Source organism: Primulina huaijiensis, chromosome 9 (assembly GCF_012295235.1).
Source record: "Primulina huaijiensis isolate GDHJ02 chromosome 9, ASM1229523v2, whole genome shotgun sequence".
Lineage (NCBI taxonomy): Eukaryota > Viridiplantae > Streptophyta > Magnoliopsida > Lamiales > Gesneriaceae > Primulina > Primulina huaijiensis.
The window spans coordinates 17,415,165-17,487,253 of NC_133314.1; the positions used below are offsets into that span (position 1 = coordinate 17,415,165).

Below are 72,089 nucleotides of genomic sequence, written 5' to 3' on the forward strand. Positions count from 1 at the left end.
ATCCAACAACCAATAAAATCCATTACCTATAAATTAATCCAGTACTACTGGTCAATTGTGAGAAATGTGCGGTGCGACTGCATGAATGTTCTCTCGGTGAATTTGATCAACAGCGTAAAAGAATACTGAATGGCCTACCAACTATTAGAATTTTTTGTGTTTTAATTAAAAAAAATTTTAAAATAAGATAAAGATATAATATCTTCAAAATGAAATTAATAATTCAAAATTCCTTTCACGAAAAACCGTAAATATTGCAGAATATTTTGGTGAAAAAACCAATCTATTATTCCATTGGTATGTAAACAAATTTGAGTAATCTCAACTCCAAGATTTGTGTGAATTTCAACAAACGTATTCAAGAAAATCATTCATACTGCGGGTGGACTCATCATCATCTTTATGTACGTACTCATCCTCGTGATTTGACGAACTTCTTCGATTTGTCGAAGCATTTCTCCTCTTCCAAACGAACGTCGGTTGTTTGTTAAAGGAGATTTCTCGGCATCTTTCAAAAACAATGAAAAACTTTACATCCAAATAAAAGATATTATGAAATACCGTTTCTCGATTTTAGCTTGGTACTTACGGTACTTGTTAAAGAATGAAAGTATCCCACCAGAAGATTTAGGTTGGAAATAGTCAGCCGTTTGATTTTAACTGAATTCAAGAATTAAAATGCCGATTAAACTTCTGTTTATTTTTATTTTTAGTGAAACAACTAAACAATGAATTTATTTAGGAATCGAAATTAAAATTGTTCTTAAAACGTAGGAACATGAAGTTTCTTGAATTCAACATATAAAAATTTAATATGAATATATGAAAGATATCGTCTGACCAAACTAAACTTGCTTTTCCAAACAAAAATTAACTTGCAGATTCAATAATCAAGATAATGAACATCGATTCAAGAACACAAATTATGGGGAAAGAGCACATGATCAAGCAACAATTATAATGAAAACTTTACATTAAAAAAAAAAGGGTACCAATTAAGATTTACAATACCATCTTTCTTGTTCTTCGATTGATCCGAGACCACTCAGTCTTGCATATATAGAAGAAAACATGCAGTAGAGGCGGCTCAGGCAGCAGCGGTGGATTCACCGTTCCTTGATCAGATTGACCGGCCGATGCGCCCACCGCTGCCGCTCGAGCTTCCCCCACTACTGATTTCTTATTCTTCCACAAGAAACGTTGGTTCTCTCTTCGTTGAAATCTGTATACTTATATAAACACAAAATATGAAGGAGGACGTATTGGAATAGGAGTCCGTGGTTGGTTGTTTCGATTTTCACATGTTTTAGTTCGATTGGATTTGTGTAAATCCGATTTATTTTATATATATAAATAATAATTACGGTTTTATAGGAAAGCCGTAATTATTATTTTAAAGTAGGAATGAATCTCATGTAAGACCGTCTCACGGATCCTAATCTGTGAGACGGGTCAACCCTATCCATATTCACAACAAAAAGTAATACTCTTGGCATAAAAAATAATATTTTTTTATGGATGACCCAAAAAAAAGATCCGTCTCACAAATACGACCCGTGAGACCGTCTCACACAAGTTTTTGCCTTAAAGTAGAATATAGACTCAAACGATATACAAATAGATTGTTGGGAATTTAGATTTTTTAAAAAAAAAAATTAATAGGGTAATAACTTTGTTAATTTTCAAGCATAAGAATTAATCATATACATAAATTAATATTTTAGTAACATTATTAAATATCATCTTTTGCTAAAGTATGAAGATACTATTACTTGTTTTCCTTAAAATATATTTAAAAAATTTCTTTAATTTTTTTTCCTTCAATATAATTTTAATATATTTCGTTGACGGTATATTATTGAACTGAGTAAATATCTTTGTAAGTAAAAAAAAATCTTTTTAATTATTTTGATTTAATGGTGTATTCAATGTATTTTTTTTACTTTTGTGGAATATGTTAATAGTCTAGTGGTACTCTTATAAATTTTATAGAAATGTAGTGGTATCAAAATTAGATTTTTGTAAAATTTTGAAAAGTCAAATAGTATTCATATTTTTAAAACTATATATATAAAAGAGTAGGTCTCTTGTGATATGGTCTCACGAATCTTTATCTGTGAGACGGGTCAACCCTACCGATATTCACACTAAAAAGTAATACTTTTTCATGGATGAACCAAATAAGAGATCTGTCTCACAAAATACGACTCTTAGCATAAAAAGTAATATTTTTTCATGGATGAAGCAAATAAGAGATCTGTCTCACAAAATATGACCCGTGAGACCGTCTCACACAGGTTTTTGCCTATATAAAATCTACGGATGTTATGTATAGGCTCTCTCATAATATTGAGAAGGTAACTTCTAAGATAGAATCAATATGGGATGCAGATGAAAGTTGTTTGGATGCTATCAGCGAGGTCCCAAACTTGCATAATCATACTCGATACAAAATACTTGATTTGCTTAATACATGATCAAAGAACTTGAAAATGACAACTAAATGCTTATAAATTGAATGAATGAGTGCTTTTTGGGGTCATGGTTGGTATTTGGTAATGAATTCTATCATGTTAAAATTATATTTTAAATAGACAACCAATAATTTTCAATTTATATACTTAAAAGAGTATTCAAGTATCTAATACACGTTATAAAATTTTAAATATTCCATATGTAGCCTTTTGAATTTTTTTTTTTTAATAAACGACATAAATAAAATGAAAATGTAAAAAGAAGTTGCAAGTTAAAAGTAGAGACCCAACGACAAAAATTGCATTTGAGATCAATGTGGAGTTTTGTTTTTAATTGGGTAATTATTCAAATTAATTAGATGAAATAGTTTGTAGGATATTGACATAGAATTTTTATTTATTTATTTATTTATTTTATTTGATGGAGGGGATTGTAAGTTAAGTTTCGAACTGAGATAGATTTTGATCCAAATATGAGACTTTGATACCAGATCCACTACAAATTATTAGCATTAACCTAGAATGTTTTGATACAACATAAATATATTAATCAAATCATTAAAACTCTTAAGAGGCCGTCTCAGAGGATAATTTTGTGATACGGATCTCCGAATCGATCCATAAAAAAATATTATTTTTTATGTCAAAAATTTTACTTTTCATTGCAAATATGGATCGGATCGACTCCGTGAGACCGCGTCACATGAGAGTTACTCTAATTAAAAAACCAAATAATTTTGTTTTCCCGTCCAGAAAAAATTCAAGAGATTCAGTAATCTCTTTTCTTGAATGGCAAATTTATCTTATCAAAAGACAACTTAAAAATTTAAATAGAAGGATTTGAATTATGGGAATTCAAACAAACTAAATGCAAGAATTGAATCACAAACATTTCTGATGTATAGGAACTTTTTTTTAGGAAGATTAAACTTTTATTTATTTTTCTTTTTACTGAAACTACAAAACAATAAAATTATTTGGGAATCTTGATTCAAAATTTTCTTATCTATATTCGAAATTTTAAAGTGGTGGAACATGAAGTCTCTTGGATTGAACGCAGAAAAATATGATATTTGAAAGGTATCAAATTCAATCATGATGAATCAAGATCATAGATATATTCAAATCCAGACCAAGAATCAAGTTCACATCAATTAATCTCAAGAAAATGAAAGGACACAAAATCGAACATCCAACAAAAGACACAAGGACCTATCACTGCGGAATCTAAAACGAAGGTTCAAGAAAACAAATTGTGAAGAAAGAGCAACTGTACATATAAAAAAAAATGGGTACAAGATTTACAATACCGTTTTTTATTTGCCGATTGATCCAACCGAAATCACTCTTTCATATATAGAAAAAAAACAGGTAGCAAAGGCGGCTCAGGCAGCAGCGGTGGATTCACCGTTCCTTGATCTATATTGACCGGCCGTTGCGCCCACCGCTGCTGCTCGAGCTTCCCCCACTACTGTTTTCTTATTCTTCCACGAGAACATTGGTTCTTTCTTCGTCTTTGAATAGCAGTCTGGTTGTTTCGGCCACCCTTTTATAGTACTTTAAAATAATAAACATTAAAAAAATCGGATTTATTAAACCAATTTATTTTTTTATATTTATTATTATTTAAAAGTAGATTAATAATACTTAGATGATCGCAATACTATTTATTCTTAAAGATTAATAATATCATTTAACCATATTTCAAAAAATAAGTTAAAGAATCTACTTATATGAAAGCATGAAAAAGTTGTACCTGGCAAGTTTTGATATGGTTTCCGGTCAAACGAAAAACACTTGTCTTGTTTTACTTTCTCCAACAAATCAATATTTTATGCTGCCAAGAGGAGGGCTCGTGTGAAAGGGTTATAGCAATCGGTTCTCTCTTTCTCTTCTTCTTCGACTCCATCAGCCTGTCATCTCTCTCTATCAATCGTTTCGCACATCGTCCGATTTCTTCGCCTCGGAAAGCGTCGGCCAGGTGCGTCTTTCTCTTGGTTTTGTTCGAATCTGCAGTGCAACACGTGTTGCTGTTTTTTCCCAGCAATCGTTTCTCACGTCGTTCGGTCTCCTTCGCCTCGGAAAACGTCGGCCAGGTGCGTCTTTCCCTTGGTTTTGTTCGAATCTGATGTGCAACATGTAGCAGAATGAAAGAACCACCGAGCATCCCACCTTCCGCATCATCTATCGAATCCAAGTAATCAAACGCCTCACCGATTTCTGAATCCGATGAAAGCGAAAGCTCCCCTTATTCCGTGTACTTCTTCACTTCTCGCTAATTAGTTGTCATCTTCGCAACGTGGGTAAGCTTTAATTGAGGATTAACAGTATAACACTCTGTTTGTAGCTCTTGGGTAGAATCTGGAGCTTGCAACAGCTGTTGGTTGCAAACGGCGCGCGGAATATGAGCGACCTGAGGTTTCCTGATTGCACAAGTTTGCACCCTTTAATGATCGAAGCCGCTGTAACTAATGCCCATGCGAGTAGAGTACGATTGAGAGAAAAGGATTGCAATGATTGAGAGAAAAGGATTGCAAGCAGATGGAGTCGAAGAAGAACGAAGAGAAGGAGAAAACCGAAGCACCCTTGACAGCACAAACTCTTGCTTCGTTGGAGAAAGCAACATAAGAATATTATCTAAAGATTCAATCGTGTGATGAATCAGAGCAACCATATTTCTTATTAGCAAATCTCAAACTGCAGAAACAGTACATTCCAGGGACCGAGTTTCTTTCCCTAAAAATAATACCATTAGACTTCTAACACACTAAATTTTCTCAAACTCGATCCATCCATACCAATATTATATATGAGTCAAAAATAGTGAACAGCATAAATTCGAATGTCCCTACTGGCTATCTGTGAAATCCGCATCAATGACATCACCTTCGGGTCCCTTGTTAGTTGATTCTGATGTGCTAGAACCTCCGCCAGGTGCTGGGCCGGTACCAGGGGCAGCACCTGGTTGGTTGTATAGTGACTGGCCAAGCTGCATAACTTCCTGATTGAGTGCAGCCATAGCTTCCTTTATTGCCTGAGTCGATCCTCCAGATATGACGGTTTTGAGTTCTCCAAGTTTTGCTTCGACCTTCTCTTTTACAGGGGCAGGAACTTTGTCTCCAAGTTCTTTCAACTGCTTCTCCGTCTGGTAAACAACAGAATCGGCCTGATTCTTGGTATCTATGGCATCTCTCTTCTCCTTGTCTTCTTTAGAGAACTTTTCAGCTTCTTTAACCATTCTCTCCACCTGTAGATGTATTCATAATTTCATATACAAGGATTCATCCAAAAAGTAATATGCAAAAGTGTATTTCCTCTCTCCCAAACTTATTACCTCATCACTAGGCAACGTGCTAGCACCCGTAATGGTGATATCTTGCTTCTTCCCAGTTCCCTTGTCAATGGCGATGACAGAGAGGATGCCATTGGCGTCTATGTCAAATTTGACCTCAATTTGAGGAACCCCGCGTGGAGCAGGGGGAATTCCATCTAGACGGAAATTGCCTACAGATTTGTTGTCCCGAACAAACTCTCTTTCACCTTGAAGGACATTGATCTCAACACTCGTTTGACCATCAGCAGCTGTTGAAAATACTTCAGATTTTGAGGTAGGCAAGGTGGTATTTCTTGGAATAATCTTTGTCATTACTCCTCCGAGAGTTTCCAACCCCAAAGACAAAGGTGTTACATCCAAAAGGACGATATCACTGACATCTCCCGCCAAAACACCAGCCTATCCCAATAAAATAAGTGGGAAATCAAATCAGACTAACATTACTCTACCAATATAGAACAGCTAAAAAAAGGATTAGATGGAGTACTTGGACTGCAGCTCCAAGGGCAACAACTTCATCAGGATTCACTGTAACATTTGGGTCCTTTCCAGTCAATTTCTTGACAAGTTCCTGGACAGCTGGAATTCGTGTGGATCCACCTACAAGGATGACCTCGTCTAAATCGCTGAATGAGAGTTTCGCATCACTCAAGGAATTCTGAACAGGTTTTTTAAGCCTGAGAAAGAAACATAATAACTCAAAAGGTTTAAGTAAAATGACAGAAAAAGAGAAAAATAAACCCAACAAAAAGGATCCAGCAAAAGAGAATAAACAGAGAACGGTAACTGGCAGACATGAAAAAAAGATAGAAACAGTTTTTAAAAAAAGAAATTAAATAAAGAAAAAAAGGGAATCAAATTGTGGTCAAAACTCACCTGTCCAGCAGGTCTGAGCACAATTCTTCAAACTTTGCCCGCGTGATAGTGGTTTCAATATGTTTGGGGCCATCTGCAGTGGCAGTAATAAAAGGCAAACTGACCAAAGGGAAGGAAAAATGGTAAGAATTCACTCACACTAAGAATTGCAAAATAGAGTCATGAGAATTCATACACATCAATAGTTTGAAACAATGTCACAAAAACATAAACATGCCTAATATTAGTTTGTGTCAAAGATGACAGTTCCATTTTAGCTTTCTCTGCTGTTTCAGTCAAGCGCTGAAGGGCTTGTTTGTCCTTCAATAGATCTATTCCCTCATCCTTTTTGAAATTTGCAGCAAGCCAATCAACAATTCTCTAGAATTCCAATGGATTTAAAATTATCAGAGCAATAATAAATTAATACAATAAACCAAAGGGACATGTCAGGTAAATGTACTAGTAACAAAATGTGTTAGTAACAAGGGAGGACTGGAAAGTTGTCTTCGGTAAATCAAAGAAAAATAAACCTTGTCAAAGTCATCACCACCAAGATGCGTATCTCCAGAAGTAGAAAGCACCTCGAAAACACCATCACCAACCTCAAGAACTAGCATTGCAGTAGAAGCCAAAAAAACTCATTAAAACCTATGTTGCATATATACGGGTACGGGTATCGTATCAAATACGATACGGAAAATTTTGAAAATATAATACACGATACGACAATTATTAAAAACTATATAAATATCACATATATATATGTATACAAATATAAATTTAGTATTATTAAAAATTTTAGAGATATAAATATATTGTAGAAAGAAAAAAAAAATAATATATATATATATATAGAGTTTTGATATGTTGCACACCTACCGCGCACACTTATGTGAGCACCGANATTCAAAAGTTTTTGAATTTTTTTTGCCGAAACGTGTCTGCGGTGTGTCCTCGCCGTGTCCGACTGGTTAACCCTAAAACAGTCAATGGCACGGATTTTGCCGTATCCGACACGCGTGTCATATCCGTGTTCGATACTTCAGAATTATTTTTTAAGGTGTCCGTGCTACATAGATTAAAACACTGCCAAAAACAATAGTTTAAAACCAAAAATATGAATATACCTGCAACACAACCCTTAAATGCATATCATTCATAAGTAAAAGCTAAAATTCCACAATTATGTTACTCCTAGTATTTGCTACACAGCCTACAATTTCAAAAAAAAAAACCATTGCAGTCACGAATATATGTAATAGATAAACACAATTCAACAGGCCTGAAAGATATTCTCAAAATTGCCAATATAACAAATGCTCAGGTACTTGATCAAACCCAGCTGAAAGCTTGTGATGACACAAAACAAATAGGTCATGCCAGAACAAAAAGTACATCAATTCAACAGAGAATTAAAAAGCATGCACATTGTTTGAATCATATAGAAAAATTTGCTCAAAACAATCACCAACAAAGAACTTTGCTGGAGTTTGCGGCTTAAAGGGAATAAAAAAAACACATACATACCTGAAACATCAAAAGTACCACCTCCAAGGTCAAAAACCAGAATGGTTTCATTGCTTTTCTTCTCAAAACCATAGGCCAATGATGCTGCAGTTGGCTCATTTATAATTCGGAGAACCTCCAGCCCAGCAATACGACCAGCATCCTTGGTTGCAGTTCTCTGAGAATCATTAAAGTATGCAGGAACTGTGACCACTGCTTTTGTGACCTTGTCATTCAAAAACTTCGATGCATCATCCACAAGCTTCCTCAGTACCTACAAACGAAAATAACAAAAGTCACTAGATGAAATTAAATCATATAATCTAACTTTGGCAGTCAAGAATCTGATGCAAAAATATAGAAAATCATCATTTTAGTTTTCTATAACCAAAAAATGAAACAGATCAGTAAAATGCATAGTTTTCAGAATTAAATGGTAATGGTTCTGCTATTTTGTCTGTAAGCACCAATAGACGCAAACTGTTTAGAAGGGAAACAGAAAGCCTGGGAGGTGCTGGAAAATTGATCTTAGAGAAGAACTTCCAGGAAAGAATAAACCATATGCCTTTCCACTATGAATCCATTCTCTATAAAAAGACACCATAAATTAATATGCAGATATCAACACATAAAGCAAAAACATCAAATGCAGAATAATCCTGGTAAATTTCCTTGTTAGACAAAACTACAACAGAGCAGTGAACTTCTCAAGAATGGCCATCTGGCAAGACTACTGTCTCTTAAAGGTCAAGATTATGGGTAATAAAAAAATATAGGATGAAATTTGCACTTGGAGTTTCGTGAATTTAAAGCAATGTAAGTGACTTGAGATGTCTTAAGTCTCTATCAGGTACATGAAATCAAAACAGAAAAATTCTTGCTTTTATTGTGTAGTAATATAAAGGAAAGCCTAGAAGAGCTGATTGATGACCAGAGAGGTGTTACAAATTTAAACTTCACCAACATATTCAACGCATCCAGATTTTCTTCTCAAACATAAAATGAAATAGCAATTCAATCTCGAAATTTAAAACAATCAATTTAGAGCATAAACCAATAAATATTCCAATCCACAATAACTAAATCAGTAAAATAAAAATAAACAGACACATAATTTTTTAAGATAAAAACGGAACTTGTGCGAATATACCTGAGCTGAGATTTCCTCGGCAGCAAACTGTTTCCCAATGGCAGGGCAGTCGAGCTTAACATTCCCATTCTCATCTCTCACGACATGGTACGAAACCTGCTTAGACTCCTCGTCAACTTCTGACATCTTCCTCCCAATAAACCTCTTCACCGAGAAGAAAGTATTTACAGGATTCACCACCGCCTGGCGCTTAGCGATTTGTCCCACCAGCCTATCACCAGTTTTCGTGTAAGCAACGACAGATGGCGTCGTTCTCTGGCCCTCAACATTGGTCACAATTGTGGGCTTCCCACCTTCCATCGCAGCAACAGCAGAATTTGTAGTCCCCAGATCAATCCCAACAACTTTCTCCGCAACCACACGTAGCTGGGAGTTCCTCCGTGAGCTGCTGTTCCTGGGCTTGGTTCGCAACTTCAACCCAAAAGACACCGTATTATTGAGCTTCGTTCCGAAAAACTCGGTTTTAGGAGGATTATTCCCAGCTGTACTAGCAGATGTAAAGTGAGTCGTGGCGCCAAGAGCGTGAATTTGAGCTGCGGAGGATGCCATTTTATCAAAGTAAAGTGAAAAAAGAAAAACCTAGATGTTATTGCGAGCACAAGAGAGATTGGATTTCCTGTTGATCGCAAAAAATGAACCCTAGAAATTGGGAATGTTATGCAGACCGAGAGTTTTGAGGTAAGGGAAGAAGATAAGAGGAAGGGGGGTTTAGAGAGAGAGGGAGAGAGGGTTAGGTGATGACACGTGTACGATATGTAAACGTCTTGATTTTTCTTGGGGTGGGGACGGCGATTGTTAGCCGTCCATTGTTTGGGATCGAAAGGTTTCAGATATTTGGTGTGTAGGCCGAATTTGAGACTAGCAAACTTTGCAAAATTATACAAGTTTAGTATGAGTTTTAAGAGTTAAACTTTATATTTTAAATTTTTACTTTAATTATAATAATTAAATTCAAATACTAAATAAAAATAATAGAAATACCATAAATTTAAAATTAACTAGATAAATTTTTAAGTTCTTAAAAATATGAAGTTATAAAATTTAATAATAGTTGGTACAAATCTATACTATAAGACAAATGAGCTCGTTATTTATAACAAAAAATGAGCTCACTATCGATCAGCACATCATATTTTAAACTCATCATTTACATGTTTCATTTTGTCCAAACGATAGATCTTTCGGCGATATTGCAATTGACTCATATACATGAAAATCTGATACAACAGCTCTGCCTGGGCGCCCTAACATTTTGTCACACCACGATAAATATACATATGACGCCCCGGGTAGATAAGACACACGCAAGTAATAAAAGTCGTCAAGACCACAACATCGGCATGGTACAAGTTAAAACTTGTTTCCTTCGCGTAACAGACGTTAAACTAATCAAATCTGAGCAGTATCGATGAACAGGAGCTGTTGGATTGCATGTACTTTCTATGAGTGGAAGGCCATGAATAAGTTCTGCCTCCTTGCATGCTCAGGGATAAGACGGTTGATGGTCTCGGGAGGTACACGTGAAAGCTCTGCAAACAACAAATGGCATATGGAAACTCAAGATACTCGTAAAAGTATAGTAGATGCAATGGCTTCAATTGTTACATTCTAGCCCCATGGAGAGCTGGCTTGGGTAGGGGGTGGGGGGAAAATCCAAGTAGATCGTTTGACGATGTAAGGATTTTGACACGAAGTGACAGACTACCTCGGCTCGTGTAAGTTACAAATTTCATCAGAAGACCAAAAGTAGACATAATATAAGTTCAGGTCAAGAAAATGCAGTGTAAACGCTCAACTTCAAAAACCACACCAATAAACCTTAAAACGGGGAGGACAAATTGTTTTTCATCTTATGTTGTGCTGCCTGGCGAAATAGTCACCATAAATACCAACTATTCAATGATTCCATATGGCAGTATAAAGTGAAATATACCTTGAGGTTTGAAGTTAAAGAGTGGAGGAAGAGGGCGACCATTTGGAAGTCGGGTGTTTGGATCCCTTAATTCGTCAAAGAAAGGGTGAATACAAGCTTCCAACTGCGATGCGATGAGAAACATATAAGATGTAGATTGACTTCAGATTTTAAAAGGGCTATATCTGGTTGAGAATGAGGATTTAACTTACGGCTGTGCATCTGAGATTTGGCGAGTACTGGAAAAACCGGCATACCAAGTCCACTGCTTCTGGAGGTAGACGCTTCTGGAAGACCTGAAATTGTATGCAGCACATGATCACATAAATGTTTCACTCAAAGCTGGAAATGTTGGAGATGGTTTCTTTTTGGAGGAAGTTCCACATGCAGAAGGTAATGCTCGTTTAAGTTAAAGATAATTAAGCTCCAAATAGGTTTAAATCAGTCACCCTCTTACACACACACACACACACACACACACACACACACATCATCGTCATCATCATCATCATCATAATAGCATATTCTCGCTAGTTGCGTGGTTGGCCTCTTAAATATATATCCGAACATTTTTTTATTTTATGTACCGGCGCCTGCCTCCACAATGACTTACAATATTAATGGCAGCATAATGCATCGAACTGAAATAGAACACTTACTTTTGACCAAATTTTACGAAAGATAGACTGACATATGCATCTAACTGTCTTTAGAGCTTTTTGACTCAAAATATAACTGATGATGGATACAGACAAAAAGAAAGCTTACATAACATACCTTGTGCCAAGGATGTGGTTTAATCTGAGGAAACTTGAACTCGGTATAGTTTGGGTTCATGCATTTGATCTCCTCTCTTGTAGGTGTTCCCAATACCTGTATTGGGTAATGGGCATAAATAATTGGAATTTGAAAAGGTCGGCATGACAATAATTTTTTTATGAAACGGTTTTAAGACGGGTGTTGGAGCAGCATCTTCCGGCACAAATATTGAGTTTCACAGCCAGTACACCAAAATGGCAACATATCAACTCAATTTTAGATTTCCCACCTCATGACCAACGCAAAATTGTCAGTTGTTTTTTTATTTAACAAATATCAAAGTGAACTACATCTTTTGGATTTAAAAAGTTAGCGTCATACAAAAATTTATCCAAATATACCAAGTTTTTGGTCAAGTAAATTGAAAATATCTTGATTTGTAGGATACAAAAAGTTTAGACATTTTGGCACATATATTCCATTCATATAACTTGAAAAAAAAATATAAATCCAACTATCAGTGCAACTGGAATAACCTTAATAATTTCAACAAGTTGATCAACTCCACTCTCCCCTGGAAACAATGGCTGCAAAATCAGAGAGCTACATCTGATTAACTCAAAGAGGCAAAAGAGATTAGAAACATAAGTTTAGACATTCATCACAAAACCTGTCCAAGTAGTAACTCAGCCATTACACAACCAGTTGACCATATATCAATTGCAGTGGTGTATTCTGTGGCACCAAAAATAAGTTCAGGAGCACGGTAATATCTTGAACAGATATAGGATATATTGGGTTCTCCTTTCACCTGTATAATGATACACAGAAATGAGAAACGGCCGACTTTTTGAATGTAAATCAATTATTTTGGCAACGAAAAGCATTAATAATCATCCTGCACAAAGACGTACCAAAACTTTGGCACTGCCAAAATCACAAAGTTTCAGCTGATGCGTGTGCGGATTCACCTGAAAGTAAAATAATATAACTTCAACATCTAAAATTAATGAAAACAGCGTAACAAAAAGAAAACAACTGATTAGCTTATCTCTGACCCTCAACACTATTTAGCAGGACTTAAGGTCATCTTCTATTTTGCCAAGTTGCTGTAATATTTCTAGCTACAGTTTTTGATAAACTTGTATACAAATTATCAGAATTGATAAATTACACTTAGGCATCACTCATTTCCAACATCCAATCAGCCAGAGAACTTTTCATTTTAAAATATAATGCAGCTGGAAAAGAAAGTGACAGTATATATCAGATAGTTCCACACAATAGCATTCAACAAAATGACATAGGGTAAAAAGGTTCTGTGTAATAATGGATGAATTTCCAACCTCGTCGCCCTGATTAAAATAATAGTCACATAAACTTACAAGAAGATTCTGAGGCTTTATGTCACGGTGACAAATACCAACTGAATTATGTATATAAGCAAGGGCTCGGCATATCTGCAGCAAAAGAAATTATTTGTCACGGGTGTGTGATACGTAAAGGAAAAAACTACGCTAGTATATATGTCTATTGTTCACAGATTCGGTAGCTTTCTTAAAAATTCGAACAGATGGAAAATAACAAAAAAAATAAATATTACACCACAAGAATTCATAATGGCTGGCTAAATCCCTATGTTGTAAAAATAAAGATGAACATCAACCAAATCAATCCGATAATCTGGCAATACATTTGAAAGAGATAAAAAAAAATTATGCAAAATTGCAGGAAAAGAATATGTCAATACTCAACAACCATCTCCACGCGAAAGGACAAAGATTCAAGTGCTGCTTTATATAATAATTAAAAGATGATTACATACCTGGTAGGTATAGAGTTTGACATATATTAATGGCATCCTCTGGTTCATCCTGCTATATTGCCGCGTGATACGATTCACAGTTTCAGGAACATATTCAAGGACAAGATTCAAATATAGCTCTTCCTTCTCAGTTGTTGAGAAGAAATAATGTTTTAGGGCTACAATATTAGGATGGTCCAACATTTGCATAATCTGCAACTCCCTATTCTTGTAGCGCTTGTCTTGAAGTACCTTTTTAATGGCCACAATTTCACCAGTCTCCCTGCATTTTGCCTGTTACCAGTAGTTAGAATCATTAAAAAAGAGCACAATGTAGCAGCAAAATACAGGGTAAGTATCTTGACATGCAAAGCGCATGTATATACACAAACCACTGTCATTCAGCTTACTTGAAAAACCACTCCAAAAGACCCAGTTCCAACAACATGTTCTGTGATGTAACTGACAAACTGTAAACCAACACAAAACATCTGTGAATATCAAGAATCAAGTGAGCAAGCAAAGTAAACTTCTTGACAGCAATCTCAACCAACCTGCTTCGACTGACCATTTCGACCACCAATGGCAGTCCTTATGATGTGACCTGCTTCAGCACCCACACCATCAATGATATCTGGCTCACTATCCTGCAATATAAAGGACACTTCCCAGGTCAAGTTTATCAAAAGCCGTCAACATCACCCACTACAGGTCTAAAACTAAGGTTTATGAGAAAAGATACTGAACCATCGACATGATAAAGAATTCCAAAAAGCACAAACAAGTAAATGCATGAGTATTGGAAAATTATTTGAGCTCACATTATCGTTGTCTAGGTCAACTCTATCCCTCAATCTCATGTCATTCATCTCCCTTCCCAGCCAGTCAACTGAACTGTTCGATACCTTGAAGCCATTTGCAGATCTTGAACTGCCAGCTCCTCCAAGCCCCAGGCCAGCAGATGCCATGAGTAAGCCTAAGGAATATCAAGGTACTAATACGCTCTCCAATAGTTGAGGATGTGATGTTCCATCTCAACAACACCAGCCTTTACCTGGATACAGTGAGGAAGTCCAAGTCAGTTTAGCTAAACGGACTTAGAAGAACATGGACCAATCACTCAGGTTTAAATTACAGAATAGTGAAATCTAGGCGGGAAAATAAGCAAGTTCAATATTTCTTCAGTATAATCAAAAAATTACTACAAAACATGCAAATAGGAGGAAAAAAGGGTTCTCTCTTGTGATCATGTAATCAAAACTTTGAACACCTATAAAAACTATAACATAAAATAACTGAACCAGTAATAAAGAGAGAACGCAATTCCATGAACTATAGTTAACCGCGTAACAAATACAGGTGGGTTGCAGCAACATTAATAATACTTAAGATCATTAGCTGTATCTAACTGACTTTGGCTCAGTGCAGGATACTATTTTTGAAATTTATTATGGATTCATGCTTTAATTTTGCATAACACACAATTTTGAGAAACAGGGAATACATGTGTAAGATTAAATACCCCCCAGACAAGAAGCAGTATCTTGCCTGCTTTTGTTGGTCACAGTAAAAAAGTTTGATTACATACCACCTTTGATATGAAACAATTGCCAAATAATTGCCAGACAGCATGCGGTATTCACGGAATAACATAATTTTAGATGAATTTGTTTTGAATGCTGTACATAGATTCCCACATGACTGTTAGACTTTCTATTTTGACCACTTGATGTAAATAACATGATGTCCAGGTTGTGTAAAAGAATCTAAGTTATAAACTATGTTTCCCTTTTCTTCTTTCCACTTGATACTGGAATCAGCATTCTTAGAGCTTCATGATAGCCCAAGTAAGAACTATGCTAACAGCAAATCAACCAGATTGTTGAAAACTCTGCTTTATTCATTAACTCTTTCTATTATTTTTTCAGATTATCATCCAGGATGAATAAACAAACCAAAGAAATTGAAGTACTAGTTAACATTGAAATTATGATAAACGATGCTTGACTCATTTAAGGCTTACCAAATTAAGGAAGTTGGATAGAGACAAACTCCTTAGACTAATAGTAAGCGACTAGATAACAACAAATTTAAGCAACCTGAAGTTCAACCAGATAAAAGCTTCTTCGGGTATGGCGTTAACCAGAACTAATTAATTAATCAGGTCTACTTTAAAGTACCTATCAGTCTATCACCTTATATTAATCATCTCGGCTCAATTCGTAAAGGTGGTGGTTCCTCTGAACCAAAAGCTGTATACTTTCAAGTAAAAGCAGAGTCATACAAAGAGCATAATATACCTGTTCTTTTATCGCTCAAATACTCAAAAACTCAGCTCATTACCATGTTAACGCTCACATCATAAAAGAAATCTCGACAGATTCCATAAAACACCATAATATAACCACAGATCCTATAATCTCTACATCTTTTTGCCCAAATTTGTTTGGCTACCTAACACGCGCATACGCTCAATCAATGAAGAGACGGTTACATCTAATTTCAAGCTTATGGCGCACTAAACTAACCTAATTGTTAGATCTAACTCCAGCAGCACAGTTGTCTTCAATCTCAAGATCTTCATATTCAAAAAAGGCCAAAGAAAACTAATCACAAACACAACAACGGTCACGAAGCATAAAAACGAATACAAACAAAGAATAAGTCCCCTAACCTGGATTGAGACCCAGGAATAAATTCGAAGCAGATCACAAGCATTAATCTTCTTAACCTTCCCTTCCGCAACTCCAATCAATTCCGCTGGAGGATAACACACTCGATTATTTACACTAACAAGAAGTAATGCACAGGAATTTTGATCATACCTGCTTTTTTCAACAATTATCTCCCTTTCTCTCACTACTCCTCCGGTTCCTCTCTATATCTATCGATGGATGAGAGTGTATGTATATGCGTGTACTTAGCATTGAAGCTGGTGTTGACTGTTGAGTGAGAGTGAAATAAGACAAAAAAAGGGGTAAGTGTTACAGTGTTGCAGGTCTATATTAAGTTCGGTGCACCCAACCAATCAGACCACTGCTTGTTCATGTTCTTGTACTTTCATGATCTCTCAGCTTTCCTTCCATCTTTAAAGCAAAAAAAAAAAAGGGATAAAAACAAAGGATAATATTTTAATCAAATTGCAAAATGATTAACTAACAAGATCAGATTTTATTTAAGATGGTTTCAAAAATATTTATTCTTGAGACCGAATGATCTGGTCTATATTTATAGTGAAAAATAATATTTTCCATTGGTCAGATGGGATAGAAGATTTATCTCGCAAAATTTATTTTGTGAGAGAATTTCATAAGAGATTTTGTAAAAGATAATAGATAAATTTAAAATTTTTATATTTGACAAATCGAATGTTTTTAATGACTTGTGTGAGACGGTCTCACAGGTCATATTTTGTTATACGGATCTCTTATTTGAGTCATTCATGAAAAAATATTACTTTTTATGCTAAGAGTATTACTTTTTATTGTGAATATCGGTAGAGTTGATTCGTCTTACAGATAAAAATTAATGAGACCGTCTCACAAGAGACCTACTCGAACAAATATAAACTAAAAATGTGAAGGTGTTTGATTAATCGTATATCAATTTTCTATTTCTCAATCATTATGAGGCTTAAATATTTTATTATATCATAGATCGATGATTAAAGTTAGTTAAATCTTTTATTAATGATTTATATATAAATATATTTGTATTATAGTTTGTCTAGTTATGTGAAATTATTTAAATAAAAATAAAAGATTTATGCAAGAAAAGAAAAACAATTTGTGGATGTCCCAATGTGATGCAAGTCATGTTCCTTAGACAAAACATTGGTATCCTTTCAAATAAACGACACGTGGCAATGTTTTGGTGGTTAATGACCACCAAATTAGAGTGGGCCCAATCAGATCTTATCAATAGTCAAATTGAGGCTTCGTATTTTACTCCTAAATCAACAACTATATCTCCAAATTGGGGGGGAAAAAAAACCAATCTTATCCCTTTTTTAAACTTTCTTGTAAAATAATATTTTTTAAGACTCACTCCATTTTTCATATCAATATTTTCTCAAACGAACATCTCACACACTGAGTTCGTCAGCACGATTTATTTGGTTAAATTGATTTGCAAATTATTGCAATGAAAAACTTATCTAGTGTACATCTAACGACTACATATTTTTACTTAATTATTTTTTTTAGAAAGAAAAAACAATGGTTTCGAGTATTTTAATTATAAATTTATTCGTTCTCTCCTTGATCTTGTTGTCCCTCTTTTGACTGACTAGGGGATTAGGGTGATGTGATGATCGGTTACATTTAGTCAAAAGAGGATTAGGGTGTTGTGATAGGCTACATTTAGCATCGTTTTGTTTGATTAGTCTTTTTGATTGATTAGTGAAGTGTTTGCAATCATGATTAAAAAAAATGTTTTTTGTTTTTTAACTTAAAAAAATGAAAGAAAAGATAATTTTTATGCATATTATGTGTTATTTTCTCATTAATTTGAACCAAATCAAAAAGCTGATAAAATGCTGATTTTGTTTTTATAAAACGATTCTAATAAAAAAAATTAATATTATAATCAGTTATTTATCAAACATTAGTCACCTTTGATTTTGTGTTTTTCACTTTTGTTTTCGTTCATTATTTGCTTCTGATTTTTCTCCACTTCTTCATAATTTGTAAATTTAATCGATTCTACAAAAGACATAATCTTTTGCAAACACCCTCTAGATTTGCTCTTGATCTTGATATTAATCTTGTTTTGACAATTTATTTTCAACATGATCGGGAAACCAATAACATAATTTCATTTTTCGAATTCTAATTTTTATTCGAAACATATATTACATTAATGAAAGGATTCAAAATTAACTCCAATAATATATGATGGAAATTTTCTAGCACAATAATTTAGAACAATTAAGTTTATCCAATTTGTGGTATTAAAGCAATTGTACAAGACATGTTTTAATATAGTGTAACAAGTACAGTTATTGTTCCCACAAAAATTGATATATCAAAAATTTATTTCAAACACAATTCTTTTGTTAAATAAAATGATAAGTAAATGAATTAACCACTATGTCAAGTTGTATTAATCTAATTAAAAAAAATACAATAACCAAGTCTCCTTATGTTATTTAACAATTACAGTTGTATTAGCGAATAGTGAAATCATCTAGCTTTCGATTTTCAGTTTATGATTATCAACATGTACCCAACCTCATGTACATATGCAAGTTGTAGATTCATGGATTATGTTATCTATCATGTTATAAAATCTCTCATCGGTTTTAATTACAACACATGAAACCACTTCGAAGTTGTTCATGCTCCAAAGATGCAATGAAACACAATAACATAATCAATTATGCTGAAAAACAAAATTCAATTATCAAAAAGAAATTAAAACATAGCTTTTTGAGGTATGATCTCATAAATCCTAACTAAAAGGAAAGAAAAAAGAAGAAAACGTTGTGTTGAGTTCTTGTTCTTCGCCTCTCTCTTATGCGACTCGTGTTCTGTGTGTTCTAATCTCTTTTTCCGGCTCTCTTTGTAAGCACGATGTTGATATCTTTCCTGCTAGGTCTTTCTTTTACAGATGCACCTAGAATCCTCAAAAACTATCCTTTTTGTTTAATAATTCAAGCATATCTTTTTTCCTTATCGTGTCGCGCTGGGGATGTCATTTTTTCCCTCTCTAGCGCAGTCTATTCTGCCCACAGAAGAAATTTTCTTCAGGTTGTACTGGGGTCGTAATTTTTTACGGCCCTAGTACGAACTCTGCTTACCGGTTTTCGTTACTCCATCTTGAGTTTGTCTTTTTGTTATTTTTTCCTATAAAACAACCAATTCAAGTGAGCAGTGACCCACATATGCAAACCATGAAATAAATTAACAAAATACAGACACGATACGATAAAAACATGCAACAACAGATTCAAAACAACGTGAAATGATACGTAAAATCGACATTTTTCAACCTCCCCATACTAACCCTTTGTTCGCCATCGATATAAGCAAAATAGGATACAAGACATAAATAAAAACAAAATAAAATTCAATTCAGTGCCTCAACAAATTTTCTGACATAATTCCTAAATATCAAAGCACAATACAAGTCATCGCACATCTATTTAAATTTACACATTACATTTTTTACTTGAACATGAATATTTGTGTATGTTGTGTTGTTCCTAGTAGCATGAATTTCAAGTAGACTTCATTCACACGATTTCAATACAATTCAATTGATATGTTAGTGTAAGCATACCTATCACACAACCTCTTTTCCACTACATACTAACCAGCAAACAAAAATCACTAGGACTTTCCAAGTATATATCGTGGTTTAGGTGTGTGAAACCGAAGAAAAAATCGGATATTCATTATGAATGGAATAGAAAGATCAATATCGAATTATGCATAATCAAATTTTTCATATGATATCCTTTTATTCCATGCATTCTCCTTTTTTATCATTGAATTATTTGGAATCAAATTTTATTCCTTTTTCTTTCAGGCTCCCACTCACCTTACATTCTTCTTATTTAAATTTATTTTTACATGAAACTATTTCCACAAGTGCACTTTAGATTCACATGTGTACTCCCTTAGCAACAAGAAACAAGAACTCAATGCGAGAACTAATCAAAATAAAAATGATGTAAAATCTCAAGTAGCGTCTGATTTTTAGTCATCGACTTGACCCTCAGAAACACTCATCATAAATCGATTGATGCCCAAAGTAAGAGTCATATGACACCATGTATGGTTCTTGATTACATATGCCTCAAGTTTGGCTTGATGTATACATCGTAAGCTCATCTCCTCAACAAAATATGGCTTTGAATAATATGCATGAGATGAGAATATCAGTGTTAGCTCTCGAAGAACAAAATCTATTAAGGTCAGTGATGAAGAACAAAATCTATTAAGGTCAGTGATGGTGGAGCGGATGGATTCGATGTATATGTGATTGATATAAATCTCACTCCGCTTGACCTTGTTTTTTTAGCTGCTCCAACATAATTGGTGGTACATCTTCATCAGATAGTTCTTCCAAATTTCACGCGGATGACGTTCAACAACTGACGAAGGCTCAAACATCTATAGATTTTGGTTTGTTGCAGATCACTCTCACAACCTTGGTGGTTTGAGTTATTGTCATCAAACCAAACTAGGTCGATCACTATTTAAATACCTCGCTTCACTTCACCTTCTCGGCGACCCTCGAAAACTGATGATATGAACTCTTCTGTATGACACCTAGAAGTTGTCATATTTTCTATGTATGCCTCAGTTGATGCAATATATTTTTTTCACCATAATTTTGAGTCAATCCATGATCAATTCAAAACTATCTTCATCATCATCTTGATAATCGAACGGTTGGTTCATAAAATATGGGTAATTAATTTCTTGGGGTATTGGAGGCTCCAACTATGCAGTGAAAAGTCTCAATACTGAGGATAGTCAAATTCCGCCATATCATTGATCAAGTGTATTATATCATCATTATCTTGGCTAAATATGAGACTATCAATTGCCAGAGATTCATTGATTACCTATCTTCGTGTCACTACATCCAAATCATTGAGGAAAATTGTGTTAATAAAATATTTAAAACAATCATGATATCAAGAGATGTTTGCTAAATTATTAAATCTTTCTCATGCTAAGTAGAATGATTCTTCATGTTTTTGGGCAAAAAATTTGAATACTTGTTGATGGAATATCTCGAAGTATTACATAAGAAAAAATCTTGCAAAAAATAATAATAAAAAATGGTATATCACGTAGGAATGAAGTACAATAAAAAAAACTAACTAAAAAAGTAATGAAAAGTAAAATTTGCTAATTTCAATCCTCAACAACGGCGACAAAACTTGATTGAGTTTTTCTAACATAATAGTTAAGAACAATTAAATTTTTCCAATTTTCTCGATATTACCTCAAGTGTACGGGTCCAATTTATGGATGTCAATGAGCCATGTCTAAACCCGGCCCTAGATTAAACCTGATAAAATGGGCCCAAAGCCGATATGAGGCGAGTCCAGTTAGCCGGGTCCATTCCTCAAGTATGTATATGTATATACAATATTAATAATATAATTATATTTTTAATATTAAAAAATAAATATTGTTGTGTTGAGAAACACAAGAAATCTTGATTTTGATGATAATAAAAACTTGTTATTGTGTTTCTAATATTTACTCAAGTATGAAGTTGCTAGTTCAAGTTGGACGCTGAAACTCGAAATCAACAAAGTTGAAAATCTGGCAAGCTGTAATCTTATGATGATATCTCACAAATTGGTGATGAAAATGACAAGCCGCCAAAACGACTTAAGAGAAAACTCAATTTTACACAAGTCATATTCCACAACAGCTCAGTTGGTTTGAAATTTATCTAGGCGAAATATTAGTCGCAAAATCGACCTGATGGAAATGGAATCAACAATCAGCTCAGTATGACTAGTTCTAGTATATTAGTCATATCTCCCAGCTCGTTTATGCAAATAGAATGATTAAGTATGCGTTACAAATATAAGAGAATGATCTACAAATTATCTTTACAAGCGAAAGTTTGACTCGATTTGAAGAAGCTAGCTGATAAACCATGATACAGTTCCTTGTTCTGCACTGAATGAAGAACAAGTTCTAGATTGCCAATAGTTTGATATGTCGAGCATATCTCTATTATACGAACTTGGAATTGAGTAGTTATTGATTACATATAAAGCTAAGATAAAGGGATACAACTTCCATAGCACTTTGCCCAGAAATCAATGACTGAAGAATTGTATTCAAAAGAATAGGAAATCTCGACTTGGTTCAGCTCAAGTCAGACCAAACTGATCGGACCATATCAGACCAAGCTAATCTGATGGCAGATCAGATCAGATCATCAACAGCCCAGTTTCGCAAAATGGCCAGAAATGCGAATTTGACTGTTACAATATCAGAATCCATACATAATCTTTGCAAATTGTAATATTATTTTATCTAACGTCTATATCATTATTGGAGGTCATAATACAACATATTGAAAATAAAATACAAGTTTTGGAAGAGAATTCAAAGCATGGGCATCCTAAACGAAGAAATTAGCTCAAATGAGAGCAAGTGCAAGTGTGATGATACATTTGATATATACATATACTATAAAATTTCTCACACACATATACATGAGAGTTGAGATTCAAAGTTTATATGAGTGAGTCTTCACACAAAGCCATTAAATATTGTGTTTGTAGTGAGACGATAAACATTATGCGGATTGTAAGGTTGCGACCTACAATCGAGTGTGCTAAGAGTTTCAATTAGGTATTAGATAAGTCCTAAGTTGAAACAAGTTTGTACATGAAACTGTATAAATCAAAGTATTATAGTGAATCATTCCTAGGTGGAAGAAGGGGTGATATAAAAATTATTAATCTCCGAATATCCATAAATAAATTTGTGTCTATTTACTTTTTTTAAGATGTATTTTTGAAACATTTTATGTATTATTCAAATATCAAAATATTGCATATCAAGCATTTTGTAAAGTGTTTCAACCAAAAATGTTTTCAGATAATCAACTTGAATATCTTTTAAATGATTTCAAAATGTTTAATACGAGAAATTATTTTGAATTTCTTCATCTTGGTTTGAAAACCAAACTCGATTTAATTTCTTGTTATTCAATATTTCAAGAACCGAGTTATTGTAAATTAACGATTTTCCCCTTATCGATCCTATCAATTGGCATCAGAGCGGATTTCTCTTGAAAAAGCATTTTGAACTGATTTTGATGTTTGAAATTAAAATTTTCATATTTTTCTAACATATATATGCCAAGATGAATTTGCAAGTATCTTGCAACAACTGTGGGAAAAATGATTTAACTCGTTGCTCGAGTGTTGAAATGACAAACTGCTTTTTGCATAATAAACTAGACTTGTAGATGATTGTAGTGATATAAAATTTTCAGCCTAGTCACGCTCGAGGGAAATTCGTTTATCCATTAAATTCAAACCAAGTGTGCTAACACAAAAATTACGCTATGGAGAAATTTTGTTTGTTAGTACTCTACTTTTATCAATTTCAAACTTTCAAAAATATAAGAGGAGAGCTAATTATAATTTTAAGGGGGAGATTGATTTTAAATATTGAGGGGGACAAAAATTTTGTACTTAAATTGTTTTAAAAAATATGAATCTTTGATTCACACAAAAATGAGATAAATATGTTAGATGAAATTATTGTTTATCCAAGTTTTGTGATCATAAAAAAAAGGAGAGATTGTTGGGTTGAGAAACACAAGAAATCTTGATTTCGATGATAACAAAACTTGTTATTGTGTTTCTATCATATTTACTCAAGTGTGAAGTTGCTAGCTCTAGTTGGAAGCTGAAACTCAAAATCAGCCAAGTTGAAAATCTGGCTAGGTGCACTATTTTGATGATATCTCACATCTCGGCGATAAATGACAAGCCGCCAACATGACTAAATGGAAAACTCAATTTTTCACAAATCATATTTCACAACAGCTCAGTTGGTTCGAATTTTATCTAGGCAAAATACTATCACAAAATCGAGCTAATGGAAACAGAAACAACAATCAACTCAGTCCGACTAATTCTTGTATATTGGTTATATCTCTCAGCTAGGTTATGAAAATGGAATGATTCATTATGAGTTACAAAGATTAGAGAACGATTTATTTATTATATTCACATGTCAAAGTCTGAATCAGATTAGAGGAAGCTGATAAACTGTGATAAATTAGTTGGTTCTGCACTGAATGAGAACAAGTTCCAGATTTCCAACAGTTTGATATTTCGATAATATCTCTCTCGTACGAACTTAAAATTAAGTAATTCTTGATTTTATGAAAAGTTGAGCGAAAGAGATACAACTTTCATGGCTATCACTTTACTCACAAATCGATGAATCAAGAGTTATATTCAAAAGAACAGAACAACTCGACTTGATCATCTTGACTTGGTTCAGCTCAAGTCAGACCAAATAGATTGGACTAAATCAGACCAAGCTGATTTGATGGCAGATCAGATCAGAACATCAACAGCCCAGTTTCTCAAAATGGCCAGAAATACGAATTTGACTGTTGCAATATCTGAATCTATATACAACCTTTGCAAATGGTTATATTCTTGTATTTAACGTCTATATCATTATTGGAGGTAATAAATGCAACATATTAAAAATAGAATACAAGTTTGGACGAGAATTCAAAACATGGGCAGCCTAAACGAATAAATTAGCTAAAACGAGAGCAAACCCAAGTGTGAGAATACATTTGATATATACATACATGGTAAAATTTCTCACGCACAATCAATCACACATGTACATGAAAGTTGAACTTCAAAGTTTAGACGAGTGAATCTTCACAAAAAACATTAAAAATTATATTTGTAGTCTTAGAATAAGAGACATTAAATATTATGCGGATTGTGAGGTTGCGGCCTACAATCGAGTGTGCTAAGAGTTTCAATTAGGCAATAAATAAGTCCTAAGTTGAAATAGGCTTGTACAAGTATTTGTATAAGTCAAAGTTTTCTAGTTATTTCTTTCTAGGTTGGAGAAGGGGTGACATATGAATTATTAGTCTTCAAACATCTATAAAAAAATTTGTGTCTATTTATTTATTGCAATTAATTATTGTTACTGTTTTTAAGATACATTGTTGAAGTATTTTATGTGTTCTTCAAATACTAAAATATTGCATATAAGTGTTTGATAAAATGTTTCAACCAAAAGCGTTTTTAGACATTCAACTTGCATATATTTTAAATACTTTCAAAGTGTTTAATACGAGAGACTATTTTGATTGTCTTCCACTTGGTTTGAAAATCAAATTCGATTTAATTTCTAGGTGTTCAATATTTCAAAAATCAAACTATTATACCTTAACGATTTTTCCTCGTTCAATCATATCAAATATCTTATTAATAATTTTATTTTAGAATATTTTAATATTGAAATATTTTTTTCTATTATGATGTAAATATATAATTAGATTTTTTTATAATTAATTAGTAATGGAATAAAAATTGATATATTTTAATTTGTGATAATAATTTTTATTTTTAAATATTATGAATATAAAGTTGAAAAATAATTTTAGCGATTAATTAATTTTTAAACATTTTTATTTTGTATTTTTTTTAAAAATGGGGGGTATGTAGGACGGGACAGGTCTCGTGTTTGGCCAAATCCGTCCCGTTGTCATCCCTAGTCAAGTTTTAATATAGTGTAACATGTAACAGTATCGTTCTAACATAGATTAATATATCGCAGATTTACCTCAAGCAAAATTTCTTAGTTAAATAAAACGATTAAGTGAATGAATTAACAAACTAAATTAACACATGAAACAAACACAATAAAAATAATATAAATTAAAATAATAAACAAATAGTTGTTAGCATTTTAGTTCTTCTACCTCTTAATCTTTTCTAATGATTGAATTTCAATTATTAAATCATGTTTTTGACATAATTTCCTAATCTATCAATACATTATGTCAAATTATATTAATCTAATTAAAAAAAAACAATAACCAAGTGTCTTTATATTATTTAACAATTGCTATCGTATTAATGAACCGTTGAATCCTTTAACTTTCAATTTTCATTATATGACTATCAACATGTACCAAAACTTATATGAGTATGCAAGTTGTAGATCTATGGATTATGTTATATATCATGTTATAAAATCTCATGTCGGTCTCAATTACAACACATGAAATCACTTCAAAATTGATCATGTTCCAAAGATGAAATAAAAACACAATACTGTAATCAAATATTCTTAAAAAACAAAATTCAATCTCAAAAAAGAAATCAAAACATTGATGTTTAAGGGTAAGAGCTCATAAATCCTAATTAAAAGAAAAGATACAAGGAGAAAACACTGTGTTGAGTTCTTGTTCTTCGCCTCTCTCTTGTTCGACTCTTGTTCTTTGCGTGCGGTTCTTTTTTCTTGCTCTCTTTGTGCGTATGATGTTGATATCTCGTCTTCTAGATTTTTTTTTTTTATAGATGATCCTTAGAATCCTCAAAAACCATCCTTACTTGTTAAAAAATCCGAGAGTTTTTTTTTTCTTATCGCGTCGTGCTAGGGTGATCATTTTTTTTCCTAGCGCGACCCACTCTATCCGAAAACATTTTTTTCTTACATACTCTGTTGGAACAGTTTTTTTTACCTCTCTAGCACAATCTAATCTGCATACATAAAAAATTTTCTTCAGGTTGTGTTGGGGTCATATTGAAACATTTCATGTTCGCAATTTTGATTTTGATGTTAACAAAACTTATTATTTTGTTTCTAACAAATTTACCTAAGTGCGCAGAAAGCTATCAAGCCAAAACTGAAGCTATCGAGACACAAAATGAAAGCGCCAACTGATTGCCCAAACCGAACCCGTTCAACTGATATATCAAAGACCAGTTCAATTGAATGTCCAGTTGATAGGTAGTTCAGCAGAAGACCTTCAAAAGCCCGACTAGCTGATGAAGAGCTCAATTGATGAAGAGCCCATTTGACCAGTTCAACTGAAGCAGTGGAATCATTTAAGCTGACGAGCCAACTGATTTCACCAAACCAATTCAAGACCAGTTCAGAGCATCAGCTAGGAGCCGATCAGTTTGCAGATCACGAAAAGCTTATCTAAGTGGAATCCAACTATGCACATTTAAGAAAATCAATTGTCCAGTCAAAGGACAATAATGAACGTTGCAGCAGAGCTTAAAGTCAAGACGTTCCAAAATCGCTGTCAGAAAGGACAAGACACAAATATCAAAGAACGGATTCAAACTGCAACGAACATATTTGACGAGTCTTGATGAACGGCCTCGAAGCCTCTATAAATACAAGACCAAGACCATCAACAAAAGAAACACATAAGTGTGTGTGAAAAGAAAAAGGGCACGCTCAACTCATATCAGCTTACAAGAAGCAATCAGCTCAAATCTGAGGGAACACTTCAAATTGTTATCTGCTTAGATTAGAAGCACTTTTCTCTCAGTGTGTGAGAACACTTTCGTATCAGTACTCTCTCTCACACACACACACATCATCACTCACATATACAGAGAATAGAGCGTATTGAAAAGTTGACTGAGTCTTGCACAAAGACATTAAACTTGTGTATGTAGTCTTTAACACATAGACGTTAACAAGTGTTGGCTGGAAGGTGTTGCCTTCAGTCTAGGCTAAGAGTTCAGTGAGGCAGTAACGTAAGTCCTAAGCTGAGTGTGTTTGTACAAGGTATTGTATAAATCAAAGTCTTCTAGTAGATCTTATCCAATGTGGTAGAAAGGTTGACGTAGGAGCAGTTGAAGTCTCCGAACATCCATAAATATATCTTGTGTACTTAACTATTTAACTATTGTTTTCAAACTGATTTGATCAGTTCGAGCTGTTATCATTTGAGTTCTCACCATAATTGAACTGATACATGCATGAACCGATCCCTCTTATTTCAGTTATTCAGTTCACACAAGGTAAAATGCTTTCAAATTAATCAGCTTTCTTAACGAATGATTATTTCGAGTGTCTTCCGCTTGGTTTAAAACAAAACTCGATTTAATTCATCGGTGTTTACATTCTTAGAACACGAGCTATTGAAGCTAATTGAAAATATTGTGGTTGAAGCACCTTCGTAGGTGCCAGAACCGATCCCATCAGGTCGTCATTTTTGAAAGCCCTATCACAACCTTTGTTGCTCAACTTTTGTTACTTCATCTCGAGTTTGACTTTTTGTTACTTTTGTCTATTAAACAATCAGTTTAAGTGAAGAGCGACCCATATTCATAAATTATGAAATAAATAAACAAAATACGGACACGACACCAACAAACATACAACAATATATTCAAAATAAAGCGAAATAACACATAAAATCGACACTTATCAATATATCATCTGAGGGAGTGGAGACACCCCACTCTCAAACATGTATTCAGCATCTTTATTTGTATAGGTTTGGACAATAAATTATCCGAGTTTCATCCACGTCTAGAAAAAATTATATTCTGAAAAAAAAATTGATAATTGAATGAGTAATTTTATCGCATTATTTATACGAATCATATGTTAATAACTTAATCATGGCCCCACACAATTTTTAGTTAAGGTCCAAATGTGTTGCATGATAATAACTTCTTGTCCAACATATGAATCTAATAAAAAAATGTCACGTCCCGAGCCCAGGCCCGTTGCTGCGTGACTGCACAATGGGCCCCTATAGCAACTACTTCGTATTCGTCTTCGCTTTACGAAAATGATTAACACAAGTTGCTATAGAAGTCCATTGTAAGCCCAGTATAAACTCATTTTAAATCTTTAATTTGTAAGATGTGGGACAAAGTTATCACAATCACCCATTTTTCAGAACGTGATGTTTTCATCGCGGTCTGACCCCTCGATCCACCAGCGTTTAGAATCTAGAGGTGCCTCCTACAGGTTCAAGAGGTGGCTCCCGTCATGTAGCACTTTGCCCCACAGGTTCAAGAGGTGGCTCCCATGCACGTAGCACTTTGCCACGCATAGCACTTATTTCACGGTGTTCCATGATGGTGACCGGCTCTGATACCATTCTGTCACGCCCCGAGCCCGGGCCCACAGCTCCCACAGCTGCGTGACTGCACAATGGGCCCCTATAGAAACTACTTCGTATTCGTCCTCGTTTTACGAAAATGATTAACTCAAGTTGCTATAGAAGTCCATTGTAAGCCCATTATAAACTAAATTTAAATCTTTAATTTTTGAGATGTGGGACAAGGGTATCGCAATCACCCCTCTTTTAGAACGCGACGTTCTCTTCGCGGTCTTACCACTCCTCGATTCATCAGTGCTGAGAATTTAGAGGTGGATCCTACTGGTTCAAGAGGTGGCTCCCATCATGTAGCACTTTGTCCCGCAGGTTCAAGAGGTGGCTCCCATGCACGTAGCACTTTGCCCCGCATATCACTTATTTCTCGGTGTTCCATGCTGGTGATCGGCTCTGATACCATTCTGTCACGTCCCGGGCCCGGGCCCGGGCCCGCGGCTGCGTGACTGTACAATGGATCCCTATAACAACTACTTCGTATTCGTCCTCGTTTTACGAAAATGATTAACCCAAGTTGCTATAGAAGTCTATTGTAAGTCCATTATAAACTCATTTTAAATTTTAAATGTTTAAGATGTGGGACAAGGATATAAAAAAGAATGTTTTTCATGAATCAAACTCCCCATAATATATCAACATCAATATGTGTTGATTGCTATTCGTCTTCATCCCTATATTTTTCTTAAAAAAAATAAAATAAAAAGAAAAACATTTTTGTGAAGTGTTGCAGCTTGTGTAACCATGTCGTCACAAATGATTTTCTAAATTGCTAAATTTTATTTATTTATCACTTTTTAAGAGTTTCGAATGAAACTCATAAAATTTCAACCATATTTTATGATAAACATCTATTTTTTTTTAAAAAATATTTTGTATTTTTTTATAATTTGCATTTCCAGAATTTTTTTTACATATTTTTGTGCATTTATACAAATTTTTTCATGTGTTTTTTTTATTAATTTTATATAAATTATCAAGCCTTCATGTTATAAAAAGATAAATTAATTTTGATACAAAATATCCAAAATGTAATAATAATGATATAAATACATTGTCAATTGTATGAATACCAAAATTTAGATAATTAAAAAGATAAATGATGTATAGTTCAAGACTAATGGTATCTCGCTCCTGTGAAACTACTAAGTGGTATAAAAGTATCGTAAGTTTGTGTTTGGATTAATGAATTTGATATGATAATTTTCAAATTCAGTGACTTTTTAAAAAAAATTGACTTGCTTAGATGAACAAAATTGAAGTAAATTTCAAATGCATCATTTTCAATAATAGTTGTTGTAAGAGCCATTCGAGATTTATTTTTCAAATTAAATACATTTCTACAACATGAGCTTTATCACAACATTACATTGCAAAAATTATATTTTATAAATAATTTTATTTGTTATTTTGCCACAAATTATATTTCACAACATTGGGAAATTAGGATATTTTTACCATTCTAATAAAATAAAACAGGTAAGGATTTGCAGTGTTCTTGAATTGGGATTTTAGTATTTTAAACAACGCAATCTGGTTGTAAGTTTGTAAATTGCAATGTTCTCAAGGTTTGTGAAAATAACTAACGACTTGAATTGGTATGGGGAAGAAAAGATCCAATTAATCCCCAAAAAAATAAAATCTTGCTGGAAAGATTCTGTAACAGAGGACTCCCTTCGATAAATATGTTTTAAATGACCAATTTGGGTCAAAATTAAGAAGCAAAAAGTGCCAAAAACTAATATATAAGAGGTAAGCAAAGGCTGAAGACGGATAATGAATGGCAATTATCCATGAAAGCTCATACCGCATGATCTCTATGACAAATATCAACCATATCAGACCAAACAAGGCCCAAATGCCAACTCTGATTCCAAATCATCAAACCTCCAAATACACACAAGTTTAGTATAATAGTTTACAGCCAAAAGCACTCTAACACCTTCTTCAAACCTTTTCTTAGCCAAACCCAGTAACAGTTCAATCTGAAACTGACCTGGGCTATAATAGTATGTATACTCACCAAAGCTAGGCGAGAAACATCTCGACAAAAACCGTAGTATATAGTAACTAATGGTAGAGCAGCACACGCCATTCCAGATTTGTATTCACAGTACAGCGGAAGTAAGCTAATTACCTTGATTGCTGTTGCATCGATATCAAGAATTGAAGATCCATAGTCCTGGTAATGACTATAATCCCACTATTCAGATACCGACAAAAATGGTGATGCTGTTGATCGAATCTGCTTGTAAACTTGTTTGCTGCTCCTCTTCTTGACCATTTTCTACTTGGGATAATATTTTCTTCCTTGCACTGTGCCGTAAATACATGGAATCTTTAGGCACAAGGCTAAAAATGAAGGGCCTCTACTGTCTTCCATGCAAGCGTTTTTTCTCTCCGTTATGCCTGCTAATGCAGGAGATTCTGTCAACAAGATACTATTCCAGCCTCTCACATGTATGGTAGCTGACCAAAAGCATTCACTGCAGAGAGATCCCAATTAGATTATAAAAGATACATAGCAATTTTCGTTCTTGAGAGCTCAGACATAAATTTATAGCAGTGGAGACTCGAAGAAACAAGAATTCTCTAACCCTGTATGTCGCGTAAAAACAAACTAATAGACAATCATAATTCTTGAAAAATAACAACACGCAAGAAGTAAATAGCATAAATTACGGAATGAAATTTACCATAAACAAAACTATGAATCAGGAAACGGAATGAAATTTTACCATAAACAAAACTATGAACCAGGACTGGACTTTTGGACCCACACTTGTTTCTGAAAAAAAAATATTTAAAGCAAAATTCAAAACAGCAAGTTTAGTAAAAATTGATAATCGGGAGTGTAGCATCTGATTATGAATCATGCCTCATGAGAAACATGACCAGAAGAGCCTCCCCTCTTTGGGAATTTCCCTTCCACTAGGGAGCCATCAGCATCCTTGATATTATATGCCGAACCACGCCGACCCCCTTGCCTATAAGAACCTATATATTAATCCATACAACATCAGTCAGCCAAGTATTTTATAAAAGAAAAGATGACTGCCAACAGAGTTATGACCTCCACGACCACTTCCAATATGTCTGAACTCTCCACCACGCATAATCAGCAGATCATTTTTCATATCTACACAAATTCCAAAAAAATCACAATTATTACCAAATCCAAGACTTGATAACATAAATCCAAAGCACAAGGTTGAAAAAAATTATTGAATAATCAATATCAACACCTTCAGAAGAATCCACTACTTGGGACGTTTGGGAAGTAGAGGATGATAACGATTCATCACTTGCATGCGATCCGTCTGATCGACGAATAGGAGCCCAAACACCACGATCAGGTCTATCCCTGTTCCTTGTCCGTCTTTCTTCTTTCTCGGCATGAAAAGCTTGGGAATCATGGCTGGATACCTTACCTTCAGGAGAGCCATTAGCATTCTTCTGAAATGACTGCACATTTGTGGGACGAGGAGGTTTCTTGTCTCTGTCCTGATTTAAGATGCGAATTCGGTGTTCGGATTGCGATCCAGTTAATGTTTGATTTTGCCGAATATCCTTACCAAGGACACTCCTGATGATCCTGTCACTAGATTCGCGTCGGTGGTTCTGTTTAAGAGGAACTGGACTGTGCGAGTTGTTGGCAGGAGGAGCTGCACTCTGCTGCAGTGATGAAACACCAGAAGCCTTTAGGCGAAAAGAAATAAATAAATAAATAAATAGAACATAAATCATGATATATGTTCCTTTTACACTCTCCCGAAGCAGATATCCATAAAGTCAGCTAAAATAAACTCGAGTTTTGCATTGAATTTGATTTGAAATAAAACAATACTGTGCGCGGTTTAATACTCTCGTGAACTTGTAAGTGTACAGCATGACGCTGGAGCACATACTCAAGACACATAATGCATATGATAGATACCAAAAATTAAGCGGAATATTCACACTAGCCTGTTTTCCACACGAGAGGTTTCTCAAGTTTGCTGTCAAGCTTAATATGATATATGGCATAGCTGAGTTTTAAAAAAGTTTTTAAATCCAATTTGCGATATTTTCCGATCAAAGCTAACCGGATTGATTTATAGCATAATAAATGATTCACACGAGAGGTCTGCTCATAGATGTAAACCAAGGTTCCCAGCATAGCTAGGTTGATTTATTCATTCAGAAAACGAGCTCAATCTCATTCTACGTAACACAAATTTGAATTATAGTTACTACCATACAAGCAGCAATGAAGAAGTTGGAAACATAAAAAGAAGACAATGGTCAAGTACGATATGAAAAATAGCACAATGCTACATCCACAGAATAATTTGGAACGTGTGTGTATTTGAATGATTTTGTGCATCGTTTTTCTGTTTTACCAAACAAGGAAGTGGGTAAAAAGGTAGGCGATACACCAGCACCGGAGTCCATCAATAAGGCCGCTTTAGTGATTTATAAATGGTTCAACTTAATAGCTTCCCAAGGAAACTTTTGCAGGTTGACTTTGCAAATACAAATAGAATTTCTACTTCCTTTACAGTTCTGGCCACAACTTCCATCATTGCCAAAAAAACTGTAATTTTCAAACCAATTTGTTCGTGTAAATAATATGATATAAATGAGAAATATCTCTCCATTCAAAACTTCTGAAAAGATGGCACATATTAGCAGGCACAACCATAAATTCAATAAAACCCAAACAAATGGCAGAAATCATCTATATCTGATCTTTTGATACATAACTTCTTTGTTCTCACATGTTTTCATACACAATCTAAACAAAAAACAATAGAAAGGCTTACATTAGAGGTTTCCTTTTCTTTCCCTTTCAGAAGTAAGATTTTCTGCTTCCCAATTTCAGAGGAACCTGAGCCGCCTAAAACATGTACAAGACATTGGTAAAAAGTAAAACAGAAAATTTGCAAAAAGAGATCCGATCATTCTAACAGTAGGGCAAACTCCAATGATTTACTCAAAAAGTTGGTGTCCTCAAAGGTAAATCTACATTAGCATGTGATAAAAACCAACAAGCAGGACTGCAAAAATGGTAAAAAAAAAAATCAAAAACTGGCTCAAAATGTGAGAAAAAGGAAAATAATAAGAGTAACGCTTGTAGCTTATAAAAAATGGATACAGAAACAAAACCATTACCACATATCAACAGCAGATATGAATACACAAACAAAACCATGACATCATATCAAAATGAAGAGATGAGGTTTATACTTCTGCGTAAAGTGGAAATTCATACCAAATAGAGCATAAACGAATAAACAAACAAAATCACCACCACATATCAACAGCACACATGGGGAATCAAAGAAGAGATGAGGTGTATAATTCCTTCTTGAGTGAATTCCTGGCAGCCTAATGCATTATGTTAATGCATCATTGACGTTCTCTGTTTTCAGTTTATGGAAATTCCATCTGTTGTAGAACAGAAGCTAAGAACTCCAAGTTGTCTATCTCTGCTCCAGAATCTCAAAAAAGAGCAACAAGGAAAATTGTTCACAAATATATAGTCATCGATCTCAACGGTCATATTGAATGTATTTAATGACAAATATCCATTGAATCGTCGTGTAGTAGCTTTATCTGATAGTAGTACAAGGTATTCAAACTGTTCTGTTCTGATATAATGATAATTTAATGATAAATATCCGTTGAATCGTCGTGTAGTAGCTTTATCTGACAGTAGTACAAGGTATTCAGACTGTTTTGTTCTGATACAACAGTCTGAATACCTTGTACTACTGTCAGATAAAGCTACTGTAAGACGATTCAACGGATATTTGTCATTAAATGCATTCAATATGACCGTTGAGATCGAGAACTATATATAGCTGATCGAATCAGTTGAAAAAGGTTGGTGACTAAGAACAAGCGAACACACGAAGCAATCAAACCAATCAATTGTGATGCACTTCACGAGCATATTCTCAAGTTTAGATATCACATTTTTAAGCTCTACAAAATGCTACAAATTAGAGCATCTTTCACTTTTATAACTGTCTAAGAATTGTTAGACTAAGAGTTTCAGTTTGGCAGTGTGTAAGACCAACTGAGGTGGATTATTACAATTTGCTGTAATATATCAAAGTTTTTTAGTGAAATCCTATCCTAGTGATAGAAGGGGTGACATAGAACTAGTTGAAATCTCTGAACATCCAGAAAAATTCTCTGTGCCCATTTCAGTTATCATTTCAGTTTATATTTAGTATTCAATCTAAATTTCAGTCTTATTCCGCACTCCTTTCAGTTGACTGATATATATCGACAAACAAGATTCTAAGATCAGTTCTTTAAAGAACTGATTTACATTTCAGAAAAGAATCCAAAAAGCCAAAGTGTTTATTCAAACCCCCCTTTCTAAACACCTTAGTTACCCTAATCGATCCTAACACATGGCCAAAACAGGCCAGGGATTTAGTGTTTTGAAAGACTCAGGTAAACCACACAAAAAATTGGTGACAATATTTTCCAGTGAAAATCACAAATAGAAAACAATAGGGTATCATCCCGGCAAGGCTGGCATGAATGGACTAGAGTAGCTATATAAAATAAGTCGTGCATCTTAACAAAAACTACAGATACAAAGCCTAAGGAAAACAGAAAGATGTCTCCCAAGTTCCCATTATACAGATGAAAAAAATTAAAATCAAAAGGGCATTTATTGAAATAATATCATCCAGGATAATATAGTACAATATTCATATCAAGTATGCAGACTGTCACAGTCTATCGAAATAAAATATCATCATATATATATGAAACTGGGCATTGAATCTTACCACCTTCCCCTGCTAATGGATCAGTTCCGAAGACGGCAGCTGAATTGACAGATTTGTCCAAGAGTCTTTGCTCATCATGTTTAAAAACTGGTGTGGAAGATGATTTGTTCTTGCTGCTTGCGCCCTTTGAGCTGTCCCTTAATACGTACTGCAAAAATTCAGTTGAATGACCGATTATTAAATGATGAACATTGCAAGTCACAGCATCAAAACTGCCTTCTTACCAGTGGCTTATCACAATACACACCAATACATACAGCAAAACAAACTCACAAATAATAACAAAAGGATGTAAAGCTGATCCATAAGCAGCAAGTCATTTAGCAAGGTATTCAGTGACCCTCCCAAAAAATTGCAAACTGAGTTCCAGGACCATCTCCCAGTCCCATACATCAACAGTTTTAGGGGAAAAATATAATATCATGTCACAATTTAGTGCTCATATTAACCATTGATAGCTACAAGAAATAAACTTAAAAGCGACAGATCAATCAACATCGAACAGTTCCACTCAAGAAAATGACCACCAGCATATAAAATGGCACATTCAACACAACATCAGAAATAAAATCCAGATTTCAGCAACGGGAAACCAAATCTCCACGGAACAATCATAATTAACAGTCTCCATCAATAACAAAAATAATAATAACAATCACCATGGTGGACGTTCTTTTTTCTGAGCCACCTCTTAAAGATCCTGAGCCTGCATTCCTGGAGAGCATTCCACTGACTCTCCTTGTTGGCTTTCCATTTAAAATGGTTCTCTATGGCAATAAAATGAATGTGTTACAAATTATCTAAAAAGATCAAAGAAACAGTGGTGCAACAAAACCATACAATTGATTATCTCACTATCAATGAGTAGGATAAAAGTAACTAAAGCATTCCCTCATTCAGTTTTAGATAAAATAATTATTTTAACGTAGATGTAAAACAAGAGAAATCAAAGCTGCAAATCTCCACCACCCATATAAATAATTGTTCTACTGAGGGTATAATAACGTTTGTTCATAATGCAGAACACAATTCGCCCACAGAGATGGAGTAAGGTGAAACATCAAATCACAGCAACCTGCTGTTGCGATTCTATGCACGTCTGTTAACAAGACACAGAAATTTATAGTATGGACAGTGATTGAGGAAAAAGTAAAATATTCAAATTGAAAGATGTCAAAAATGCCAGGAAACAGTTCCTAAAAAACAAGCCAGGAAACACCTAGCTTCATGATGCTCTGGTGGAACACCAAGAAATATTTCCAGAAAAATAAATACTTTCTTTTCAACTAGCAATCAACTGCAGTTACGTGTCAAATTAGGAAAGAAAAGTCCACTTGCAATCAATGAAAAGATTTCCTACCCGAGCTCCACCCCGAGCAGCTCTTTTCTGACGAACATAGTCCATTAAAGGGGTAACTATAGGAATATCCTTTGAAGCACCTAAAAGAAAATGTGAATTTTCTTTAACTAAGAAACTGAAGATGTTACTCTGAGACACGTTTATCGTGACTAATATAATACATGTCAGTTTCAGCTTTAATTCTATGTGCATATAAGCTGCAAAAGTATCTAGACTGACCTACACGTTCTGCTTCCTTTCTCTCCAATTGCACCTCTGCACTGGGAAGATTCTCAGTAGGCTTCGCAAGAAAATCCAGGAACTCCAAATATTCAGTATCTATACGTTTTCCCGACAAAAAGGAAAGCAGGGTTGAAGGTGATTAGATGATGGCATCTCAATCATATACAATCAGCATCTGAAACTACTTTTGTACAGAGATAAAACTTATGACACGCGCAACAAGCGGAGAAAATATTACCTTTCAATATAGTCCCTTCGCGACCATCACTCTTTAACCAATTCTTTGGAACACGCTGTGAAGGGGCGTACTCAACAATTGTTTTATACTGGGTCCCTGAAAGAAATGTAAAAAGGGGTGAAACATCCAGTAAATTATAAATACATATTTTGATTACTTTTCACACACAAAACAAAAAAACTAAAAAATTATTAACAAAACCAAACACCACAAAAAGGCCGCCCAAGATGCAGCTATAAGGTGAGCAAATAAAAGTCCCAAAAATCCATACTTTTCTCGCTTATCAAACCATCTTATGAACCTCTTCAAATATTCTGGCAAACATTACCTTTCTCATTGACAAAAACATGACCATTAAAAAACTCAGCAAACTCTAGCACATCATCTGATTTGTTAAAGTCGATGCTCGCCCTTGAATATGTTATATGCTTCTGGCTGCAAAAGCAAATATATAAGTTCAGATTGGGAGATTGAGGGGGTGGGTAAAGTATGAAGCAAATTACATATCGTAATTGGGACCTCCATCATGAACGCAACAATTCGGCACAAACCTCTTTGTTTTTGAAATACTGGGACAAATTCTTTATTTCAGCGAACCTTTCTAATAAATGCAATCTCAAACCTCGGGGAAGAATTTAATAACATTATAGTTCGTGCCATTTTGGCATACTACTAAATTCTTTCTAAGAACACGAGAGAACCAATAAATAGATCTGCCAGACTACTTCAGCTATTGTTCAAAAAGGGAACATATATTCCACTTATGACGAAGAATTTGTCAGAAAAATAAATGATAAAATAGCATGCGTACACACAAGGGAAAAGACATCAATGAAATCTCAAGTTTACTCCTCAACCATTGTCATTTCCCACATCTAGGAAGTCACATTTTCAGTTGAAGTCAATTTTTTTGCTCATTCAACCCACATCTCCCACCAAAGGTGAAGGCACTGCAAATTGTTTAGAGCCATAGAGGCATATTCACACTCTAGTCAGATCTACAAACAAATATGTCTCCCCCATACAATAATCAGAAAATCCTCCCATTTCCCGAAAAGCCAGTCCAAGATGCAAATTCAAAGCTGGCATACATTCCTTAAAAGTCCACAAGGTGCTCGCCTAGACTCAAGGTGGTGAGGCCCAGAACTTGTGACTGTGAAGTAAAGCACACACCTAGATGCACCTTGGAGGATCGAGGCATCATCTAAGTGCATTTTAAATATAAGGATCCAGGTGTTATTCAATGTAATAATATATCACTTTGTGTTTAGGATCATGCATTATTTATTTACATCTATATTTTGTGTTGTACATATTTAGTATGATACACCTAATGCAGTAAACTATCATAAGGTGTGCACCTCATATAATACCGTGTGCCTAAACTCTAGCCATGTGGGCTCCTTGGTGCACTTTGCGCTTTTAATATATGGTCCCGCTAAATTTTTTATTTTAATGATAAAAGGAGATTCTTTACAGAAATGGATTTTTCATCATACGATCAATCGATCATTGATTTCCTGAAAGACAAAAAAACATAAATCACTCCCAAATGTAGTGAACGAGACTACCTTTCGTGTAGCTAACTGTCCCACTGAATGCCGCATGGCGCAATCAAAAGTCAAAATTCGGGATAAGAAATCCAAGTTATCCAACAAAAAACATCATCACAACCGCATCACAAGAAGTTTATGATTTCATAAACAGCTAAGCATAAAACTCCTAGAATCAAAAGAAGTAAACTTATAATTGAAATATAATTTTAATAACATTTGTCCCAGACTCCCAGCACTCAAATTTCCAAGAAAGAAACATAAAAATTGATGGTAAAATAATGTAATATCACAATGAGAAAGCACCAAACACAACAATCTTTTCAGTTAGCTCCATCTATATGAGCAAAAATAAAACAGGGAAACATAAATGGAAGATAACAACAAAACTAGAAAACGACAATCTGGATTCCAACCACCCATAACCATCAAACTAAATCTACTTGAGTCTATCATATCAGCAACAAATAAGAACTCTTTCTCACACCTAAAAGAAACCATCAAACTAAATCTAGTCTATTCGATCATAACAGAAACAAGAACTATTTCCCACATCTAAAAGAGGAAAATACTAGTTTAATCTTTGCTCAAATCCCTAGAATGTTGGCCTGTACTTGGACCTCACGGGGATCACTCTTTCAGCTATCTTCACGCTTATCTGAACCAGTATCATTTGAAAACATATGAGTAACTTGTTCCCAGCCTTTCAGCTAAACTCCAGGATAAAAGAAAAGGCGAGATAAAACCTAAGTACATGAACACCCCCCCTGCTTCCGTAGAAGTTCAAACTTAACAGGCAATTAATGAAATGATAACCTGCATCCTTCTTAGTTTATAAATTAATTAAAAACTTGGGTACGTTATGAATAACTAAATAAAACTTCTAAAACCAAACCCACGAATACACAAATATCATTCCAACGAGCACGATTGCCGTTAATACGAAAGAACTTAAAACACGAACTCATTAAATAAAAATCCTAAAAAACCAACCTTGACTTGCCCGGCCGAAATGAAAGCCAACGGTAGCGGCCAGAGAAGCGAGAATCGATCTGCTCGATGAAATTGGACTGAGAAATAGTCGGCGGCAAATGCCGCACCACCACCTTCGTTCGATCTAGCGTCCCCTTCATGCGTAACGAAAGAACCCTATGACCGATTCTACAGTTACGATGAAATTAAAACACAATCTTGAATTGACTTGAATCCCTATCAAATCACACCTCGAGCGCCACAGACATTACATTTTGACCACCCGGGTTCTCGTCATATGTGGAAAAATGCCCTAATTTTGAAATTTGGATTTGGGAGTACTGCCCATGCAGAAATTTTTTTATAGGAAATAAATAGAGAGAAAGTCGAAGAATTTGGGGAGAAATAGAGAGAGAAATTGTAGATTTGTCAGACACACACGGAATGGGATTGTGTGTGTATATATGTCATACATACTTATAGAGCTGATGTAATAAATAAAGGTCTTCGCTTTCGTAGTTGTAATTGTAAAAAGGTATGGTATCGAAAATTATAATATAAAAAAATTTTATATTATGTAAAAAAATTTTATATCGATATTGTTAGAAAATTTCGATATATATAACTAACGTATCGATTATATCGTAATTGTACAATAANGTCGGCATTCCAATATATAATAAAATTTTCAAATTTCACGTTATTATCGTATCGAAAAATTCGGTATCATTACTGTACAGTACCGAAATCTTCGGTATACTGAAAATTCGGTATTTTTTCACACCATAATTGTACACACTCACACTCTTCATATATGTAAAAAGACCGTCTTCGTTATTTTTATACGAGAATATCAATGGATGTTTTCAAATTGATCTTGTACTTAGTTATATACTTATATTGAATGGTTATATTTATTATTTTCTACTCAAATTCGAACAACTTGTGCTAAATTTATGTTGTTTGGAGCCTCACAATAATTTTATAGGCTGCATAAATATCTTGTAGTATATATAAAGATCAAGTCTCGTCTAATAATAAGTTAATAACTATTATTGGTTTTATGACATACCCATTTTCTCTCCCAAAATATCCTTCCTCACAATAATATTATTTATAAAATAAAACAAAATGCAATAAAATTAAACTTAATTCAAACTTTAATGTTAAATAAAAAATTTATTTTAACATCTTTATATTAATTTGACTCAAAAATTCATAATAAAATAATATTTTTATAATTTAATTTATAAACACGAAGGGTGCAACATATATTTTTTTTAATTATAAATCATAATTTTTTTCCGGAAAAAATTCATCCTAACAATTTTAATGTGTTCGAAGCAATGTATTGTTCAGGTGGTTCAGTTTTTTTTCTATTTTTTATACATTAAATTTTGTTCAACTTTCTGATAGCTCGGACGCTCCATTTTTCAATATTAGCTCAATCTTTGCTTAGAAAATTCTAGTCTGGATAGAAATGAAAACTTGACTCCGCCACTTCGGCGGTATCTATGGCTTAATGATAGTAAAATTGCAACCTTTGTATCGAATTTATAAAGAAATGCTAACAACGATAACCAAAACTAACCAATACATTCATATTAATATAAACAATTGAACATGAAAAAATTAAACAAAGGCGGAAGAAAAAATTTAGTTTAACCTCAAATCCCAAATTTATACACTAAACTTTACTCGTGTTACGTTCGGTGCAAATACACTTTAACCCAGCAATCCGGATGCTCCTGCTTCTCATCGCCAATAGAGTTATCGCCGCAGTGCGACCTTGCATTGCCTTGGATTTATAGATTCGATATCCCTAGTCAAGGATCTGATATAAAGCCCAACACCAAAGCATGATTGTATAATCTAAAGCCTAAGATTACTTCAGTCCAAAAAGTCTCAGCCCATATAATTAGAAAGATCTAGATGATAGATTTAACAGCTCATGAATTTTTTATGCCGTTATAACCTCTCAACAGCTTCTACCACTTGTAGACAGTTCATTGGTTGTAGGGATCTATAAATATGACTGATTGTAATTATCTTATTATGAATGAAATGAAGTTCTTCGTTATTTTCCTCAAACTTATCGTTCCTTTAGTTTCTTAACTTGGTATCAGAGGTACCATGGCGGCAGCCACATCTCCAAATATTTCTGTCGCTCAGTCCAACATCTTCACCAGCGACAACTTTCCAATTATCAACCCAGCAAACCAAAAAAGTTCTGTAAAGTTGAGTGATGATAATTTTCTTCTCTGGAATCTCCAGATTCTCGCTGGTATTCGTGGGTTAGGACTAGATATCTTCATACTCAATGATCCTCCCGTTCCTCAAAAGGTTGTAATCGATGAACATGGCACCGAGATGGTCAATCCAACCTTTATTTCTTGGTGTCGACAAGATCAATTGTTGTTCTCGTTTCTCCTAGCTTCCATGACATAAAGTGTTCAAAGCCAAATGATCGGCTGTTTATCCTCGGTGCAGCTGTGGACGAGAGTATCCTGTCTATTTGCCACAAGATCGAAGGCTAAAGTCATGCAGTACAAACTTCAGCTTCAAACTCTGAAAAAGGAGAATCTCAGCATGAAGGATTATCTGGGGAAAATGAAAAACTTCATGGATATCTTGGCAGCCTGTGGACATCCCGTCTCTGAGGAAGATCAAGTTCTATATGTCCTAGGTGGAATCGGACTTGAATATGACTCAGTTGTAGTTCATGTTACATCTCGAGCTAAATTTCTCACAATTTCTGATGTTGGAGCTCTTTTAATGGCTCATGAAAGCAGGATAGAATCATACTCCTCCAACACTGAGAGCACAGCTCTTTCAGTGAATGCAACTACCTTCCCTTCACAAAAGAAATCTGAGTTCCCTCCTCAAACTCCTACATTCTTTCATCGAGGTAGGGGTCGAGGGAGAAACTCTCGAGGTCGTGGTCGAGGGTGGAGTTACTCATCTAGCCGACCAGTATGTCAAATATGTGGCATCACTGGGCATGTTGCCGAAAAGTGTCATTATCGATTTGACAAAGAGTTTGTGCCTCTTTACCGGCAGAATGGAGGGTATAATTTTGGGCCTCCTCATAATCAATTCAGTGGTTATCACTCTACTGTGCAAAATCATCCTCGATCACAGATTAAATACCCGGTTGCAGCCTTAGCACCCACAACACCAGGATCCTCTGCCGAAGACTGGTGGTACCCTGATTCAGGAGCCTCACATCATGTTACAAATGATCTGGGCAATCTTTCAACTGGCTCTGAATATACTGGGACTGGTAAGATTCACATGGGAAATGGAGAAGGTTTGTTCATCTCTCATATTGGACATTCCAATTTATTATCCTCTTCATCACGTTCCTTTCTATTAAAAAATTTGTTACGAGTCCCACACATAACCAAGAATCTCTTGAGTGTTAGCAAGTTTGCACAAGACAATTGAGTCATTTTTGAGTTTCATCCTACTTTCTGTTTTGTGAAGGATCTAACAACCAATGTGGTTCTTCTCAAAGGGACTTTGCATGAAGGATTATACAAATTCAGCTTAGGAAAGCCTACACCCGTCTCTGGCCCTCCAGCAACTTGTCTTCACCTTAGTCCTACTTCAATAAATTTTTCAAAAGGTTCGAGTACTATCAGCCAGCCCTCAATTCCCATCACAGGGTCTTCTGGTCTTTTAAATAGCTGGCACCTTAGACTAGGACATCCTAGTATGCCTGTTGTTAAGAAAATATTGATGCATTGTAATATTTCTCTTCCAAAGAATGAAATGATCAATTTTTGTTCAGCTTGTCCGTTGGGGAAAAGTCATCAACTGCCCTTCTCCTCGTCGAAAACAACATTTTCTGAACCTCTTGAATTAATTTATTCAGATATATGGGGACCTTCTTATGAACTCTCTCGTAATGGGTTTCGGTATTATGTCAGCTTTGTTGACGCATATAGTAGATACACGTGGATTTATTTCCTCAAACTCAAATCAGAAGTCAGCCGAGTGTTTCCTTTATTCAAATCTCAAGTTGAAACTCTATTTAACAAGAAAATTAGAACTTTACAGACAGATTCTGGGGGAGAATTTAAAGCCTCGTCATCCTTTCTTCAAACTTATGGTATAAGTCATCGATTCTCATGCCCTTACACATCCAAACAAAATGGTGTGGTCGAACGTAAACATCGCCATATTGTAGAAATGGGGCTTACGCTTTTATCTCATGCATCTATGCCCTTGCACTTTTGGGCTGATGCATTTTCCACTACCGTTCATCTCATTAATATACTACCTACAGCTGCGCTTTCTGGGGAAATACCTCTTACTCGACTATTTAACAAAGCTCCAAATTATTCTCATCTAAAAATTTTTGGATGCTTGTGTTTCCCTTGTTTACGGCCTTATAACCATCACAAACTTGAGTTTAGGTCTACTCCTTGCACCTTCATAGGTTATAGCACTCAACACAATGGATATATACGCATGAGTTCAAATGGTCGGATATATGTCTCACGTCATGTCACCTTCGATGAGTCCTCATTTCCATTTGCTTCCTCCTTTAAAATCCATTAAAAGTCCTCTGTTGAGAAGTGCCCTTCTTCATCCCCTTTATTTTTGCCTAAAGTCTCTTCCTCACAGTCCTCTAATTCTTTTTTAAGTCCCTCTGTTCCTACCTCTGTGTCTAGTCCATTATCCAATTCTGGCACTTCTTCTAACTCCAATCCATCTTATGTTATTGCTCCTTTACATTCTCCTGTTCAGTTTGAAGAGAACAGATTTCTCTCCTCTCCTGTGAATACTCATCATACGGTCACAAGGGCTAAAGCAGGTGTTTTCAAGCCCAAGGTTTTTGGTGCTTCTTTGTCTTCTTCATGTGAACCTCAGACTGTAAAAGAAGCCCAGCAACATCCGGAATGGATCAAGGCTATGAGTTCCGAATACAATGCTCTCATTCAAAACAAAACTTGGTCCTTGGTTACAGCCCCAGCCAACACTCCAATCATTTAGTGTAAATGGGTGTTTAAACTCAAGACGAAACCTGATGGCTCTATTGCTCGCCACAAAGCCATACTTGTAGCGAAAAGCTACTCGCAAATACCAGGCTTAGACTACACTGAAACTTTTAGCCCAGTTGCTAAACCCACAACTATTCGCATTGTGTTAACTCTTGCTGTTTCTCGTGGTAATATCAAGCAACTAGATGTAAATAATGCTTTCTTAAATGGCTCTCTTACTGAGGTGATGTTCATGCAGCAACCACCTGGATTTGAAGTTCAAAATGATGGTACTCCGCTTGTGTGCAGGTTACACAAGGCTCTTTACGAGCTTAAACAAGATCCCCGCGCCTGGTTCGATAAATTGAGAACTGCTCTTTAGTTTATGGGGTTTATCACATCGCGCGCTGATTCATCTTTGTTCATTAAAATTACGTCTACATTTGTTATCTATATTCTTGTCTACGTTGATGACATTGTCATAACAGGAAGTGATCAAGCCCAAATACAACAGATTATTCATGATTTGGATGCTCAATTTTCTGTCAAAGATCTTGGTGATCTGTCATATTTTCTGGGCATTGAAGTACAAAGGGATTCTAGTTGTTCGTTGTTTCTGTCTCAGTCTAAATACGCGCAAGATCTCCTATTGAAAACTAAGATGCATCAAGCTAATCCTTTGCCAACACCTATGTCCACGGGTGTTAAGCTCTCTATCAAGGATGGGGATCCTTTTGAAGAAGTGACTCTATACAGAAGTACTGTTGGAGTATTACAATACTTAACCATCACTCGACCAGACATTGCTTACAGCGTGAATAAAGTCTGCCAAATTATGCATTCTCCTCTTCTCACTCATTGGAAAGCTGTAAAAAGAATTCTTCGATACATCAAAGGCACATTACATCTTGGTATTCGACTGAGTTCTTCTTCTTGTCTGTCACTCTCTGGATATTGCGATGCGGACTGGGGAAATGACCCCGATGATCGACGTTCAACCTCAGGTTTCTGTTGGTTTCTAGGTAATTCGCCAATAGCTTGGAGTTCAAAGAAACAACATGTTGTCTCTCGATCCAGTACTGAAGCCGAATATCGAAGTTTGGCTAATGCGGCTTCTGAATTATTGTGGATTCAATCTTTGTTAAAAGAACTTCAAGTGCAACAGCTTAGAGTTCCTGTTTTATGGTGTGATAACATGAGTACTATTGCTCTTAGTGCCAACCCAGTTCTTCACTCTAGAACTAAACATCTTGAGTTAGATCTTCATTTTGTTCGAGAGAAAGTGTTGTCGAAGCAGCTTAGTGTTCAATATGTTCCTTCGTTTGATCAAGTCGCAGATGCTCTTACCAAACCGTTGTCTACTCATGTGGTTACTCGATTTCGTGACAAGCTCAGTGTTGTTCTTCGACCTCCACTCAGCTTGAGGGGGCAAGTCAAGGATCTGATATAAAGCCCAACACCAAAGCATGATAGTATAATCTAAAGCCCAAGATTACTTTAGTCCACAAAGTCTCAGCCCATATAATTAGAAAGATCTAGAGGATAGATTTAACAGCTCATGAATTTGTTATGCCGTTATAACCTCTCAACAGCTTCTACCACTTGTAGACAGTTCATTGGTTGTAGGGATCTATAAATATGACTGATTGTAATTATCTGATTATGAATGAAATGAAGTTCTTCGTTATTTTCCTCAAACTTATCGTTCCTTTAGTTTCTTAACTTCCCTCACATATTCCAACGAATTGGTAACCTCCGCATACATTTGAATTTAAGGTTCTTGATGATTTGTACGAGGTGCAAAATAGGCTTGTATATTCCATATTTTCTTCACTATTTATTGTGGGATTCTTGTTAAGTGAATGGCTTAGCGCATTGAGTCGTGTGGTGCAATATTCCTTCACCATGGTTCCAACGATGAATGCTATCAATGTGTAGAACTTCATATTTGATCGACTTCATGCTTCTTTGCTCTACGCATTGTCAGTGTTTCTCTATTTTATACATGTTCTTAACTTTGGGATTTTCTCTTTGAACAACAAACCATTCGGCCATAGGTGCAGGATACATTCTTCTAATTATATTGCATCATTAATTTTCTAGCTTGTTTTCACCTTATTTTGTAAACCATTTACGATTTTCTTTCCTGCACATCCATCCTTCTGTCTCCAATTCACTATAATTCCGTATGCTTGCAATAACTGTTGTGCCACTCTTATCATGAAAAACCCTTTCCTTTTGCTGATTTCCAGCCCTACCATGCACTTTAGTTTGTGTGATCCGTCACCTTTGTAATGCTCCACAGGCAAATTCTTTCATTGTGTCAAAGACCGACCTACCTCTAGAAAGTTTTCTCAACCAAGGACGAGGTATATCTCAGACCATTGTGGTTTCTATGAGTTTGTACTTATAAATTGTTTTATATGCATTGAAGATGTGTATGAAAATGCTTCAGTAAGTTATTTACCAGTATATGAGTGTTCCCAAACTTCATCACCTTATCATATAAAATTTCAGCTTGCCTTTACACACTTATGCTCAGAATATTGGGATTCATCTAGGAATGACATTGAGTATCCGAATCTTGCAATTCTATATTGGATCCATGGTCTGCTTCAAATTACATTTCATGAATCCACGAAATCTAATTACTAATGAGTTATGAGTTTTCATTCCTTGTTTAGCTCTATTGTGGTCATTCTTTTTAACATACATTACCATGATTGCTGCCATTATCTGGAAATTTAAAATTTTTTTAATGTAAAAATTGCCAATTCTCGACATTATCCCAATACTGTCACGCCCCAGGGATGGGGTTAGTCGACACCGGCGTTGCCCTCAAATTTACATTCGAAAACAACAAGCTTCAGAAGTACAAAATTCAGAAACCAGTCTTCTTATTCATAATACTGAATATTTCATTGTCTGATACAAACTCAAATAACAAATGTTTTACAGCGGAAATGTAAAACCAGACATAACATTGTTTGTACAGATGCAGCGAAAAACATAATCTAGAACTGAAAAATAACAGTCTTCTTCACCAGCCCCAGAACTGGTTCTGCTCTTCTTCTTCTAACAGTTTTTCCTCGTTCTTATCTGAGATGGGTTTGGTGGGTGAGTGATATAGTCGTCACTCAATAAGCGGAGGCGGGAATAATTCCCAGTTTTCAAAACCATTTTTAACAGAAACAATAATACAAAATAATATACAGAATCTCTTAATTTCAGAACAAGAATCAGTATTCAGGAATCACAGGTTTCAGAACAGAAATCAGAATAAAAATCTTAGCAAGCAAGTACTAAGCACGTTCGTGAATTTCATGGCTAAACTGATATCAGTCCCCTATATGTTCTCTTCTCTAAGGCGTGAGGCCAGAAATCAGAAATCAGGAATCAAAAATGTTTCAAAATATATATTCCTACCATTAGTTCACTAGGTTTCAGTGCTTCAAAAATCAGAGATAAAAAATACAAATACTTTGCTTCAACACAGGAATCATCAAACTGATTTCAAGATATTTATACATAAGCCCACTTATAGTAATTTGTTAAAAAATTTCGGTTGAAATCTGGAATCTGCTTTCTCTCGCTACTGGATTTTACAGCTAAAAAAAACACTCTCTTAGCTCAAATTTCAAGTGATAACTCAAGACTTGTGTAACAACAGATTCAGAGACTTGATGGTTTTATTTATAGGCCAAATTCTGACTGTTAGCCTCCCAATTAATGATCATAATATGCCATTAACAACCTTTAACAACCTTTATTTAATGTTAAATATTTCAGTTACAAGTCATAAGCAGAATCAGTAGCTGTCTGCTGGAATCTCGCGCTACTGAACTCTTCTGCTGTTGCTGCTGGAATTATTAGCTCTGCTGAAATTTTGCATTGCTGCTGGATATTGCTAGCTGCTGAAAAATACTAGCTGCTGCTAGAAATTCGAGTTCTCACAAATACCAAGTCTTCAAGCCATGGATCTGATTCGATCTCCTCTACTGCTTAAGGCGAACCAATCAACAAGGTCAAGAATTTGATGTAGCACTTTCTACTTTCTCAACTGTGCAAGAACCACCACTACCAAGCTAGTGATTTTGAACTGGAAAAGGAAAACTACAAACCATACTTTTGCAAAAGATTGTCATGTCCCCTTCGAAAAATATTATATCAACACTTTTTTCCATGGTTAGCTAGTAATTGTCATTACACACTATATTTTTCGTTTTTTTATATCAAACTACACTGATGTATTTTGCTAATTGATGCATCAAGCAGCCTTTAGGCCAACATTTGTAATCTGGAATCGGTTTTATGTCACTGTGTTTGGCATGCATTTATTTGACTTTTAATGGATTTGAGTTGCCAAAATGGCTTGCTTTTAATATTTAGACCACAAGCAATTTGTCTCAACCCCCGAGACCCAGGCACGTCGACATCTACGTTGTTTAACAATTACACAATCGGAAAACAACAAGGATAAAAAATACAGAATCTCTAAACCAGTCTATTTATATCATAAAATGGAATATTGTCTTTACAAATAAAAAATAACAGAATGTTTTACACCAGCGGAATGTAAAACATAATTAAACGAAAATGAAACTAAACAATGACAGTTGTCTTATTCTTCTTCACATCCCCAAAATTGGATATGTTCATTGTCTTCTAACTAACCCTTGTTCTTATCTGATGGGGGTGAATGAGTATGTGACATGGTCGTCACTCAGTAAGCGAGAGATTCCTCCCAGCCTTTAAAAATCATTTTTAAATAGAAATTTCAAATACAACAAGAATAACAAATATATACATAACAAATATACATAAGTATTCTTATTTTAAAAATATTGGTAATAAATTTATGCATTGAATATATTATGAATTTCATAGCTAAGTGATATTAGTCTCCTATATTTCAATCCTTTAAGGGGTGAGACAAGAATCAGGAATAGCGTGAAAAACATGAATCAGGAATCATTTGTGTTTAGGATATATATTTCTATCATTTGTTCATAAACTCTCGTGTTTCAAATATACAAATTCAAGAATCATACATAAAATATATGAAGGTTGATTTTAAAACAAATATCACGAGATGAAACAGAAAGTCCACTTACCGAATTATGCTCCAAAAAAAAGGAATGAACAAGCTGGAATATATCTTCCGAAGATCAGTCATCTTGTAAAAACTTTTTGACTTATTTAACCGTTGGATAAATTTTATATCTATACAACGCGTTTAAAAGTAAGTAAAATAAATTGTGAATGGGAAATATTGGATTTGTATGTCGTTTGGACCAGTTTATGGACAAAAAAACTAAGTATGATATTCTTGCCTAGAATCTTAACAGTTTTCTTGTGGAGGCTTTACACAAAAATTGAACCATTTGATTTTGTTAAATTTGGGATATGATATTCAGAACATAAGTTATTTTATCATGAACAATAAAGATCAGATTTAGAACACAACTTCTCTCTCGTCCTTAGGATAAAATGTTGCCCAACATTTTGCTGAAGGATTTTTAGTGTGCTTTCATGTGTAGCCAATGTGTGTATTTATAGTTGAAGTGGAGCAAAACGTGCCATAAACCGATTGATCTCTTTCTATAATTTTTATATTGCAAGGCTATATAAGATAATTATTCAACCAACAATTAGGAAAATATATGCTGAAAATTGAGCACAAGATTAGGGTTTTGGATGCAACTTAATCACATCTTGAGCTAAGCCATACGAAGTTTCTTGTGTTTCACATTTTGTGTTGAAAATATTTGTTGTTGGAATCGGTGAAAGTATTTAGAAAGGGGTAAATAAATACCTTGTAATTTTTTATTCATAAATTTGAGTAGCAACAATCTCAACTAATGTTAGCAACTGAACTCGAATATCAACCTTCAAAGTTCAGTAGATGACTGAAAAGATAGTGTAGAAATAGTCTTTGAAAAGTTCAGCAAAGCTTTCAGTCTCTGAAAAAATAGATAGAAGATGGTAGATTTGATCGAGAGTCACGAGTATTTGCTGAAACTTGATATGACCTTTTTATATATGATTTTCAACGTTCAGATTCGAACAACAATAATCAGTCATACCAAGGCCATAAAAAAATAGTTTGGATATCACGTGTCATTCTTCTTATTTCAAATATAGTATGCAACAATAAATGTCCATGAAACTAACATTCAAATGCCATAATATTTTTGTTTGTATTCTCTGAACATTCTCTGATTTCAAGATTTGCTGATAAAATGTCTTCACCAGTTAAGGAAACAACTCTGATACTGTAAGTGGCCGATAACAAATTCACTAGAAGAGTCTCTTCATTAAATGAAGAATTCATTTTCGAGTTCTGTAGACCCTAAACAGTTCTTCTGAGATATGTGCCAGGGAAGCAGACTATTGAAATCGTCTATTTGCTTATTTTGTTCTAATCTGTAAAAATATTGTATGGATAATGTGTTGTTTTTTTTTTTTTTTTAAAAGAATGATGATATAATAGTAAAAATCTATGCAATCTTATAATACATAAGATATATAGAGTAAAGATAGTAATGGGCTGTGTCTAAACCCGACTTCGTATTCAATTCGTCCCGGCGAGACGGGTTTAGACTTGGTCAAAATTTTTCCCAGGAGGGTCTAGAAAAGGTCCTAGGTGTAACCGGATCGCCTTGAACTCTCCCCGCAATTTTATTTATACATTGAATAATTTTTTATTATGATATATATCATATGAAAATATATAATTACACATTTTTTCTTATTAGTTATTAAATCGAATAAAAATTAATTAATTTAAACTTGTGATAAATTTTTTTGTTCTTAAATATTATTAATATAAAGTTGAAAAATGACTTTACTGAATCATTAATTTTTAAAAAAAATTTATTTTGTAATAAAATATATTTTAAAAAATATAATTTTGACGTGCCCAATTCGAATTGGACCTGTTGGGTTCATGAGACGGGTCTCACATTTGGCCAAATCCACCATGTTGTCATCCGTAATTTAGAGTAAAGTTTTGGGGTCATGATGTAATATTGGATAAACGAAAAATGCTCATATAAAATTACCGTGAGGGAAGGGTGAAAAGAACCCCCATCGGGGAGTGAAATAGAACATGAAACCGTAAGCTCCCAAGCAGTGGGAGGAGCCAGGGCTCTGACCGCGTGCCTGTTAAAAATACTTCATATTTATCCAATAGAAAATATCAGAAAAAACTTGTTTTTGTATATTTATAATATATCTATAACTATATCACAATAAAATATTGATTTTATTTTTATCTACACTTTTAACTTTCTATGCCATCATGTCACCACTAAAAATATGGACGTCGGAGAAGGAAAATTTTCTTCGAATTGTCCATATATTCCAATTTTTTAACCTTCATATCGTTCGACAAAAAGACATGACATGCATCTGATTCTCCATATACACAATATTTGGATTGAATGGATGAAAAGACGAAGGTACCGAAAATATACTTTCGTCGCGATCATGTCGGATGTCATCGAGAATGTCTCTATGCCGCAGGCGAACGGAATCGGGATTATTACAAGGATCATAGGCCATTGTATGTCCGTTAACAATCAAGTTCATGGTTTTGTCAAAAACAACACGATTATTACACGTTCTTGGTTAAAATTCAAACTCAAACACACTCATTTTCAGATTTCAGAAAAGTAAACCTCAAACCTAGAGCCGCTTAGTTCTTTCTTCAAAGTGCGCATCCATGCGTAAAACTCTATAACTTGTGAGGACGTACGTAGAGGTGGTCGGTACGGTATATCATACCGAAATTTCGGATATCGTATACCGTATCGAAAATACCGGTAGGAGAAAAATGATACCAAAAACATATGAGAACGAACAATGTATATTATAAATATACAAAAACATGAATTAATTCCAATCATGAATAGATGAATCAATAATTTATTATATATTCGATTTACCAATTTAGGGTTTGATTACTCATAATAAATACCAGTCTCACATAATTGAATATGAGACCATCTCACAAAACTGTTTGAGATAATTTAAAACAATAATAGAGAGAGTTAACTACAAACGAATAACAAAACCATAAACATTCCAGTCAAGAAATAAAATTGAAAACATTCATATTATTGCCAAAATAAAAAAAAAGGTAATTAAGTTGAGAAAGATTTAGATATAAATCACAAGAGTTGGGATTTATAATCCAAAAGTACTGATAGAATTTAAGATAAATCAATCTCTAGCTAGTGACCTCGAAGGACGAAGAGTTGATTGAAGTTGGCCATGTTGGAATCACAAACGAGTACAAGTGACAAAATGGGAATCGACAACGATAGTTTTTGTTGGAATCACCCAGAATTTTCGATGTTTTAGTCTTGATATTGTACGACAAAATGACCTCTTCGTTTATCAAGTAGACAATCTCTTGATCAGATGGATGAAAAGATAAAGGCACCGTAGGTAAACTCAGGCCACCGTCGGACTGGATGTCGCTGATGCCGACTCTGTGTTGGAGACACCACTCTCCACGATCATAATCATTCAATACCCAAATAATTAAACTTCTGGAAAACTCATTCGATGCTACCACAAAAAATCTCAGATGCCCTTCATGTTCGTTTAATAAGCTTTCGGTAATGTTCATTTTCTTTCCTTCATCTTTGACACCTGGTAGTGAAAGAAGGCGGAAGGAGTCGAGCTTATTGTAAGGATCATATGCCATTATTTTACGTCCGCTGGTCATCCGGTGCAGGATTTTGTCGAGAACAACAGCCTTCTTCCACCAATAAAAGTGAATTGGTTGGTTAAAACCTATCTCAAAATCCACCCATTTACCTGTTTCAGAAAAGTACACAGCAAATCTGCAGGCCCTAAATCTAGTGCCCGAATCAGTGAGCACAACTCTATAACTCACGAGGATGTTATCTTCAACTTGAGTCACAAAACCCACGACAACATGCCGAAAGATATGTTCATATGGAGGGAGCGTAATCCACTTCCCTGTGATCAGATTGCATATGTAACAACGATAAATTCGACCATTAGAAGCGATATCCTCAAGAGGACCATAAAGCACTAACCCATTGCTGACCCCATAGATTCTATAGTGTGAATCATCGGATTCCTGAGCACGTGGCAAAATTAGCCGATGCTGCAAACAATCGGTACCGAGCGAGCATTCATGCAGCTGCACAGTTCTCACGAGAAATTGCTTCGTCGCTGCCTTATGATCCACACGGCTATGGATGAGAGTCCAATGTTGCGAATGCGGCAACAGTGATGTTCGGGCAACATACATGCGAGCAAAAGAAGGATCGGAAATCATACAAAACCATTTCTTTGAGACAATTTTGAATTTGAACAAAACCTTCACCGGCAGCCTAATGAGCACCTCGAATAACATCCACTCGGGGAAATTTCCACATGTGGACGTAATGACACCTCTTCTTTTAGAACCTATTTCAGTTTCCATTGGAATAATCCAAAATCCTCTGAATAAATACAAAAACTATTGGCAATTACCTGTATGCGATATAGAAGTAAGTGAAGTTGGAGAAAAAATCAAAAGCTGGAGAAAGGTAGAAAATTATTAGTACATATTATCACTATCAACATTAATATTATTCATGTATTGAGATATGAGTCTTTTCAATTAGGTGGGACCTTCAAATTCGATTTGAACAATTAAAAAATATAAAGAAACTTTTGGGTTTTTTTTTTGAATTTGGATAAGATCAGGAGTGAGCATTTAACTAGCTTGACGAAATCTTATATGAAACTTCAATAATTATTCAGTCAACTATTACTGCTATTTAACTCATGAAAAAAGAAAAAAATGATAATGTTTGGAGAAACCGAATAATTTATTCACAAATAATTAATCATATTTTACATAAGATTTTATTAATCATACCAGTAATAGTTTGATAAACAGAAAAAAAAACCTGCTCGGAGTTTAAGTTAATTAATAATTATTTTTGATCAACAATGTCACAAGATATATTAAATGGCTAGCTATGTTTCCGATTGACAAAAAAATATATATTTGACAACTGGATTATACAGATTCAATAAATTTTTCGTCTCTAAAACAATTAGACGAGTAATATTTATGTAATTGTCAAATATTTATTTAATTGGTATTAATTTAATATATTGTTGGTTGTTTGTATGTATTGTTTACTGAATTTTATTGTTATTTACCACAATGAGAGGACACATTTTTTTCTTTTCGTCTCAGGCCTCAACGAACACAGATACAACTCAGCCTTCGATACACAATTAGCGCACTATCATAAGGGTTGCATCTCTCCAATCATAATGGAAGCCCACAAAATGTATATAAAGCTCACATCATAAAGATTAAATGACGATCAGCAAAGTATTGCTTCTCAAGACCTGAATTCAGGATTGTGTTTTGATTTGTGTGAGTTGAAATGATTGTCGAGATCAATTTAAAGTCAGTCATGCTTATGATATATTTTGTATATCTTTGAGGGCAAAAAATTGTGTGAGACAGTCTCACAGTTCGTATTTTGTGAGACAGATCTCTTATTTGGGTTATCCATGAAAAAATATTACTTTTTATGCTAAGAATATTACTTTTTATTGTGAATATCGGTAGGGTTGACCCGTCTCACAAATAAAGATTCGTGAGACCGTATCACAAAAGACCTACTCATCTTTGAATGGGCATCAACTATTTGATTAAAGTTACAAAATGCTTACAAAAAATAATTCAAAAATCTAATTGGAAACATTAAGAAGGAAACACCCATCATTCGAAAAATTAATCTCGTTTGTGGGAAATTAAAATCTTAACTCATTTTTTTCTCATTTATTAATAATTAATTTCCTTTAAATATATGCTTGTAAATGATTATTTTGTTTAAAATTCTACCAAACTACAAAACATAATTGGAATTCAAAAAGTTAACATCTCATTGAATAACAGCCATGATCATAGAAATTGAAAATGGAAAAGAAAATAAAGAGAAAGAAAAAACCTTACATCTCATAGAAGAGCGCTAGCAAGATTTAGCGTTGACGCCGCTGAAACAATTAGGGTTTCCAAATGAAAATCGATTTTAAATGAAGGTAAAAAGAGAATCTTCCACGTCAAACATGTAAAATTTCATCACGTGACTATCACATGCTACATTTCCGTTCATTTTAACATTCAAATTAATGTTAGAACCAAATATGGACAATTAGAAAATGGGAGACTAAATCGGAAAAATGACATAAAACGAGGGACTAAATAGGGAATTATGATTCCTTTATATTTATTTGCAAATAAATCTTTATTTTTTAAAGATAGCTCTGAATAACTGATTTTATTTCTTACTTATATAAACCAAAATAAATTGACACATCGATGGCTGAATGTCTATATAACACCATAATCTCAAATTTGAGACAGTCTCGTGTAAAACTCTTCAATTCTTGCGGTTACAAGAATGCAAAAGGTCAAATTCTTCATAATGTGCACTAATTAGAAAAAATGATAGAAATAATAGTTTCAAGGATAACGGGTCATAAATCAAATTTAAAATAGAGGTTGTAAATCACACATATAAATAAATTCAAACAATCACTCAAAAACATGAAAAGTTCTACAAAATTTTTGCATATTCTCTAGCTTATTATGGTGCTTCCAACTTAAGTTAAGTAGGACTCGGTTAAAGCACTGAGAGAGCAAGAATAGTAGGTGTTGCAATATTTTCTACCTGCAAGTGTACGGTATTAAGTTTTAGTACTCGGTAGAGTACAAATATCGATCTGCAGGGAGTTTAATTTAACTATAAATTAATTATTACAATTAAAATAATCTGAATTTATTTAGAAATTTTAATAGAATGTTTTTTTGCTAATTATGAACTAAAATTAATGAAACCGCAAAAACGATTTAAAATAAGTGAGAATAAGAATTTAGATGTATGATTTCATCTGGTCTTCACTATATTAAATTATCATTGACATTTATATTTATAATTTCAACCTGTTTACTATCCAATAATTCTCAACTAATTCATATACCATTTCCCAAGTGATACGTATGAATCAATTACCTAAGTGCGCAGAAAGCTACCGAGCCAAAACTGAAGCTATCGAGACGCAAACTGAAAGTGCCAACTAATTGCCCAAAACTGAACCAGTTCAACTGATTGACCAGATGATAGGTAGTTCAGCAGAAGATCTTCAGAAGCCCGACCAGTTCAACTGAAGCAGTGTAATCAGTTCAGCTGACGAGCCAACTGATTTCACCAAACCAGTTCAAGACCAGTTCAAAACATCAGCTAGCTAGGAACCAACCAGTTTGCAGAGTTCGACAAGCTTATCTAAGTGGAATTCAGTTGTGCGCATTTAAGAAAAGCAATTGTCCAGTCAAAGGACAATAATGAACGTTGCAGCTGAGCTTAAAGTCAAGATATTCCAGAATGAATGTCAGAAAGGACAAGACACAAATATCAAGGAACAGATTCAAATTGCAATGGACATATGTGATGAGTCTTGATGAACGGTCTCGTAGCCTTTACAAATACAAGACCAAGATCATCAACAAAAGAGAGAATAGAAGTGTGTGAAGATCAGAAAAGAAAAGGGCATGCTCAACTCATATCAACTTTCAAGAAGCAATCAGCTCAGAATTGAAAGAACACTTCAAAGTGTTATCAGCTTAGATTAAAAGCAATTTTTCCTCATTGTGTGAGAACACTTTCGTATCAGTTCTTACACACGCACACACACCATCACTCACATACATACAGAAAGTAGAGCGTATTGAAAAGCTGAGTGGGTCTTGTGCAAAGACGTTAAACTTGTGCATGTAGTCTTTAACACATAGACGTTAAACACGTATTGGCTGGAAGGTATTGCCTTCAGTCTAGACTAGGAGGTCAGTTAGGCAGTAGGGTAAGTCCTAAGCTGAGTGGGTTCGTACAAAGCATTGTATAAATCAAAGTCTTCTAGTGGATTCTGCCCGAGGTGGTAGAAGGGGTGACGTAGGCAGGGACGTAGCCAGAATTTCAAAATATAGGGGGCTAAAAAATAAAAAAAAATTTAATCTAGAAATCAATACAATATTTTCCACATGACATAAAGATTAAGTGCAATCCACGATTTTCTCAATATAATCATCAAATCTGGATAAATATTTTCCAAAAGTTCAAACATTAATCATATGAAAGAGTACACATAATAAAAAAAATACAACTTACGTCAAAAGAGGGTGACTTAAATAAACACTACTTTAGTCGCAACCTTCGATTTTTCACCTATAAATAAAAAACCTATAAACATCATTTTATTTCATCTAAAAGAATACTCTTCATTTAAATTAAAAGATGATTAAAAAAGAAGGAAGCAATTTTTTCTATCTTTTGAGTATCCAAACATCAAAGACACTAAACAGTGATAGGATTCCATAAAAGCATACAATTAATATTGCAAGTTTTTAATCTTGAACCCAGAATAGACCAAACTCAGATTCAAAAACACTAGAAACTAAAAGAATCTTGGGGAAAACACAAACCAATGAACCCCAAGGAGAATATTGCTTAATTAAAGAGATACGCGGCAGCAGAAAATTGGCTTAATTACATAGTTTTTCTTGCAGCGTGGCATACAACTCTCGTGTTAAGATATCACAACATCAAACTGAATATGAAAGAAAAGACTTAAAGTATTTGGTCTGACTTTGATAATCTAGTTTTTGGAAATTTTAGAGGTGGCCTTCATGTCGTGAGTTTGCAGGCAGGGGTTGAAATATACTATTTCTTTTCAAATTCATGCCACTGGAATTCGAATTTCTAACTTTTTTCTTAGAAACTATAAGAATCTAAACTCTAAACCCAGCAAGAATCAAGAAAGATTATGTTTAAAAAATATTAATTAAATAATTAGAGATATACCTGACAAATAAATTGGGAAAAAGAGAGAACAATGGCACAAGGGGGTGTGGTGCAGGAAAGATGGTTGACAATTGAGATGGGAATTCCAATTTCCAGGCGCTCTTGAAGCTGTGAGAGATGAGCTTTTTTTTTCCTATCGTTTTTTTTTACTTTCTCTCTTTTTTTATTTTCATTTTATTTTTGCAATGGATGGGCTTAAGGAAAAAATTGGACTACACTATGACTATATAAAAAAAATTGATAATCTCAAGCCCAGCCCAGCCCATAATATGGCTACGCCCCTGGACGTAGGAGTAGTTGAAGTCTTCGAACATCCATAAACATATTTTGTGTACTTAACTGTTTGACTATCGTTTTTAAATTGATTTGATCAGTTCGAGCTGTAATCAGTTCAGTTCTCACCATAACCGAACTAATACATGCAAGAATAGATCCTCCTTATTTCAGTTATTCAGTTTACACAAGTTAAAAGGCTTTCAAATTAGTTAGCTTTCTTAACGAATGATTATTTCGAGTGTCTTACGCTTGATTTAAAATCAAACTCGATTTAATTCATCAGTGTTTACATTTTTAGAACACGACTTATTGAAGCTCATTGAGAATATTGTGTTTGAAACACCTTAGCAGGTGTGAGAACCAATCCATCAATTAGTATCAGAGCTAGTTGTTCTAAGAAGAACATTTGAAAACTGATATTTTAAATATGTTTCAAAATGTTATTTAAAATGGTTTTCAAAATCCTCTTAAAAATTTAGATGTACGATTTTATTTTGTCTTCACTATATTAAATTATCATTGACATTTATATTTATAATTTCAACCAGTTTACTATCCAAGAATTCTCAACTATTCATACACAATTTCCCAAATCCCAAGTGGTACGTATGAACCAATTATCTAAAGTCGATTCCAATATCCTTATAAAAAATAAACAATACTAAATATAGTAAGATTTTTTGATGTCACGTTGATATATAAATTTCGTTGGTACGAGGTAATGAAATACTAAATATAGTAAAGATTTAATATCTTTTACACACATTAAAATCTATTTAAATAAAAATAAAAAAATAACAAATTTTTTCCTCTCATTTTAAAGTATTGAGATTCATTTTTCTTTATTTCCTTTTTTTGATTAGATGGAATTTAATGAATGTAATATCGATTTTATTCTTGCCACATGTTCCACGTATGAGATTATCGGTACCAAATAAACAATATTCGATGAATTCAGTGATTTTTGGAAAAAAAGAATTACAAAAAAAAAAAATTCAAGTTACCAGATGAAAACCAAACTTAAACAAACTAAAAGACTGAAAATCAAAACAAATCAACTTATCAGTATTATATAGTTTACATGCTTATATATATTGTCGGATATGTTTAACAATTAAATCAAATTATTTGAATTTAATTCAAACTAATAAAATCAAGTTAATATATATTATCGGTAAATCAAGATAATTGAAAATTTGTTTTCGAAATATTCAATAATCATAAATGAATAAAAAAGAATAATAAAAAATAGAATATAAATATCAATTCCTTTTCAAAATTGAAATCAATAATCTCCGTTTATAAGGAATTATTTAATTACAAATTGGATGAAACCCGATTGATCAGTACTGGATTACGTAGAGCTGAACTAAATTTATAGGTAATTGGATTTATTGGTCGTTGGATATTTTATTATTTTGACTTGGACTGTTAGTTTTGGTCCTTTAAATAATTGAAAGGTTTTATTATTTATAGTTTTCTTTGTGACTAGTTTATAATTCTGATATAAAATTTAATTATATGACATACTATACTACCATTACCTTAAATCTAATGGTGTACGTTTCGTCATATTAGCACTATCAACATTAATATTACTCATGTGTTGAGATATGACTCTTTCAATCAGGGTCAGACCTTCAAGTTCGATTTGAACAATTAAAAACTATAAAAAGACTTTTGGGTTTTTTTTTTTTTGAATTTGGATAAGTTAAAGAATGAGTATTTAACTAGCATGACAAAATCTTGTATGGAGCTTCAATAATTATTTAGTCACAATGTACGTTCAGACATTAATGGTGATGAGTTGTGTTGGGTGTTGATGGTCATTAGATGCTATTTTACTACTGAAAAAAAATGATATTGTTTGGAGAAACTGAATGATTTATTCACAAATAATTAATTATATTGTCTATAAGATTTTGTTTATTGTACCATTAATAAATGCATCAACAGAAAGAACCTTCTTGGATTTTAAGTTAATTAATAATTATTTTCGATCAACAATGTCATAAGATGGACTAAATGACTAGCTGGGTTTCCGATTGAAAAAAAAATTATACGACAACTGGATTATACAGATTCAATAAATATTTTCTACTCTAAAACTGCTAGACGAATATTATTTATGTAATTGTCAGATATTTTGTTTACTTGTTATTAATTTAATATATTGTTATCTGTGTGTATGAATTGTTTATTATATTTGTTTTTTGTAAACTGAAATTTATTGATATTTACCACAATAACTTTTTTCGTCTCGGATTACATAGAACACAGATACGGCTCTACCTTCTATACACGATTAGCGTACTATCATAAGGGTTGCATCTCCCCAATCATGATCGACGCCCAAAAAATTTATATAAAGCTCACACCCTACAGATTAAATGAGAGATTTGATTGCCCATAATAATGGCAAAAACTTGTGTGAGACGGTCTCACGGGTCGTATTTTGTGAGACGGATCTCCTATTTGTGTCATCCATGAAAAATTATTACTTTTTATGCTAAGAGTATTACTTTTTATTGTGAATATCGGTAGGGTTGACCCGTCTCATAGATAAAGATTCGTGAGACCGTCTCACAGGAGACCTAATCCAGGAGAATATATCTCACCGTCCACAATTAGCAAAGGATTGCTTCTCAAGACCTGAATTCGGGATTGTGTTTTGATTTTTGTGAGTTGATATGCTTGTGGAGATCAATTTAAAGTCAGTCATGCTTATGATATATTTTGTATATGTTTGCGTGGGCATCAACTGTTTGATTAAGGTTACAAAATGCTTAAAAAAAATCATTCAAAAATCTAATTGGAAACATTAAGGAAACACCCATCATTCGAAAAGTTAGTCGCATTTGTGGGGAATTAAATCTTAACTCATTTATTAATAATTAATTTCCTTTGGACATATGCTTGTAAATGACTATTTTTTAAAAAATTCTACCAAACTACAAAACATAATTGGAATTGAAAACGTGTAAATCTCATAGAACAACATTCATGATCACAGAAATTGAAAATGGAAAAGAAAATACAGAGAAAGAAAGAAAACTTACATCTCAGAGAAGAGCGCTAGCAAGATTTAGTGTCGACGCCGCTGAGAGGATTGTGATGGTAAAGAACACGACCATTAGGGTTTCCAAATGAAAATCGATTTTAAATGAAGGTAAGAATAGAATCTTCCACGTCGAACATGTAAAATTTCATCACGTGACTATCACATGCTACATTTCCGTCTATTTTAACATTCAAATTAATGGTAGAATCAAATATGGACAATTAGAAAATGAGAATATTTATTTTTTTAAGCTAGCTCTGAATAACTGATTTTATTTCTTAGTGATATATAAAAAAAATTGACACACTGATGGCTGAATGTCTATATAACAGCATAATTTCAAATTTGAAACAGTCTCATGTAAAACTCTTCAATATTTGAGGTTACAAGAATGCAAAAGGTCAAATTCTTCATAATGTGCACTAAGAAAAAATAATGGAAATAATAGTTAATTTCAAGAATAAAGGGTCATAAATCAAATTTAAAATCGAGGTTGTAAATCACAAATATAAATACATCTAAACAATCACTAGAAAAAATGAAAATTTCTACAAACTTTTTGCATATTTTCTAGTTTATGGTGCTTTCAACTTAAGTAAAGTAGGTCCCGGTTAAGGCATGCACTTGGAGAGAGAATAGTAGATGTTGCAATATTTGCTACCCGTTAATGTACAATGTCAAGTTCTGGTACTCGGTAGAGCATGAATATCGATCCCACAGGAAGAACAATTTAATTATAAATTAATTACCATAATTAAAATAACCAGACTTTATTGATAAAATTTAATAGAATGTTTGTTGATAATTATGAACTAAAATTCATGAAAGCGCGCAAAAGATTTAAAATCAATGAGAATAAGAATATAGAGGTATGATTTCACTTAGTCTTCACTATATTAACTTATCATTGGCATTTATATTTATAATTCAACTCGTTTACTACCCAAGAATTCTGAACTATTCCTACTCCCTTTCCCAAGTGATGCATTGGAATCAGTTATCTAAAGTCGATTCCAATATCAATAAAAAATCAAAAAATAAATAATTTCAATAGCACAATAACTATTTTAATGGATTCTTGGAGTTATAGGCCTTCCGAACTCTATAAACATCAACAACATATTTGCCTACGATTCTATTCAAAATCCTCTCTCTCGAGTGATAGATCTCAAATAACTATGGCAGTCCAACTATTGATCAAGTAATGGAAAGCAATAAGATCCGAAAAATATAAATAAACAAAGAAAAAATTCGCATATATAAATCAACAATTCACAAACATAGATTCGATCAAGCTGTGTCATCCTCTAGGTTTAATAAATTAGTTCATGTATGAAAAATGACAAAATAAAATTGTGTTCTTCGACATCACTGATAGAATAAAATTAAGTAAGAAGAAGGGAAGAAGAATCAAACCAAAATCGCGACTCCGTCCCCGATAGATTTGCTCTTTATCTTCGTTCTTCGTTCTTGCTCTATTTGCCGTTTTCTAGATTTTTATGTGTGAAGTGGCTCTCCCCTTATGTGGCAAGGGTTTAAATTTTTATAAATGCGTGAATGGCTGTGAAAACCCAAGAAAAGCCCATAATATTGTGTGTTGTGCCTCTCCTGCGCGTATGCAGCCAGGATCTCGCGCAACCGTGCGCGAGCTACTGGTTATGCACGGCCCCTCTGCGAGTGGTACTGTTCATTTTTTTTTTCCCGCTCGGGCTTCTTCTGCTTTCTTGTTTAGTTCAATTCATTTCAGTTCAGTTAATTCTTCAATTTCAGCATTTAATTTATTCTTTATTGGTTGCAAGCTATGCACTCATGCTTGATTCCTGCAATGTCATAAACAACTGCCAAAACAAGTAAAGTCACTACACTTTCATGGCAATTTCTTGGGTAATTTAAGTGCAAAACTTGCACTTATCAATAGAACATTAGAATATCACCTCAATCAAATTTATTTGCACGTTTTGAAGACACTTCTTGAAACTTTGAGTTAAGTGGGCTTATCTATTACTTTGTTTCTAGGTATTTTTTTTTATTATTTTGTAAACTCTAAGATTTTTATAAATTTGTGTACGCTGAAACATGCAACATTTACATATATTTTAAGATTAAAAGGTTCATATCCAACTGATTGACATCTAACATAGAAAATATTACTACTAAAGATGTCATTCACGAGAGATTTAACTTTTTGATGCCCTAAAATATTTTGAAATTGAGACAAAGGTTGTTGACCCAATGATTGGCGTCTAATAACTGAAAGTCATGCCGAACTACTGAACAAATCATTCACGAGTGATTCAAATTTTTGGTGCTTTGAAGTGTTCCCTTGAGTTATCCATATCAAGGTTCTACAAGACGCCATCTTAGAATGGCCGACCACCCATGAAAAGTGCAATAATTGCACTTAATTTATATGAGAATTCATTTGAATTATGTTATTTTCAGACAGAATTATGCTTGATATTTGTTGTTTTTGTGGCGTGCAGAGGATTGATCGACAGAATTATGCTTGATATTTGTTGTTTTTGTGGCGTGCAGAGGATGATCAACTATTGGATGATCGCCGCAGCGCTAAGGATTCACAGGAGGAAAAAAAGAGCTACAGCGCTACAACTCAGCGCCGCAGTGCCAGGATTACCGAAGCTCAAGAGCCTAGGCTCTGCTTGAAAAGTGTCGCAGCGCTAATGCTTGCTCGAAAAGATGATTGGGCTTTATTTTACAGGCTCGGACGAAGGATAAAAGGGATATATAGGGTTTCGAGAGGAAGCAGCCGTTTTTGGAGAGAAAAAACCGTGAGAGACGAAGAGCACACATTGGAGAAGGATTTGGACGCAAGGATTGATCTCAAAGACGAAGAATGATGAATCTGGGGACAAATGCGCCACTTCTGATTTGTTATCTAATCTTCCGCCTTTTAAATTCTTATACTGAGATGTCTAATCTTCAAACATGCTATGTTTTAGTTTAGACTCCGTTATGAACGAACTTTTCCATTCTATAGGATGATGTAGCTTCATTGACACAATAATTTTGACTCAATTGTTTATATGATTGAATTCCTGTTGATTTTATTGTGTTCTTTAGTTTTCATCGATTTCAGTTTACTGGCCGTAAATTGATTGTTATCATATTAATTCTACAACTCGGGAGAGTGACTAGAATTATGGATCATTAGAAACACATTGTTAAATATTTATACTGTTCAGAAGGCGTATAAATTTAGCGAGACTTAGGTAAGATCATCATTTGCATATATCATTTGAACATAGATTTTTATTAAGAATGTTTGAATCGAAGTTTGAACGATACACTTTATTCGACACTTGAGAAAGGGGAAAAAAATAATTAAATATTCTTGGCTATTAAATGAATGAAATTCATTAATATAAATTCATCTGGTAATAGTTATCGTGGAAATTAAGTGAAATCATTCTTTTAGATGTTTTCTTTCATTGATATTTTTTCAATTTGACGATTCAATTAATATTTATTTTCAATTAATTCATATACAGTAAACTAAACTTTTTTTTATTCTTCTAGATAAAGTCGTGACTATTTTAATTAAAAGCACTGATATAGTTTTATTTATATATTCCTTGTGGGAAAAATACTTTACTCTCTTAAATCGTGCGCTTGCGAGCGGAAAATACACAAGAACCTACCGCCTCAATTTTTTAGAAAAGTGATGCATCCGGGTGCTGTTAAAAAATCATCCACCTAGGCGACTCAAAATCTACTTAGGCAGCCTCTTAATATATAGATTATTTTTTTTAAATTATCATTCAATATATTTTTCAATCAATTAAATTATGTGAGCTCACAAAATAGTTCCAACAATCTTCCACTTAGGCCATATAAGTTATCCGGATATTGTACTTGCAAATAATGGATTGAGCTCTTGCTATCTAAACCAAAATATTCCTTAACAATTTGGTCTATCAATTATACCAATATTAAACCAAAGAGGTCATCGCTACATTTAAAATCACTAGACCTATCAATGATCAAAATATTAGCATAATCAATAACGTATATCTAGTATGGATATGTAGAATGAAAATATATAAATGTGATCCAAGAATAAAACCTGCATTTTCAACTGGTCCTTATAATGACTCAAAGAGTCCAATAACAAACTTTCAACCAAATGCTAAACCGCAATGAAAATCATCACTTTATTTAAGAGTAATTTAAATAAACATCAGTCTTTTCAAAAACTTAAATTATGTCAAATGAGTCAATGTTCAAGCCGAATACAAACTCCCACTATACAAGCATATCATCTACATGGACAACACTAATGTGTGTCACATGCCCATGAACATCTTGGGTAGCCAACCCATTATCAACGCATCCACAATTATATAGTTTGCAATAACATATTCAATTGACACACAAACACTCTGAATTATTTCCTTCCAACTAAAAACTTCATGCCAATATATTTTGACCTTGAAAACTTTTAGTTGTTCTTTAAATATAATATAGCAGATTTATTATCACGATTGATCCTCAATAGTTTCTTAGACCAATTATCATTGTCGATGATAAACTCTGCAACTTTATTCGGAGTCTAAATATACAACTATTTCCAAATGTCAGATGTTCGATATGTAAGTATAAAATTCGTAGTTTACTTTATATACCACATAACTCGATTAATGATCCAATACCGGGTTTCTTAACTAACTGCCCAACATTCTAATGATATACACATTATCCAAATGGTGTTTCTATAAATCCGAATTAAATTACCACCCGGTCAAATTTAAACTACCATATATGTGGACATAAACATTAATATATTCTTCTCAATGTTGACTTTTCAATTTACTCACTTCCACTAAAGTCTAACATACGAAAATAATTTGCATTTAATTTCACAATTACTTGCATTCATATTATCTATGTCATTTAAAATATTGATGTTCAATTTATAAAGTTTATCAATCAAGGAACCAATACCAATCATATTTGAATTTCAAAAAAAACTGAAATGTTTCATTACCACATGGATATAGGAAAAACTTGATTTGTCCAAACATGAGATTAAAATCAAATTTCTTCAAAAAATGGTGCAACAAAATTGTTTCCAAATTCAAATACAAGGAAATAAAAAACAGTTTTTAAATAAAGTTTTCAAAACACCAACAATCTTATTGTAATTTTCCATATGATGTATCTTTCATTATCAGTTGCCAATCGGCTCCTTAGGCAACCATTTCTTTACACGCCATTTGGCGTATTTGGGACAATCTTTGTTCACATGCCCATCAATCTTCTTGCAAAAGAAATTAGTGATCACTTTATGTTTTTTTTGGTGCTCCATATGTTTTGAAGTCCCAAAGTTTCCTTGTTTATTGATCCATTTCTTTTTCTTATTGATGCAATTACCTTGAAAATTAGATTAACAGTTTCAACGACATATTGTTTTAATATCTCCTTCCACTGAACGCACTGCGCAATAAGCTCATTCAAGGTTTAGTTTTACTTCTAGGTATTATAACTTATTTTGAATTGATTAAATTACGTAGGCAGAGAGATCAAGACTAAATATACGAGTATGTCTTCCAACAATTCTAACTAAAAGGCTTTTAACCGAGTCACAAGATTTGACACTTCCATTATGTATTCCCTTACGTCTCCTCTCTTTGTAGCGCATTGAGACAAGTTTAGTCAGAATAGTAATTGTCTCGACCTTTTCGTTTGCAGGAAAAAATATCTGCTATTTGGGTAAAGAACTTTTTGGCATCTTTTTTTTTTTTTTTAAGGAATTACACCCCTTGTAGTATCTGGAATGAAGTGTTTCATAATCATCAGACTCATGCGATTTGATCGCTCCCACTTTTCCAAAGAACCCTTTTGATCAGGAGTTCTTGCACTGGTCAAAGGTGCAAGACGACCTTTCCTTATTGCATAGTCCTAATCCATGTAGCCGATCACTATCATAACACGCTCTTTTCATTTCTTGACGTTTGAACTAATAAGTACTGGAATGTTGTTAAAATTGAAATATATAGAAGATGCTTTAACAAAATAGAACAAAAACCCACATAAATTATAGCTCATGCATTTATTTAAATTAAATAGATCACGAAAAATGTACGCATGAAAGTGATGAGCCCATAAAAAAAAGTGCCTAACACAACATTGATATTTATTCTTTGAACATAAATAACAATTTGCAAGTGATATACTTAAATATCATGATTATTAAATAAATATAATAAAACCGGCTAACATTATGTTTTTCTTTGGATCGACAATTGCATACATGGATACATTCAAAATTATGGCATATTTAATACCACATGTAGTGCTAAAATTTGACCAGAAAATGGCATTCCTTTGAGCCGATCATTTTTCGGATAAATCTAACACAATTTAATATCATCTAAACGTGTCTACAATCTGGCAAGAAAATAATTTTCTTTTGGACCGATTATTTTCTTCATAGTTTTAACACGCTTTAAGACCACATAATTATGTGCTTATAATCTGGCCAAAAATAACATTCCTTCATACTGATTATCTTATGCATAGACATAAACACACCTTAAATCACTTATTGTGCTTGCAACCAGGCAAAAACTTAGCCTTCTTTTTTGTCGACTTTTTTCACTTAGATATAAATGCACCTGAAAAAGATATATTGTACCTAAAATATAGTCAAAAAATTATCTTCTTTTGAGCCAATTATTTTCTGCATAGATCTAGATGCATGTTAACTCATCTATTGTGTTTTAAATTGGCCAAAAAATAGTTTTTCTTGGGCTGACTATTTTTTCCATAAATTGAAATACAACTTATTTTAAACTTTAACAACATCCACATATCTAAAAAAATCTTTAATAACATATAATTTAAATTTAACCAAATTTGAGATACAAAATATTAATTTAACTCAAAAATTTTCACAAGTAAATTTAATTTACTTTAATTAGACCAAATAAAATATAGAGATCAAATATATAATAAATAAAATATTTTTACCTTATAATTATTCATCCATTAATATTTAACATAATATGCCCCCTTCTTTTTCGAATTTTGAGCCTTAGAAAGGTACATTACTTTATTATTTACTCAAATTATTATTGTTGTTGTTATAATTAGTATAATAATAAAAATTAGAATTATTATTATATTTTACATATTTTTTCTCTAGATCTCTATAAAAATAACTTCAATATCGGAGTAGCTTCGCTTTTTTTAAAAATAAAAATAAAATACAAATAGAATAATTATTTTCGTCCAATCAACCCAATAATACACGGCCAAGTAAGTTAATTCAATGCTATTATTTGTGGTACCACAATATTAATTTATGATAAATTAATTTATTAAAATTTATTTGTTGTATTCTAAACTTTTATAAATCTGTGCTGTATCTGCATCAGAGTATTGATTCAATGTGATCGTGTCAAGTAGACTACTAAAGATTGAAGAAGAATGGTGCACGCACGAGAACAGCTTCGACAAAAATTGAAGAAACAAAATTTCTTCTAGGTTTGTATTTCAAATTTATTTATATCAATGACATAGACTATGATTTGTAAATATTATGTCAATATTAGTTTAATAAATAATAACGCAAACTTCAAACAATCTTATGCATATATTTTAATGTCAGACATGTTCTGTGTGTCTCCTTGATTGGAGCTAATATGTTAGTCGAAAATTTGTATTAAGATTTTTACTTTCTAGGGTTGAAAGTGAACATTGGGGATTTTAAGATTTCTAATATTTAGGGTTGAAAATGTGTAAACATTAAAATTAGTATCTATTTTTTATTTGTTCAAAGAAGAAAATTTTGTGAAGTTTTTTATCTGCATATTCAAAATTTACATGATTTCAATTGTTTTTTTTTTATTTATTGAATTATGCTAAAATTTTAAGATTAAAATTTTATGATTAAAAAAATACATAATTTGCAATTTAAATTGAATTATAACTTGTCAATTTCATTTTGATTAAATTTACAGGTGAAATATTGCAATGAAAAATAATATAACAGTCCATTATCACTATCATTTTGAAATATTCAACACAGTAATAGATTTTCAGTTTATGGAATTGAACGATATATTTACAGAGAGCACAATGGAACTTTTTACTCTTAGTAATGCTTTGAGTCCCATTGATGGATTCAGATCATTTTCTCTTTGTGACATTTGTTCTCTTGTTGATAAGTTTTACTATCATGATTTCAATCAAGAAGAAAGAGAAGATTTGGTGAGAGAATTAGATTATTATAAGTTTGATGTACCGTGTCAAGCGCAAATTTTAGAATCTTGATTATTTGCATCATTTGTGCCAAACATTGGCCAAAACAACGAAGTCGGTTATCTATCCTTTGATTGATAGGTTGATTCGATTGGTTTTGACTCTTCCAGTTTCTACAGCAACTACAGAACGAGCTTTTTCAAGGAAGAAACTCATTAAGACGCCGCTTCTAATACAATGGAAAATGACCTTCTTGCCAATACTATGGTTGTTTATATAGAGGGAGATATTGCTCTGGGTATTGATACAGTATTTATCATAAACAAGTTTGATGTATTGAAAAATCGCAAAATTGGGCTTAAATAAGAATTTGGTATGTTACTTTAACTTCTTTTTATTTCTATTATGTGAAGTTTAAATTAATATTTATAAGAATTCTGTATGTTTCTGAAGTTTCTTTTATTTCTATTATATGAAGTTCGAATTAATATTTAAAAACATTCTGCCCACCGGAGAAAATACTCGTACCTTAGCTTTTTTTTAGATGTAAAGTTTAATTTCATTGTATTGTTGCAATTGTTAGTATGAGAATCGACATTCATTTTTGTGTGATTTTATTTTCTTGAGATTATAAATTGATGTGGAATCTTGATTCTTGTTCTGGTTTGAACATCTAATATTCATTCATTCTTCTTCAATTTCCTTTTGATCTTTCCTTATATTCCATGTTAAGTTTTTCGAACATAGCATGCTTCTACGGTAACAGCTCAGCCCATTTGTGATATCATCCACTTTGGTCGGTGGTCTCACGACTTTAAAACGTGTCATAAGGGGTCGTTACACTCCCATTTTTATTCAATTTCCTTTTGATCTTCCTTATCTTCTATGTTAAGTTGTTCTAACATAGCATTTTTCTTCACAAGGGGTTGCTACACGCCCATTTAAATGTCCAACATCTCTTCCATAGTTTGAAATATATTATAATTATTTTTTAAACATTTTTAGTCTTTGTTAAAATATATTATAATTCTTTCTTTCGTCATTTTTGGACTTTTTGTTTCC

At 33.7% G+C, this 72,089-nt stretch overlaps 4 protein-coding genes and 1 long non-coding RNA gene across 11 annotated transcripts; 1 reads left to right on the top strand and 4 right to left on the bottom strand.

Annotated features, from left to right (window-relative positions):
- Positions 1-5,128: 5,128 nt before the first annotated feature.
- On the bottom strand, positions 5,129-10,024 carry LOC140984559 (stromal 70 kDa heat shock-related protein, chloroplastic-like). The gene is made up of 8 exons (XM_073452073.1): positions 9,323-10,024; positions 8,194-8,446; positions 7,197-7,276; positions 6,902-7,044; positions 6,685-6,783; positions 6,296-6,485; positions 5,809-6,207; positions 5,129-5,721 (listed from the first exon to the last, which is right to left on the bottom strand). The coding sequence occupies exons 1-8, from the start codon at positions 9,869-9,871 to the stop codon at positions 5,323-5,325; spliced, it is 2,112 nt and encodes a 703-aa protein (XP_073308174.1). The 5' UTR covers positions 9,872-10,024; the 3' UTR covers positions 5,129-5,322.
- A 488-nt stretch (positions 10,025-10,512) lies between these two features.
- LOC140984560 (shaggy-related protein kinase kappa-like) lies at positions 10,513-16,744 on the bottom strand. Its single transcript, XM_073452074.1, has 13 exons — positions 16,623-16,744; positions 14,619-14,851; positions 14,352-14,444; positions 14,208-14,267; positions 13,819-14,091; positions 13,379-13,453; positions 12,908-12,964; positions 12,664-12,804; positions 12,530-12,580; positions 12,012-12,107; positions 11,447-11,530; positions 11,256-11,358; positions 10,513-10,851 (listed from the first exon to the last, which is right to left on the bottom strand). The coding sequence occupies exons 2-13, from the start codon at positions 14,763-14,765 to the stop codon at positions 10,763-10,765; spliced, it is 1,269 nt and encodes a 422-aa protein (XP_073308175.1). The 5' UTR covers positions 14,766-14,851; positions 16,623-16,744; the 3' UTR covers positions 10,513-10,762.
- Positions 16,745-31,264: 14,520 nt separating this feature from the next.
- On the bottom strand, positions 31,265-41,014 carry LOC140984505 (regulator of nonsense transcripts UPF3-like). Of its 7 annotated transcripts, none has more exons than XR_012176625.1 (13): positions 40,594-41,014; positions 38,376-38,482; positions 38,048-38,143; positions 37,807-37,905; positions 37,588-37,667; positions 36,887-36,994; positions 36,228-36,375; positions 34,239-34,312; positions 32,679-33,132; positions 32,507-32,572; positions 32,312-32,430; positions 32,130-32,221; positions 31,265-31,919 (listed from the first exon to the last, which is right to left on the bottom strand). XR_012176625.1 is itself a non-coding variant. In XM_073451974.1 (13 exons), exons 1-12 carry the CDS (start codon positions 40,731-40,733, stop codon positions 32,183-32,185), a joined length of 1,500 nt encoding a protein of 499 aa, XP_073308075.1. In that variant the 5' UTR covers positions 40,734-41,014; the 3' UTR covers positions 31,265-31,919; positions 32,172-32,182. The 7 variants fall into 7 exon arrangements, 6 of the variants coding, with proteins under 6 accessions (XP_073308075.1, XP_073308073.1, XP_073308070.1 ...); XM_073451974.1 differs by having other exon boundaries at positions 32,172-32,221; positions 32,679-33,105; positions 36,231-36,375; XM_073451972.1 differs by having other exon boundaries at positions 32,172-32,221; positions 32,679-33,108; positions 36,231-36,375.
- A 6,322-nt stretch (positions 41,015-47,336) lies between these two features.
- LOC140985439 (uncharacterized) lies at positions 47,337-52,027 on the top strand. The gene is made up of 2 exons (XR_012176760.1): positions 47,337-47,929; positions 51,790-52,027. It is a non-coding gene; the product is annotated as an uncharacterized lncRNA (long non-coding RNA).
- A 1,716-nt stretch (positions 52,028-53,743) lies between these two features.
- LOC140984027 (putative F-box protein At3g23950) lies at positions 53,744-55,059 on the bottom strand. The gene has a single exon (XM_073451180.1). The coding sequence runs from the start codon at positions 55,024-55,026 to the stop codon at positions 53,794-53,796; it is 1,233 nt and encodes a 410-aa protein (XP_073307281.1). The 5' UTR covers positions 55,027-55,059; the 3' UTR covers positions 53,744-53,793.
- Positions 55,060-72,089: the final 17,030 nt, after the last annotated feature.

Coding starts and splice junctions, on each gene's coding strand:
- LOC140984559 (XM_073452073.1), bottom strand. CDS start 9,871: ATGGCATCCTCCGCAGCTCAAATTCACGCTCTTGGCGCCACGACTCAC. Junction 8,447..9,322: donor CCGAGGAAATCTCAGCTCAG/GTATATTCGCAC, acceptor TTTCGTTTGTAG/GTACTGAGGAAGCTTGTGGA. Junction 5,722..5,808: donor GCACGTTGCCTAGTGATGAG/GTAATAAGTTTG, acceptor ATACATCTACAG/GTGGAGAGAATGGTTAAAGA.
- LOC140984560 (XM_073452074.1), bottom strand. CDS start 14,765: ATGGCATCTGCTGGCCTGGGGCTTGGAGGAGCTGGCAGTTCAAGATCT. Junction 14,092..14,207: donor CTTTTGGAGTGGTTTTTCAA/GTAAGCTGAATG, acceptor TACTGGTAACAG/GCAAAATGCAGGGAGACTGG. Junction 12,581..12,663: donor CTGAGTTACTACTTGGACAG/GTTTTGTGATGA, acceptor CTGATTTTGCAG/CCATTGTTTCCAGGGGAGAG.
- LOC140984505 (XM_073451968.1), bottom strand. CDS start 40,733: ATGAAGGGGACGCTAGATCGAACGAAGGTGGTGGTGCGGCATTTGCCG. Junction 38,483..40,593: donor TTTCGGCCGGGCAAGTCAAG/GTTGGTTTTTTA, acceptor TTGCTTTTGCAG/CCAGAAGCATATAACATATT. Junction 36,376..36,886: donor AAAAAAGAACGTCCACCATG/GTGATTGTTATT, acceptor GAATTTTTGCAG/TACGTATTAAGGGACAGCTC.
- LOC140984027 (XM_073451180.1), bottom strand. CDS start 55,026: ATGGAAACTGAAATAGGTTCTAAAAGAAGAGGTGTCATTACGTCCACA.